At 39.9% G+C, this 61,433-nt stretch overlaps 1 long non-coding RNA gene and 3 pseudogenes across 1 annotated transcript; 1 reads left to right on the top strand and 3 right to left on the bottom strand.

Moving 5' to 3' along the window:
- Positions 1 to 29,273: 29,273 nt before the first annotated feature.
- On the bottom strand, positions 29,274 to 31,002 carry LOC144368675 (autophagy-related protein 16-1-like; annotated as a pseudogene).
- A 486-nt stretch (positions 31,003 to 31,488) lies between these two features.
- Positions 31,489 to 33,064, bottom strand: LOC144367772 (myb/SANT-like DNA-binding domain-containing protein 3 pseudogene; annotated as a pseudogene).
- On the bottom strand, positions 32,944 to 45,515 carry LOC144368674 (poly [ADP-ribose] polymerase 1 pseudogene; annotated as a pseudogene).
- A 1,805-nt stretch (positions 45,516 to 47,320) lies between these two features.
- LOC144368322 (uncharacterized) lies at positions 47,321 to 59,343 on the top strand. The gene is made up of 3 exons (XR_013428120.1): positions 47,321 to 47,946; positions 56,939 to 57,118; positions 58,201 to 59,343. It is a non-coding gene; the product is annotated as an uncharacterized LOC144368322 (long non-coding RNA).
- The last annotated feature ends 2,090 nt before the right edge of the window (positions 59,344 to 61,433 follow it).

Below are 61,433 nucleotides of genomic sequence, written 5' to 3'. Positions count from 1 at the left end.
CTGGATGGAAGTGAGAACTTCGAAACTGGGAATGATCTGCTGGATGAGGATGGAGGTGACAGTGTCAGCAATTTCCCTGGATGTAGGGAAGGCTTCTATAAGTATCAGCCAATGTAAGTAGGTAGCAAAGCTTTTTGTGCCTAGGCACATGAGTGAAGTTGATCTACTAGTCTTTGCCTGGCTAGTGGCTCCTCATCTGAGGTGTGGGGAGTTTAGGTTTGATGCTTCCTTGTGGGGATACTGTAGAACAGACAGAATAAGCAGAGTGGACCTGCTGGAGAGTAGTTCTCATTCCTAGGAAGTTAAAGAGGGGTTGTGAAAACTGGAAAAATGGGTTAGACAGGGTTTTAGATGGGCACAGAGTCTCTGGAGCCAGAGGAGTTGGTCATGAATCACAGGTCTCCATCTTGGGCATCAGGGCTGGTAGTCTTAAAGAAGTAGTTGATTGACCAGCTTGTTGGTGAATTTGTGTATCTGATCTTGCATGAACTTCTATAGGCAATTTAATAGATATGGTCCGATTAGGAGAAACCGAGAGAGGACTAATAGGAGTCATGTGAGGGGGAGGAGCCAAGGCCATACTTGACGGAACATTCCCCATGGAGCCTGTTGGCTTATTTGCTGTCTCCTTTTTTCTAGCTGTTTTTGTCTTTTATTACTCCCAGGAAAGACTGTGTTTTGGCTGAACTGGTTTTGGTAGGTGTTTAAGATCAATTTGGTCAAAATTGACTTTGTTTCTATCTATTGTTAAGAGTCAGCTGAGTTCCCATAGGGGTCCCTCATGGGGGAACTTGAGAGCAGCTTCTTAGTTCTGCTAGTGCCTTTTGCGCTAGGATGGGTCCAGGTCTTGCTTGATCTTGTGGCTTCCCTTGGAAGCATCAGAGATGTCTCCTGTCTCCAATGACCCTCCAATTCACAGCAAGTGCACTGATTGGGTTTTCATTCTCCAGTGGCCTCAATAATCTCTCTGACCAGGAGGTTATGTTGCCCAGAGTTGCAAAGCTCTTTATAGAAGTTCCCTGTTCCCTGGATTCAGACTGACTCAGAGGGCCAGAACCAAATATTGGTTTTCTTGGCCATTTTAATTTAACTTTAAGTCTTGCTCATAAACACCCAGCAAAGTCATTTTCACCCTAAATTAAGAGTATTGGGCTTTAGCTAAAGTCTGGCCTACTTTGGAGTCCTTCTGACATGTAGTAAGATGGGAAGCATAGCCTTATCTCAGGTAAGGCTAAGATTTATAAATCTTAGGTAAAGTGTTCTACTATCGAACTGATCTTTGTTTTTAAATATTATTTTATAAAGTTTATGTATGTTGTTGCTTGATGTCACATGAATACTAGGTAATACAGTATATTACATATAAATTGTACCCAGTGTATAGAACTTTATATTAATCTTATTGATAACAGGTTCAGTTTTAGAACATTAAATGATATAAATAAATCTCCAATGTTATTTTTATAAGCCTAAAATAACCATGCAACCTTTTAGAGAACACTAGCTTGATATAATTTTTTAAAAACTTTTATCTTAATGACATATATCTGGAAAATATGAACACACTTAATATACAAAGAAGAGTAATAGTACCACAATTATTATTGATGTTTTTATATTAATCAAGTTTAGCTTTTAAAGAAATAACATATTACAATATTGCAAAATAACAGTTGTTGTTTAACCATAGTTGTATACACAGACCTTCTTTAGCACTTACTTAAACCTATATAGCCAGCATACACAGACTTTCTTCATCACTTGCTTCAACCCTCTTATTTACTTAATAGACTCTCTTATCTAGAAACACATTATTCTTCTATTAAATCCATATTTAGAACCTTCTAATTTCTCTCTCCTGTTAACTCTTTTTTTATTCACACTTTGAAACAATCCTTGTAAATTGTTTAGGCAAATTATTATAAAAATAATTTAGGCAAATTATTCCATTTTAATAAGAGATAGTTTGTTCTTTGCAGCACACAATTAATCACATCTGTTGACCATTTCATGAAAACATGAACAATGTTTAAGTATATAGAATTATACTGTAGTAGGGACAGACAAGGCAAGGCACCTAAGATAGCACTGAAGATAGGGAAATAGTTTTATTTTGTTGCAGCCAGATTCAGAAGGCACAGCTTCTGTTGTAATCAATTAATCCCCTGAACCCCAAGTTTAGGTTGTTTCAGAATTTTGTACCCAACATGTAAGGTAAGGGGCTCAGAAGTTCACAGTCTGCAGAAGTTCACAAAAAGCAGTTTTTGTGTATTTGTGTATGTGTGTGTGTTCTGGGCAAGTTAACCCTTCCAAGGACACACCTGGGAAGGGGAGAGCTTTTTCTTCCTTTTCTCTCCTCCTCACCCCCCACCCCCCCACCAGCTGTTATCATGGAGTTACAGTTGGTAACTTCCTTATCTTAGAAATGTAGCCTTCTCTGTGAAGCCCCAGCTCAAGGCCAGAGGCCTTGTTTACATATTTTGGGAAAACTAGTAAGGAGGTGTCCAGGTTCTGGAGTGCTGATTTTTTCCAGACAGTGGCCAAGTAAAACAGGGCAACAGGAAAATAGGAAGTTTATCTACATTAATATTTTTGGAGAGATTCTTTTGCTGAAAGTCCTAACATCAGCCATGGTGAAGATTTGTGGAGAAGGTCAGTTAAGCCTTTTCTATGGGCCTGGGTAGGGAAGGGAAAAACGGGAAGGTGGGGCTGAGAGCAGCTTGGTGGATCTGAGAATGAGGAAGGAGTGATGTAAAGGAATAGGACTTTCCCTAGCAAGGAAAACTTGAGCAGTAGAACAGGTAGAGCAGAGGGGAGGATGGGAGTGGATATCCCAAAAAGCCTGTAAGGGACAATTCTTAGTAACCTGTTTCCAGTGATGACAATCAACTTTAAAGGCCATTTTCACCAGATCTCTGATAGGGTCCAAGGGCTCTCCTCAGCTAGTTTGAGCTTTGGGTTAGCTGGTAAGAGGACCTGGTGGGACCTGGTGTGGGCGCTGACAGAAGAAGAGAGGAGTGAGTGGGTGAAGGGATTCCTTCAGTACCTGCTACCTCAGAAAAGAGGCAGTGGTTTGAGGAAAGGCGGTTGTTTAAGTTTTTGATCTAGAGAGTGGAGAAGAGAAGTCAGGTTGTTCGGGTGGGGGAGTCAGTGGAGGGGCTGGGGCAGAAGGTTGAGGGTGAGGACCTATTTGAGCCAGGTGATAGGGTGGAAATTCATCAGTAGGGTCAAAAGTAGTGGATGAGTCCGGAGGAGGAGGAGATTGGGGATTAGTGGTTGTGGGTGTTGATTTGCAAGCTAGAAAAATTTTCAGAGATCTGCAAGAGATGCAGAGAGCACAAGAAAGAAGAAAGCTTTGATATAGCAGCCTTTTACCCATTTTTTTCAAATGCTCACAGTAATTGTAGAGATCCCTTAGAATGGGGGTATCCAGGGACCCAAAATTGGAACCATCTGCTTTGGTTGTCTAAGGGATAAGTGGGCCAGACATGGGTGCTATATTTTATCAATTTTGGGGGTTTGATGTCTGGTGTCAAGGAGAGGGTTTTGAGGTTATCCAAGAGGCATTGTAGGGGAGAGTTGACCAGCAGAGAGGACACATTACCCATGTCGCAAACGTAGTATAAGCAGGAGGGAAGAGGATGCAAACATAGTATAGGGGAGAAGGAAGGAGATTCAAATGTAGTATGAGGAAGAGGGAAGGAGATGCAAAGATAGTATAAGAGAGAAGGAGGAAACTGATTTATTGGCAAAAGAAGCATCCCCGCTAGAGCCAAAAATCAGGAGTGACTTAGTGGCAGGTTCGAGCTGCAGAGATTGGTTGTCACCGAATCCTGACAGTCGAAGCTCTCATCCTAGACAGAGCTGGAGCCGTGGGAGACCTTGGCCAAGGCTTTTCAGGACCCCTCTTGGAGAGGCCAGAGACTTCCAGGGCCAGAAAGAGGGGAAAAAGAGAGACAGGGGAAGAGGGAGGGAGGGGAGGGGAGGGTTCTCTCTGGCGGCCGAGTCTTGAAGGTGTGAGGACTAGGATTTTAGGAGAGCCACCAAGACGGTGAAGGTCTGGGTGGGGTGTGATGTTCAGTTCTCTGTTATGTGTCCCTGGAAGTTACAGAGTCCTTCAAGGAAGACCTACAAAGCCTATGCTGGTAAACTACCAGCTGGGAAGGGAAGGGAATTATTTTGAACCCAGGAGTCTATTCTGACCTAGGAAGGAGTCCCTGAGGGCCACCGTGGCCTTAAAGGCTGTGGTGGGGTGCTTTCCTCCCTGCAGGTGGGTGAAGAGGTTTGCCGGACAATCAACGGTCAAATCCTCCTGACACCACTGTTGAGTTTAGGACTCCAGGAAGGGGAAACTCACCAATCGAAGGCCAGGGGTGGATGGAGTTCTGGGGTCGAGAAAATGGGTTCAGGCCATCTGGTGAGTGGCACTTCCGAAGGAAGAGGGACCCAAAAGTGGGTTTTAACCCTCTCCTGGGTTTCGGCAGCAATGAAAGAAAAGTGAACACAACACGCAGAGCAACCAAAAGATCTTAATTGCAGCAGTGCAACAAAGAGAAAAGAAAGAAGAAAATAATGAGAGAGAGAGAGAGAGAGAGAGAGAGAGAGAGAGAGAGAGAAAGAGAAGAGGAGAGATGAAGAGGGAGAGAGCAAGAGCAAGAGAGACAGAGAGCGTGCACAAGAAAGACAAAGAGAGCAAGAGAGAGAGCAATAGAGAGGGGGGCCTGGCAGGAGGGAGTTTTTATAGCCCAAATCTAATGGAGCCTCTGAGTCTGAAAGCTGCCTTGTTGGCCCAAGGGGGCTTTAAGTGTTCAGCCTTGAGTGGGGTTGAATGTTCAGACTTGACGCAAACAGGTGACAAAGGACCAGATAGAGGGGGGTTTGAGTGTGTGGGCTATCTTCTAGCCAACATCTGTTCAGCCTGCCCTGAAGACAACACAGTTCAGCCTGCTCTGCACCCAACAGTACAGGCCTTATTAAAAGATGACCCAGGCAGCTTAAATAGAACTGCATTGGCTGGGTCTGCAATCTCTTCTTTAATCAAGGCACCTTAACACCAGTTTGAAGTTCTGAAAGCTGGTTTAGAGCATACACCTATGGCTATGCTTGGTGGAAACCAAGTGTGTGATACCATACTCACAGAAATGGTAGCAGCAAATTCATGAGCCCTTAGTATATTTAGACTCTTAGTTTGACTCAGATGCTTCATTCAAATGAAGGGTTAAAGCTAATCTTTATGGAACTTTCTTAGTTCAGATGATAGATGGCATTTACTGGATTTCCCAGGATCTGTGTTTTTATCAGTGGTGGTCAGCTATGTACTGCTATGCCCTACTTGGTGGTATAAGCCATTATCATCTAGAAAAGTCATCTGAGACACAATTTGGAGAAGCAATCCCCCATAATACATGAGAAAACTTACATATACACAGTGAATAGATTAAAGGAGAATTCAAAATAATACAGTAAGAACAGTCAAGCTGAGAGCCCTTGTTGTCGTTGTTTTCAATTTGCCTAAACAAATAAGTACAGTGTTGTCAATACAATATTTTTTGTAAGAAAATTAACTTAAGATTGCCAAAACATAAGATCAAGAGTTAGCGAGAATTCCTGCCACACTCTAGCCCTAAATTGTTGGAAAAAGCATTGAGTGTAAAGGTGAGTACCTCAATTCTTATTTCTGCCATTTGCTAGCTAATATGACATTGACATAACCTTTCTGCATCTGTGACATAAATCTTTCCATCTCTAAAAGGCAATAAAATATAACAAGACTACATTAGTTCATGACACGCCTTAGTTCATCCTAAAGGGAAAATATTAAAATTCTTGAGAATCTGGTCTTTTTCTAGACCCCCTCTTTCCTGTGGTCATGAAGATGTACATGCTGGATACGAGGCTGGTGAACATTAACCAACTATGATTTTCTGATACCCAACTCTCATTTCTGGGAAAGAATATCACAAGTTCCCTTTGAGTTTAAATCGAATCCTACACGTTAACAAGAACCAATGTTTGCTGAGTCTTTACTATGTGTCAATTCAACACAAGGTACCAGCAGGCAATTATAAAAAAAATGCTCAATGTTGACTCATCCTGTGGATCCAAACAATATAGCTGGACTGCTGAGGTGAATGCACACTAATCAACCCAGTAGCAGATTAAGGGGGGCTTGCCAAGTCCTGGAGTAAGATACTAAATGCTGTAGGAATTCAGGAAAGAAAGGATACTGGTGGAGGAGTGGGGTCGAATGAGATGGAATGGGGTGGGGTGTAGAGTTGCAGAGAAAGTAGACCCTGAATTAGAGACTTGTATAAGGAAAACTTGAATCAGTCTCAAGAAATCTCTAAGTTTCTCATTATTCATGTTTTAACCAGTTACTAGCTCAGAGCACTACATGTGAACAATTACCTACCTGGAATGCAGGAATGCCAGCAGCTTATCCAGCTGGTGAAATTTTCCACTTAGCCTCAATCAGGTGGTCTCCAACTACAAAAGGCTTTGGCTCTACACCTGGAAAAAAAGAGCCATTCCTAATCATGTACCCTGAGTCAGGGAAAACTTCTTGAATAGAAAAGCCAATCACTAGGCAATGAGAGAGAGAGAGAGAGAGAGAGAGAGAGAGAGAGAGAGAGAGAGAGAGAGAGAGAGAGAGAGAGAGAGTCTGCAAGAGTATTGCAAGTTTTGGGGAACCTTGGGTAACTTAGTGAGAATTTGTGAACGAAACAGGTAGGAGATGTATCTCATTGGTAGACCACTTTAAGGTTCACTTCTGTACACCAAAACTACTACAACAACACCTGAACAACAGAAATCCAACAAAAAACATGAAAGAGTACTTCATGAACAAGAGAATACCTTCATTTTTTTAAAAATAGAAGTGTTGGACACCATGTGAAAAATGGGAGGCCTCATGCACTTCTGTTAAATATATAAAATGGTATAGTAGGTATGGAAATAAATTTGATGATTGCTAAAATTTTAAACATAGAATTACCACATGACCTACCAATTTTATTCCTAGCTATATTTCCAAATTCACTGAAAACAGATATTCAAACACTTGAACATGAATAGCAATGGCATCGCCATTTCCACCAGGAAATATATGAAAATTCAAATTTCCTTCCAAAATGATAAAAAATGTGTCTATGTATTTATATGTATCCATGTCTAAGTAAGCACATGTACATATAGATATATTCATATAAACAAATATATATCTCTATATAGCATCTATATATATGTATGAATATTATTACTCTTCCATAAAAATGAAGTACTGAAACAGGCAACCATGTAAACAAAATCTCAAAAATATTAAGAAAAGTAAACAAAATCAGACATGAAATTTTACCTGTGCTATAACTACATGTATATTATATATCCCAAACTGGAAATCATAGAGTTAAAAAGGTCTCTCCTTTTTGGAGAGTTGGCCAGGGGCTTTGAAGGCATGTAAGTGAGCGGTTGCTTAACAGATTACATAATTTATTTTTTTTCTTTAATTTTTATTGTTGGTTGTTCAAAACATTACATAGTTCTTGACATATCATATTTCACATTTTGATTCAAGTGGGTTATGAACTCCCATTTTTACCCCGTGTACAGATTGCAGCATCACATCCACTGTTTTACATATTGCTATACTAATGTCTGTTGTATTCTGCTGCCTTTCCTATCCTCTACTATCCCCCATCCCCTCCCCTCCCATCTTCTCTGTCTACCCCATCTACTGTAATTCATTTCTCCCACTTGTTTTTTTCCCCCTTTCCCCTCACTTCCTCTTGTATGTAATTATGTATAACCATGAGGGTCTCCTTCCATTTCCATGCAATTTCCCTTCTCTTTCCTTTTCCCTCCCACCTCTCACCCCTGTTTAATGTTAATCTTCTTCTCATGCTCTTCCCCCCAACTCTGTTCTTAGTTACTCTCCTTATATCAAAGAAAACATTTGGCATTTGTTTTTAGGGATTGGCTAGCTTCACTTAGCATAATCTGTTCTAATGCCATCCATCTCCCTGCAAATTCTATGATTTTGTCATTTTTTTAATGCAGTGTAGTACTCCATTGTGTATAAATGCCACAATTTTTTTATCCATTCGTCTATTGAAGGGCATCTAGGTTGGTTCCACAGTCTTGCTATTGTGAATTGTGCTGCTATGAACATTGATGTAGCAGTGTCCCTGTAGCATGCTCTCTTTAGGTCTTTAGGGAATAGACCAAGAAGGGAAATAGCTGGGACAAATGGTGGTTCCATTTCCAGCTTTCCAAGAAATCTCCATACTGCTTTCCAAATTGGCTGCACCAATTTGCAGTCCCACCAGCAATGTACAAGTGTACACTTTTCCCCACATCCTCGCCAGCACTTGTTGTTGTTTGACTTCATAATGGCTGCCAATCTTACTGAAGTGAGATGGTATCTTAGGGTGGTTTTGATTTGCATTTCTCTGCTAGAGATGGTGAGCATTTTTTCATGTACTTATTGATGTTGGTCGCGTAGAATGAATTTGGAAGTTCTCCCTCTTTTTCTATTTCCTGGAATAGCTTGAAAAGTATTGGTATTAGTTCCTCTTTAAAGATTTTGTAAAACTCTGCTGTATACCCATCCGGTCCTGGGCTTTTCTTAGTTGGTAGTCTTTTGATGGTTTCTTCTATTTCCTCAATTGGTATTGGTCTGTTTAGGTTGTCTATATCCTCCTGATTCAATCTGGGCAGATCATATGACTTAAGAAATTTATCGATGCCTTCACTATCTTCTATTTTTTTGGAGTATAAGGATTCAAAATAATTTCTGGTTATCTTCTGTATTTCTGAAATGTCTGTTGTGATATTGCCTTTTTCATCCCATATGCTAGTAATTTGAGTTCTCTCTCTTCTCTTTGTTAGCATGGCTAAGGGTCTGTCGATTTTATTTATTTTTTCAAAGAACCAACTTTCAGTTTTCTCAATTTTTTTAATTGTTTCTTTTGTTTTGATTTCATTAATTTCAGCTCTGATTTTAATTATTTCTTGCCTTCGACTTCTTCTGCTGTTGTTTTGCTCTTCTTTTTCTAGGATTTTGAGATGAAGTATGAGATCATTTATTTGTTGGTTTTTTCTTTTTTTAAGGAATGAACTCCAAGCAATGAATTTTCCTCTTAGAACTGCTTTCAATGTGTCCCATATTCCAATATGTTGTGTCTTGTATTTTCATTTATCTCTAAGAATTTTTTAATTTCCTCCTTGATGTCTTCTATAACCCATTGATCATTCAGTAACCTATTGTTTATTCTCCAAGTGATGCATGATTTTTCCTTTTTTTTTTGTTGATTTTCAGTTTCATTCCATTATGATCAGATAAGATGCATGGTATTATCTCTACTCCTTTATATTGTCTAAGAGTTGCCCTGTGACATAATATATGATTTATTTTTGAGAAGAATCCATGTGCTGCTGAGAAAAAAGTGTAACTGCTTGAGGTTGGGTGGTATATTCTACATATGTCAATTAACTCTAGGTTATTAATTGTGTTATTGAGTTCTATAGTTTCCTTAATCAACTTTTGTTTGGAAGATCTGTCCAGTGGTGAGAGAGGTGTGTTGAAGTCTCCCATGATTATTGTATGGTGGTCTATTAGACTCTTGAACTTGAGAAGAGTTTGTTTGATGAACATAGCTGCACCATTGTTTGGGGCATATATATTTATGATTGTTATGTCTTGTTGGTGTATGGTTTTCTTGAGCAGTATGTAGTGTCCCTCTTTATCCCTTTTGATTAACTTTGGCTTGAAATCTATTTTATTTGATATGAGTATAAACACTCCTGCTTGTTTCCGAAGTCCATATGAGTGATATGATTTTTCCCAACCTTTCATCTTCAGTCTATGTATGTCTTTTCCTATCAAATGCGTCTCCTGTAGGCAGCATATTGTTGGATCTTGTTTTTGTGATCCATTCTACTAGCCTGTGTCTCTTAATAGGTGAGTTGAAGCCATTAACATTTAGGGTTATTATTGAGATTGATGTTACTAAACCTGATTTGTTTTCCTCTTTGATTATTTTCCCCCCTTTACTGTACTACCTCCCACTGTTGGTTTTCATTGTTATTTTCCATTTCCTCTTCCTGTAATGTTTTGCCAAGGATGTTTTGGAGAGATGGTTTTCTAGCTGCAAATTCTTTTAAGTTTTGTTTATCGTGGAAGGTTTTAATTTCATCTTCCTTCCTGAAGCTTAATTTTACTGGATACACAATTCTTGGTTGGAACCCATTTTCTTTCAGTGTTTGAAATATGTTATTCCAGGATCTTCTAGCTTTCAGAGTCTGTGTTGAAAGATCAGCTGTTATCCTGATTGGTTTACCCCTAAATGTAATCTGCTTCCTTTCTCTTGTAGCTATTAAAATTCTCTCCTTATTCTGTATGTTGGGCATCTTCATTATAATGTGTCTAGGTGTGGATCTCTTATGATTTTGCACATTCGGCATCCTGTAGGCTTCTAGGATTTGGGATTCTGTCTCGTTCTTCAAGTCTGGGAAGTTTTCTCGTATTATTTCATTGAATAGATTGCTCATTCCTTTGGGTTGGACCTCTATACCTTCCTGTATCCCAATGACTCTTAAGTTTGGTCTCTTTAGGTTAGCCCATATTATTTGGATGTTCTGCTCATGGTTTCTTAACAGTCTTGCTGAGCTGTCTATGTTCTTTTCAAGTTGAAATACTTTGTCTTCATTGATGTTCTATCTTCTAAGTGTTCTACTCTGCTGGTAGTATTCTCAATTCAGTGTTTAAGTTGGTTTATTGCTTCCTGCATTTCTAGGATTTCTGTTTGTTTGTTTTTTATAACCTCTATCTCCCTGTATAGTTGATCTTTTGCTTCTTGGATTTGTTTATGTATTTCATTGTCAAAGTGATCTTTCATTGTCTGATTTTGCTGTCTAATGTCTTCCTCGAGACTCCAGATCATCTGAAGCATGTATATCCTGAATTCTTTATCTGACATTCCATCTGCTGCAGATATTACCTCTTCTAATATTGAGTTGACCTGAATTGCTTGTGGTCCTTTCTTTCCTTGTCTTTTCATACTGTTCACGTTTCTTTCTGCTTGGTGAAACTGTTGGTTTATTGAATTTTCCCCCTATATATTTATATTGCTCTTGTGTAGTTGCAAAGTCTCCCTCCCAGGTGCGGGCGGCGGCTCTGCCCCTCCTCCAATTGGGGCAATGTTCTGCTGGTTGGTAACAGGTCCGCCTACCTTGCAGGCATGGGTGGTGGCTCTGCCCCTTCGCAGGCCGCTGGGCCTGTTCTGTGGGTGGTCACATTTCCGCCTACCTTTGCAGGTGGGGGAGGGGTGGCTCTGTCCGTACGCAGGCCGCTGGGCCTGTTCTGCCAGTGGGTCGCCTGTCTGCCTAACTTGCAGGCTCGGGAGGGGCGGCTCTGACCCTCTCCGGGTTTCTGGACCTGTTCTGCTGGTGGGTGGCAGGTCCGCCTACCTTGCAGGCGCACAGTGGCTCTGCCCCTCCCCCAATGGGGGCGGTATGTCTACCACACTGGCGGGCCACTGGTCCTGTTCTGCCGGTGGGTCACAGGTCCACCTACCTTGCAGGTGCGTGGGGCGGCTCTTCATAATTTATTTTCAGTAATTAAGATGTTTAAAAGAAGGTAATTTTGGTAATTAAACCACAACATTGTAAATGTCACTACTTAATTTATTTTTTGATGGACACTCTTATGAGAATTCCACCTCAATAACACCAATAAGAATAAAGTCTTGAAAACACTGAAGTCTATACAATTATAGCTAGAGGTGACAGAAATCAACTATGGAATTGGACATAATTTCCTTATCCTTGTATTTGAACACATGACCAGAGTAACTGCATTATGTAGAACCACAAAAATAGAATCCTAAATACAATGTCATACTCCATGTATGTGTAATATGCTAAGATATATTCTGTCATCATGCATATCTAAAAAGGACAAATAAAATAAAATAAAGAAACTATGAAGTTATAGTCTCCCACATGTACTCTGCATCACCAAACTAAAGCATGAATGGTTGCACTGGATACCAGAATTCAAGAGCTTTCTCTGTATCAGGCAGTATTGTTGATTCATTGTTTACTTTGTCCTTATCTTTACAGTATCTTGAGCCCTGATTGGAAGACTTCTGGTCTTACAGATGAGTACACTTAGTTTGAGGAATGACTGATTGTTCCAAGGTCACCATCTATGCAGACTAAGGCTCTGACAGTCAATTTGTGTGATTTACAATCTACTGTATCAAATGAGAAAGAGAACAATCCCATTTTTAACAACAAAATCTATGAAACAGAACTTGGTTTCAATTCATTTTTGAAAACAAATTATACAATATTAAATAAAATATAATACTTGTGTGTTTTTGGGTGTATATATGCTGATTGACTGATTGACAGAGGAAAGACACCATATATTTACTTTTAATATAATAGGAAATTTCCAACAATCTACTATATTTTCCCTGATTCTCTAAATTTTACCAAGTCTTTTTTATGGCTATATCCCATGTTATTCTCTTCAACTTTATGGTAACACAAATACTAAATTCACTTATTTATTTGACAAGGGTTTCTTTTTGGGAACTGTCCTTTGCTGGGCCTCATGAGGGTAGAAATAATAAACTTTGTTAAAGTTTTTAAACTCAGAATCCATACACTCTTGTATGGAGAAACTCAGGATGAGATGTATATCTGGTTGATGCATGGTTGGCTGTAGCATAATAGCAGGGATTTCATTCCAAGGAACCAGAAAAAAATAAAACAACAATATGTATTCACAATATGTAGAGAAATAATCCTAGAATGCCAAACATCTCTTGAATTCTGCAATGTCTCAAGAGCATTGACTTCCAATGTATGTAAAAATTGATGCAATTTATAGAAAAGTTGGAGGCACTGATGTGTTCTCTGTGTGTGCTGTGGGCCATGCTTATATCAAACAGGGAATGTTGAGAATTCATCATCCTCAGTGTTAGAGTCTGTAAACAAGTCTGAATGGCACCTGGCAAAATGACAGAGGGAGTGGTTTGTGAAGTAACACCAGCAAGCCATTAAGTGTGGAGATTCCTTATTGGTTGACTGATGTATTTAGTTTATGTTAATTAGATAAGCTGTGTGGAATGTGTAAATACTGTTCCTGTCCTACAATAAATGGCTTCCACTCCTGCTGTATTAATCTACACAAGTTGTTCATCACCCCCCCCCTCCCTGGGTTATTTTGCTGCAGCCGGACTGCGGCACCTCAGCACATTTTCAGTCAGTACATCTTCTTTTATGTCCTGCCATGAAAGCAGCAGCACTCTGCCATTATCCTAGGTGAACAAATTTCTTTCTCTTAGAAGGTAGTCCCCCTGACCTACTGTGACCACTCCCTTAGACTTCTTTCAGGACCACCTGGAACTCTTGCATCCAATATTTCTTGGTTTAATCATACACTTCATCACACAAGGCTGAACAAAGGGGGACAGGAGGAAAAGGAAGAAGTAGAAAAAGCCCTGAAGATGAGGGCCATAAGACATCCTCCACTTACTATGCCTGAAATCCACCAACTACCCTGCTCCAGTGTTGACCTGTTGGGTGAGTATGAAGTCTCTTCTCTGAGTGCAGCTTAGGAGTAGTCCATTAAAAGAGAATTAAAATCATATCAGTCATTTTTCTGGGGGGAGGAGGTCAATGAAAATTTAGGATGGTGAACCCAGGAATAAACAGAGTGGGGTGGTTGTGGAAGAAGAGTCTTCTTTCTCATCAGCAATGTTACCTAACCAGTGAACTGAGCACCTGAAGCCCTCTCTCACACTCCACCCTCCTTCTGAAACTCCCAGGAAAGTCAAACTCTATAAGAAGGGGATTTATTTGTTCCTCTGCTTTGAAGGGATAAACACTCTGCTTTCTGGAGCTTTTTCTTGAATGTTTTAACCAAGACCAGGTGAGTCGTTGTACAGTCCAATATTTCAATTAGAGCATTCTGCTCTCCTTATATACCAGGTCTCAGCATGGAGCTGCAAGTAGAGGAGGACATGAATGAAGTGCTGATGAACTCATTGAATGAGGTGCTTTTGCTCATTTCAGTTGCCATGACTTGTCTCACTCAGCTGGCCTCCCAAGCAAGAGTTCAGCTTCCCTCTATGAGGAACATGTGGTGTACCCTACTCTGCTTGTGGCTAGCGAGTACACCATGCTTACAAGAAAAAGGTGGTAGAGTGGGGCTGTCACTTAGTGGCAGAATGCTTGCATTGCATGTGTAAGGCACTGGGTTCAATCCTTTGCACTGCATAAAAAAACTAAACAAATAAAGGTATAAGAAATGAACAAATAAAGCTATCCATCTACAACTGTTAAAAAATTATAAAGAAAAGAAAATTGCAGCTCCTGAGGAAATCTCAGGTAGCTTCCCTATTCTTAATTTAAGTCATCTACATGGGTAGAGAGATCTCCCTGCAGGAAGGTTCCATAGTTACTCATTGGTTTACGTCAAAGTCTAGAACATGGTCTGAAGAACAGACATTGGGTGGGTAAGGTAGTTTGCACTCTTCCTACTTTTAGCCCCACCTGTCCCAACTGGCATTCACTGGCAATTACAAGTTATGGAACATTGCAGGCATGGGTGAGGAGAGTGAATGTATCCAAAGAAACTTAGACAGTTCTTCAACATTCAGATGCCTCATTTATACAGAATTCTTTTCCCATGTTTCCTCTAATAAAGATTCTCAACAGTGCTTTTGAGCATTTGTGGCTATACAAGGATGGCAAAATAGTTTATATTTTTAGATATGGTATGTTTCCTTAGCTCTAAGCTCCAGTTCCAAATTCTCATTGCACATATATTACATTTTCTCTGAAGGGAATGCTTCACCCTGTCACCTGCAAAACCCATGAATGGCCAAGCGTCTTGTGTCCATGGAGCACCAATAATTCTTTCCCATATTCCATCTAAATCTACTTTTATTGTCTTTTCTAATCTGTACCAACATCAAGCAAAGTGTCTGCTGAATCAAGTTACCCATGTGTTTTAGAAGGCAGCTAGGCACTTTTAACAGGATCTCTGGGAGAGAAAAAGTGCATGCTCCACTTTTGCCCTGAGTTCAGACAGTGGATCTGGGTGAATAATTTATCAGAACAAGACTGCATACTCACTTGGTCTCCAAAACAAGGCCATATTTTATCATAAGTTCAGGGTACCTACATTTAACTTCTCCTTCAGTGTTTTCCCCACGATGTCCCATTGTATCTAGAGAAACATTTATATGCTTGTGTTTGCAGTGTGTAAAGCAGGAGTGGTATAATGTTGCTGGTCCAGTCTGATTTTATTGGCAAAAAACAAACAAGATAGTAAGGATGAAGAACAAGAGTCTAATTCCACCAGGTAATTCTGATCATTGAGGTCTGCTAAGCTAACTAATGTGATATGTTGATTGTATATCATCTTTCCTCCAATTCCAGGGAAAAATTGGTCTGCTGTGTTTATGTACCTATTGTCCACAGTTTAAAAGTGTGTTTGGAAAGGATGTCACTTGATTTCTTCAATATTCCTGTATTAAATGCCCAAACTTATTAGTTTCTGAACTTACTGAAATAGAGTTCAAGTAAACTATAAATGCTCATTGATGTCTGGCATTAAATGAGTCTGAATTGCACTGAAGGACTCCCCATGATACCTTCAGAAATACCTCTCTTAAATTCTTATCTCTTCTCAATACTGCATGCATTCTGATGCATTCCCTTCTGCCTGCATCAGGAAATTCTTTGTTCTAAGTCATGCTTGAGCTTGAGAGCTGTCACCTAATTACTTCAGCAGTCACAAGAAGAGAAAGATGCCTAATTTTCTCTCAGTCAGTGTCTCAAGGACTTCCTTACCAAGAAAGACACTGACAGTCCCCTGGCACAGGTCCTCAGAGAGCAAATTGCTGATGAAAGCAGGCTGGCACAACACTTTTTTCTACAAGCTTAACCCAGGTGGAAGAACAGAGAGAAACATGACCACACACACACAAGCTACTGATTTTTACCAATTCCATTCACTCTAACAACAATGCCATTGCCCACATAAGTTTGTATGTCTTTTGTTGTTTTTGTTTTGTTTTGTTTTCTTGTTTTTCTTTGTTTGTTTGTTTGTTTGTTTTTTGGTACTTGTAGAGTTACTCTGAATGAACCACTCTCAGGATTTCCTGTACACCCAGGTCCCATCCAACTTCTCATATATGGTCTAAAAAAAGAGTTAAATTCAGACCTTTTTCCACATATTTCATCTTTTGTAGTAGGGATCTCACAGTAAAGAATATAGTTAGATATATGTCTGTACTTACATATGTTTTTACCTATACATATGTATACACATACTTACATATGATTAAATGCATAAATGTATTTTTTCATAGTATCCAAAGAATAGGACCACGAAAGTATACAAATTACCAACATTGGGTGTTTACTAGTCCACAGAAGGTAAACTGGCAAGTGCAAAAATGTTGAACAATTGATCAAAGGGTACCAGGATATTGGTTTGAAAGCTTCAAAGGGATATTGTCACAGAAATCCCTGTCCAAATCCTACTATCTCATCATTCATGGAGTTCTTGTTATAAATTTCCCCTTGTATCTTACCTTAGGTTTTTTAATTTTCTGACTGAGGTTCAGGCACCAGAATTGGCTCACTGAGGCAGAAGCTTCAGGAAGGGGAAGATGCTTCTTTCTTCTCAATAGGCATATCAAAAACTCCTCATCCAGCATGACCCTGAGGGCCATTGAGAATAACTGGCTGAGGAGCACAAGCTGGCAGAGCACTTTGTAAGTTGCTCAGAGGCCCTGCTCACAGGAAGCTGCTCCAAGGTGCGCAGCTCATGAGAGATTCCATTAGGCAAGTGATATTTGTATCTGCATTTTGTTTGTAGTCTTGAATGATGGAGACTGTCTCAGTGGGAGGATAGTAGATTCATCCACTAGGTAGCGGTCATACTATCCCAACGTGTTCCTACCTGAACCAGGCATGTGTCCTTTAGATGGCAGGCAGCAACTACCTAACTTACTTTCAGGAAGGAGAGTGTTACTGGTGCAAGTGTGTGAGATTGAAAAGAGCGTGGCCTAAGAAAGAAAACTTTATGAAATTTGCAGGCTGATTTAATTGTGGGACAAGGGAGATTTATCCTTTCTAGTTTATGTTTTCAAATATTTTCAAAAATATTGCTTAAAATGCACATTGCATGATAGCTGTAGCATTCAAACAGGGAGTGTTTATGAGTGTACTTTCTAAAGTCACTCCTAAGGTTTGTTTTAGGGAGTTGAAGTAGTAAAATCTGAGGGTGGGATATAGGGTACACTGGAATACTTAAAAAGTGGCATGGAGAGAATTTTCTCTTATTAAGTGATAGAAGCCTGGAAGGTCCTGTGTAGTTCCTAGATGTATGGAGTGTCATGGGACAGGGTTGTCTTTCTTCCCTGAAGAGGAATGAGTACATTTTCTATGAAAGTCATATTGGGAGCCTAGGAAGCAGCCATGTGACAGGAGGTAGGTACAACTGGAGCTTTCCAATGTTCACTGGTTATCTCCAGTCTCTGTTCATGTGGGAATAAAACAACATTTATCCCTCTACCCAGTTAAGCAACTAGCATGCTGCTAAGGATATCCTTTTGGCAGGGGACACTTGGTTTCATGGATAAGAATACCTAGGTAGGGTATTTGTTTAAAGAAATGCATGAGACCTTTCTAAGTTCATATTAATAATCTCTCTGTGCCATGATAGGTCACTGTGTTTTTAATGGAGGAGGTAAAACTGTCTAAAACCTAAAGGAACTTATATAAATTTGGTTGTAGGAAATAGTAAAGAACATGATGATGAAGAAAAAGCATAAGTCAGATCACTTGTCCCCAGTGAAACTTCACAGTAGGGTAATTATCAGACAAAAAGGAGCACACAAACAGGTCAAGATAGCTGCAAGGGTAAAAACCATCTGCTGGTGTCTCTGGTTTACTTTGTTTAACCAGTCTGTATTGCCTATTTTCTGTTGGGTATTTTTTTTTCATCCAAGGAGTCTGGGAGACTTTTTCCCTTAAAAAAAAAAGTCACTTGTTCCCTTGAAGGAACTAAAATGAGAATGACATGAACATCTCTTTTCTTCAGTGTTATCCCAATATCATGGATAGTTCTGCCATAGAAAAAAAACAGTAGCTACACAAACAACAACATGTCAAAATGTTGTAGAGAAAGAGGCATAGAAGGCACAAGCTCTCTAGAACTTTCCACATGCAGGAAGCTATATTCACTGGATAGAAGAGTATAAAACTCAACTTTGGTTATGCATAAGGTTGACCCTCTCTTATGTTTTTCACTCTGAAATTTTCTTTTCCCAAAGCTGCTGTCCTGCTCTTCTATGTAACTGCCACATTGAAGCAGAGCCAACTCAGTGTCCAAATATTATGAAAATTGTCTTTTAAACACAAGATACTGTCCCTGAAATCCCACACTTTGTAGACTGTTTTGCCTTTTCTCCCCAGCTCCCTCAGATCTACTGCCTGTTTTTACTAGGAGGCATGATGTTTATAAATCATTGGCAAATGGATGCTTTTCAAATACCTAGCTTTTAAAACAATAGTAAGTAAACATGTAGGCCTTTTTTTCAGTCAATATTTAACTTTTATACAAATTCAAAATTTTAAATTGACAAGAGCCCCAATTACAAACCCTAAAGTACAGGTGGATTATAGGTGGGAAACAAATTGTTCTTAAGACAGTTGTCTCTTTATCACATCTGCAGAGTTATGTGCAGGACTCTGTATGTGGTACTCATGGACTCATTGAAGGGGACACTAACTAGAAGACATTAGATAATATGGTAAAGGGACTTCATTCTTCATTCTTATAACAGTGGTATGGAACAACTTTTATGCATTCATTTAGTCTACCTTGCTGGGTGCCTAAGTTCTTGGACCTCACTGGAAACTATGAAGACAGAGATGGGTAGAACATTATTTTAGATTTCACAGGACTGTCAATCTGGTGAACAGCAAGTCAAAGAATTGGTAGTGGGATAATTGATGGGAGTAGCTAGTGTTCTATCAACTAATGTTGGTAGTCAGGTTGATCCCCCTACTGGTTGTTTCCAACAGATCCCAGAATCATGATGAATGAATTCTCAGATTACTGTCAACACATGCTCTCCAGGTTGACTCATAGAAATTCATATTCTCAAGGTCTAAAGGGGATTCTGATGACAGCAGTAGCTACTAAGTATTTTCTCGCCAACTGGAGAAAGAGGAAAATTAAGTGAGACACATAAGTTCATCCTTGCAAAAATTATTGAGATGTTTTCTCTAGATGTCAGCATTCTCTATCCACTTAAAAACAAACTAATATTGGTCACTCCTCAAAGTGTAACTCTTGTTTTTACTCAAACTTCTTTTAAAATGCAGAGAAAGAATTGAAGTAATTTTCAGGTTTGCAGTCCAAAGGGAGGAAGGTGGAAACAAAAGCCTGGCTTTCTGAAGTTCAAGTGGATGAGAGTCAACGACTCATGTCCAAAGAAGCAGAATAAAATAAAATTCTCAGTTTTGTTACTCAATTTACCCTATTATATTTATAAAATGTAAAATCAACCTGTATCTAGAGAACTTGCATTATAAATGAGTTAAGCTCAATGAATGCATTTGCTGAGTTCCTACAGGTAAAGCATTGTGCTTGTTTCACTGGGGGTATGCTAGGAAGGGTATCCAAACCTTACTGAAAGGAGCTTAAAATATCTGCTCCAAATGCAGCCATGGTTCCCAGTAGGTGAGAACATCCATAGCAGACACCAGTAGACCGACCTGCTGAAGGAAGGATTGCCATGAAGAGCAGAGTCAGCTCTGGACTTTATCTGCTGGGGACATAGTAAGAGGGATCTGGAAACCTCCTCCAGTGAGTGTCCCACAGTTGAAGGTTCACAAATACTTAGCATGGTTTCCCTCCATGTTTCTATTAACTGATCATATTTAGATAGTAGCAAAATCAAGAGAATCCTCACAGAGAGGAAGTGGATAAGCCTGATATATATGACTTTGTGATTCTCCAACAAGGTCAAGATTGTGCCCAGAAAGTGAAGCCAGAGGAATTCAATGCATTAGGGGGGTTACTGTCCTGTTGTGAGAGAATAATCACTGCACTTAGAACTCTTAATGACTTCAGGAGAAAATACATTTCCATGTAATATAATTGGTGGCCCTACACCAAATGGCAAAGACTTCCCTTGACCTCACAGTAACCTGAGGCCCCTCTTGCACTTAAACAAGCTGGAAAAATAATTGTGACTCTAGGGCCAAGAAAGAAAAGGCATCCCAAGGGCTTTGAAAAGAGCACATTAGCTGGCTCAGATTAGCACAATTTTTTAGAAAAGTACAGCAAAACGTTGGACCCAGTGGATGCTAAATATGTAGTCTATGATCTGCAGCCATTCTCTACCAATTTCATCATGTATTTGTCTGAGCCAATAGGAACTTTTGTAATGGAAGTGAGCAATTCCTTCAGAGTCCTATACACCAACAGATGTCCCAGTGAGAGAAAAGAGGCCACAATAAAAATGGAGTATGAGAAAAAAAAAAACATTGAGAAAGGGCAGAAAACAATTTTAAACATGGTTTACTTTTCAGTGTTATAGAATTCTAGTTGTTCAGTATTTTTAATGGATTTGGAAATAATGGCTGGATAGTCAGAGAAGAACATTATGACTGTTTTAGATTGTCAGTTTTGCATTTTAAGAAAAAGTCTTATGACCACTTTAATATTAAGGAAATAATGAAGTGATTACTGGGAATTCCTGCAGATAATTTTACCTTGGTGGGAAACCATTTTTACTTTGAGGATTCTCAACATCCACCCATAGGAGAAAAGTGAAATATGGTAAATTTGGAGAAGGGAACAAAGAGAAGTTGGTAACATTGGCATGAGGATATACAACTACTGACACTGCCCAAAGAGTGGTGGTCTACGTCTGTGGTGACCTTCTGAAAAAAACAGTGGATCAGGCAGCATGAGGCCATTGGATGGCAGGGGCTCTCCACATTCCATGACATTCTCCTACTTTCTCATTCTGTTAGACTGTTACCTAGCACACTCATCCCTACCTCCTCACTCCTGTTTTGTGTCTGAGCTATAGACTCACGTATCTGAATCTTTGTTTGGAAGGTGAAGGAATTTGAAGTGCTGAGTACTCATTTCTCAACAGTAAGTTAATCATGACAGCAGTTGTCATCCATTAGTCCTGATGAATTCTACTTGGGTTAATTTTGTGTGTGTGGGGGCGTCAGAGGCACTCAACCACTGAGCCACATTCCCAGCCTTTTTTGTATTTTATTAAGAGACAGGGTTTCACTGAGTGGCTAAGCATCTTGCAGTTGCTCAAGCTGACTTTGAACTCCAGATCCTCTTGTCTCAGTCTCCTGAGCCTCTGGCATTACAGGTGTGCACCACTGAAGCCCGCTCTCAGGTTCACTTGTTTTTAACCCATAACATGTTTGGGTTCCTTCTTTGCAGGCCCTAGATGTTGTGTACTGCTACAAACACCATAATGGCAGTATCTTTCAGGGCTGAAATGAACCATGAAGGAGGGCCTGGAATGAATCTTAAAGAAATCATATGGGAATTACAATATGAATTAGAAGAACACAAACAGAGTTTCTGAGATTTGGGAAAAAAAAATTCTTATGTAAATGTACCACCTATACCCTGGCTAAGAAGAACTGTGCAGTCAGTCTTGAATATTTCTTGCTTTTAAAGAAATCACTTATTAACTTTTAAGTTATAAAATCAGGATTTTATAACTGTCTTTCTATACTAATGGTCTGAGAGTATGGACAGGTATGCAATGGCAAGAAAAGCAGAAAGACACCCCCTATGCCCCCCCAAAAAGTATTATGTCAAAAATGGATAGATAAATTAACAGAAGGCCCAAGTTCTCTGGCACTCTGTTATATACCAGGCTGTATTTGCTGGCCATCTATATGTAAGTGTCAATATAGTCATGCAGGAGGTTCAACCAGAGCTTTGTTTCTCATTGTGTGCTCCTTCTGAGGCCATACCTTAGAGATGGAGTCGAGCCTTCTTCCTCATTAGCTTGTTCTCTGGCTAGTATACTGGGCACTGGTGGCTCTCCCACTCTCATAGAGTGATAACTATATCCATGAAATTTTAAAAAAATGGTTTCCTAGATCATATTTGAAGGGAGGGACTTTCTGGGGACTCCAACCTTCAGCTTTGAAGCAGGACCAGCTGGGAGGCTCTAGCTTCTAAACAACCTTGATTTCATCTGTTATTCTTTACTGTCTCAAAAGTCTCAATGGTGAACTGCAGGAAGAGAAAGAAAATGACCTCCTGCTGATCAAAAAGTATTTTGTACCCTCTGGTCAACTTGATTCACCTGACTCACAAGAACTTCTCAGAAGTTCTATCTTCCCATCGATGAGCCTAAAGTCAGCTCTGCTGTGGATGAAGCCAGTGAGTACTCCCATCATAATTCAGATGAGTCCAACTTGTCTCCTTGGTAAAGCACAAATTCTCTGCACTCAACTCCACTGTGTAGGCTAAGATATATGCATACAAAGGCAGGAGACCCATTTTGTTTCCGAGTAGGTTCAGAGGTCAGGTGGATCTTAAGCTTTGCTATTTTCCTATATCCTGGTCAGTTTTCTTTCATTGTGCCTTTGCTATGCCAGCCATATATTTGCATATTGTTTGCACTTAGGAGGTAGGGGCATCTTATTGTTGCTGAGTCTGGATTTGAATTCATGATTCTCCGGTCTTAGCCTCCTGAGCCACTGGGATTATAGTCCTGAGCACTGTCCCCAGTACAGTGGACATTTTTAAGAGTAGAATCAGTCAGAGTCTGTGTAGTGCTCTACACATAAAAGTAAGCATAAGAGTAAAAGAAAGGAAAAATAAAATAGCAGAGTCATTATAAGCTGCATATCAACTCATGGGCTTCCTTGTCCAAAGCTGCTTTCTTCATTTGGTGACCCTCTTAGTGGAAGAGTGTGTCACAGTGAGATCATAGATAATAAAGGATTCTGTTGTCTCTGGTTTTATTTTCAGAGCTGAATTTAGATGCTTCCATTCCAATAAAAACTCATGCCAAGATAGAGGATGATGCTCTTAAAGGATCATCTGACAACACACGTGGTTTTCAAGAGCATGTCCTTAATGTTGCCAGAGGTGTCTGCAAACAGAAGATAATCAGAAGACAAATTCTGTTGAGAAAGTGCATGTAGATTCCCTGACCTTCAAGCTTCAGGTATGTTGGCTCTGGAATGCACTTGACTCCTTTTAACTCTATATTATATTGTAGCTCCAGACAATAAATAATGCCGCCAAGCTGTAATAACAAAAACAGCATGATATTGGCACCAACATAGACCCAAAGACCAATAGGACAGAGTAAAAGACAGAGACAAATCCACATACTTAGAGCCATCTGATACTTAACAAAGGTGCAAAAAAATATACATTGGAGGAAAAACATTTTAAATAAATGGTGCTAAGACAACTGGATAGTGATATGTAGAAAAATAACACTAAAACCCTATTTTGCACCCTGCACAAAACTCAAATCAAAATGGATCAAACACTTAAGAATTAGACCAGAAACATTACAACTGCTAGAAGAGAATATAGGGCTAACATTCCATCATAAAATTACTGGCACCAACCTCCTTAACAGGATACTCAAAAATGCATGAAATGCCCTCATTTTTATACAAAATTACACATAAGAGGAAGTGAGGAAAAAGGGAAAAAAACAAGAGAGAGAAATGAATTACAGTAGATGGGGTAGAGAGAGAAGATGGGAGGGGAGGGGAGGGGGGATAGTAGAGGATAGGAAAGGCAGCAGAATACAACAGACACTAGTATGGCAGTATGTAAAAACGTGGATGTGTAACCGATGAGATTCTGCAATCTGTATATAGGGTAAAAATGGGAGTTCATAACCCACTTGAATCAAATGTATGAAATATGATATGTCAAGAGCTTTGTAATGTTTTTAACAACTAATAAAAAAGAAAAAAGTGCATGAATTGAAATTAAGAATAAATAAGTGGGATGCCATCAAACTAGAAAGCTTCTTTCCAGCAAAGGAAAGAAATAAGTGTGTGAACAGAGAGCCTACAGAATGGGAAAAAATCTTGACCAGCTACTCATCTGATAAGAACTCAAAACACTTCACACAAAAATATTCCAAATAACCCAATCAATAAATGGACAATATAACTAAATGGAAACTTCTTAACAAAAGAAATACAAATAGTCAAATATATGAGAAAATGTTCAACCTCACAAGCAGAAAAACACAAAATGAAAACAAAACTGAAATTTCACCTCACCCGGAAATGGCAATTGTCAAGGATACACAAACAAAAAATGTGGGCAAGGTTGTGGGGGAAAGGTGCACTTGTACATTGTAACTGCAGACTAGTACCATTCCATAAGCAGAATTGAGGTTCATCAAAAAACTAGAAATGTAACCATCCTATGAGCATCTTCCCATTCCTGGGTATTTTTCCAAAACTTCTAAAATCAGCATACTACAGTGACAGCTTCCTCAATATTTACAGTAGCACATTTTGCAATAGCTAAATTATGAAATCAACCTCAATATTCCCCACAATAGAAAAATGAATTTAAAAATTCTGATCATATATATATTTATATATATACATTATATATATATAAAATGTTTGTGTGTATGTGTGTGTGTGAGACAGAGAGAGGGGGGGAGAGATGCACTGGAGTTCTACAAAACCATAAAAGAGGATGAAATTATGGTGTTTGCGAATAAATGGATAGAAATGAGAATATCATGCTACGTGAACTAAGGCAAACACAAAAACTTGAAGCTTGAATGTTTATTCTCATGCTGAAACTAGAGTAAAACAAAGGAAATGGGGAGGGCAGAATAGGGTATTTTACACATAAAGGAAAGAACAGTAATGGAGAAGATTGTGAGGCAGAGTGCAGGGATGGGTAAGGGGAGGCAGTGAAGAATGATTTTTTTTAGTTGTAGATGGACACAATATCTTTATTTATTTTTACTGGGTGCTGAGGATAAAACCCAGGGACTTGGGCATGAGAGGCAAGTGCTCTTCACTGAGCCACAACCCCAGCCCCAAAATGAATTCTGAAAAAGTTGTTATATGCACATATAAATATACCACAGGGAACTCCACCTTTATACATAGGTAGAAAGAACCAATCAAATATAAATTAATATATTAGGAAAAAGAAGTCTAGGAGAGTAGATGAAGGATATTTGGGAGAAGTTAAGGAGGATGGGAGGAAAAAGAGAGAGGGAAAGGGGCAAATCATGAACTGAAATGGCATAGATGTATGAATCCACTGCTACATATGACTATAAACTTCTAAAGTTAAAAAATGTAAGAAAATTATTGTAAAATATAAAAAGGCAAAAACAAAAATTCTATGGAAGTTTGGCTATAGGTGTGAGACATATATTGGCCTGGAGCCTGTTTTTTCCAATGTCATTTATAGTAGGACAGGTTTTACTATATTTTTATACTTTACACGACCCAACTGGCAAAGTGTGGCACTGAGACTTTAATAGACAAGCTGGGGTTTACAGGGCTTAGAGACCTAATAAAGTGCTTTGCTTTTTAGTTGGTCTTCCTTCCACCTCACTAGGCTCTGTCTCATTTTTATAGACCTTCCACACTCTCTAGAGTGGCTTCCTTTTCTTCACCTAGGGGGACCTCAGTATGTGGCAAAATGCTCCTGATTCTAAGGAAACGAGGACGTGAAGAAAGCACTGGGTGGAAGGCACATTTATTTCACATGGTTGACTTTCAGTCCTTCCCCAATCTCTTGCCTGCCTCTTCAGATAAGCATGTTCACCAAATTTCTCTGGCTCTCTTCAATATCCAGACTCTATGTTGCTTCCCTAGGTTAATTTGAGTGTTAACAGAGGCCCCACTCCTCAACCTCTTGACACATCATTCCACTCTATGTTTTCTGTTTTGCCTTTTGGGAGCTCCAATTGATTCGCCGTCTCCAATCACCTGCTTGGCCATATCCTCAATCACTTCTGCTCAGGTTTCTCTAAATCTGAACCTTGAAATTCTCATGCCAAATTCTCATGCCAGATATTCTTGGGTCATGTTAGTCCTTCTTTTCTCTGGTTGCCCTGAATACTTATTTCTCAGATGATGACCTCAATTGTCAAATAAAAATGGACAATTTCATGGATTTTTAATTGTGGCCTTTAAGTAAGAAACATCTGTGAAGTGCTAAGCACAGTACCCAGCTGGCAGGAAGTGCTAAGCATACATCAGGTTGTTGCCTTCCCCTTTTGGAGCTGCCATGGTGGGTGTGGTGTTGAGCCACATCTTCATTTCCTTCTAACACAGTCTTCCCCGTCACTGTTTTCCCATGTACCAGCTAAGGTGTAACACCATGGCTCAGTCCCAGCTCTTCTTGTTCATAGACCCCAGATTCCTGAACTAGAGCCTGGCTCTGACCCGCTCTCCTCTTACCAGACTACTTTTTTTGTGATACATAACATTTTGATCAACTTTCATAATACAGGAAACTTGAGCTGAAGTCCTTCTGTGTGCTAAGTAAGCATTCTGCCATTGAACTGCACCCCAGCCTTTGATCAATATTTTAACATATACATCACATATATTCATATGTGTATTATATGTGTGTGATTCTGTACATATTTAAGTTTCATTGCAAAGCATTGTACTAGACAGCACATAAAAAATTATACTCACAATTGGTTTATAAATTTATACCCAACAAGTTTTAAACTGGAAGTTAAATTCATTTGGAATACTTGTCCATCAGATGTTTTTTTTGTTGTTGTTGTTCTAAATAATAGAAACATATCTGACGACTTTTGGTTTTTTATGTGGCATATGCATGCTAATGAGAGGGAAGTCCTGGAACCTTGTGTGGTGAAGGCTAAACTGTGTATGATTTGGGGTGCAGGCTGTTTGTGGTGTCCTAAACACTGGTTGTTTTTACTCCCTAGATTCAGTTATTTTCTCTGTAGTTTGGGGTGTTGGCTGGGTTCTCTAACTCTGGTCTTCCACATCTCTTCTTTTTCTTCACCTGGCTCAGGTACTGTCATTGTCACCAGGACAAACTAAAGGACTTGGACACAATGAAGGAAAATTATTAATGCAAGTAACTGTTGGTTCTCTGTGTGTCATGTGAATTTATAAAGTTTTCTGTGTGCAACAAAGCCTTCAGTCCTGTTCATTGAATCTTCTGTGGCTTCTTCTCATTCTTCTTCTTGCCACAATTGTCATATTGCTCTGTCTGGGTCATTGTCCTGTACACATTCTTTTACTTGTCTGTGCCTTTTCTATCCAGAAAACTTTTCATGTTTATACTATTTGTCCTGAATAGCTCACTTACCAGTGAAGACAAAGTTTGTCTTCTGGCAAGTTTATCATTATGCAGTGATGTAAGAAAGATTATAAAAATAAAGAAATCAAAATGTCTCTATGGGCTTGACCCACCCTGCAATTTGAAGACTGCCTTTCTTGATTCTTGATTCTTTTTTTATTTATGATCAAGTTCTGTTGGGCAACATACATAGTTAAATAAATTAAAGATGTGCCCTGGCTGTGAATTTCCACTCCCCTCAATACAAGTTCTTTGAATGGCAAAACAAAAAAGAAGATGCAAGCAGGGAAATGATGGAAAATAAAAATGATGTCCCTGTCAGAGCAAAGATGCCTCATTTCTTTCTCCTTTTCTGGTACCCATGTACCTCATGTCCAGAGAACAAGTGTGGAAGAAAAAAGTGCAAATGAAAATGTGATAAAAGCATGATGTTATGGACACTGACACAGAATTAAAATCTTACACAGGTCAACGGATTAGGATAAATGTTTCTGAAGCCTTCATCACAGCCCAACAGGAAACACACCACCACCATGCTCCTTGGACTGGGCTTCCTGCACTGAACTCCAAGGTCAGTGCATGCAGGACTGGAGAGGGTCAGTGGCTGGAATCACCACCATCAGCTCTGGAGAAAATACATCAGATACCTCTAATCCTTTATCATCAGTAAGAATGTGGCAAACACACACCTTCCATGCATTTGTAAAATGATTCAGGAGCCCAATTTTCAACTCTGTCACAAACCCACCTCACTTGAAAAGGCTGGCACATGTTCTTGCCTGTCTCAAAAATTTTTCTAACCAAATCAATATACATTTCTTGACCAAGAAGTAGATATGTAGAAGAACTGAGCTGGATGGAGTCAAAGTTTTTAAGACCACTCAAAAGACCTCAGGTTTCAGCAATAATGAGTTCATGAGAGCCCAATGATCAGCCCTGGCCCTGTGTTTGGGATTTCCTCTAATCCAATGCTTAGAGCAAGTCCACTAGGCAAAGGACCTCCAGTTGAAGGGCTGTGTCTGCCACGCGACCAGCGCTGACTTCATGAAAGAAGGTTTGGTTCATAAGTAATTGCTAGGGAGTTTAAAATTAAAGAGACAAGACTCTCATTACCTTTAATACCAGCTCTGAGATGGCTTCTCCTAGCTCCTGCCACCAGCCACCTAAAGTGGTGGCGAGGTTTACAGAAGAGGTGAGAGAGAGAGAGAGAGAGAGAGAGAGAGAGAGAGAGAGAGAGAGAGAGAGAACATGTCAGGGAGTGGGCTTTTATTGGGGAACAAAAACTTCCAGGGAAAATCTCATCCAATGAAGATGAAGGGGGGCAGCATCCCAAGGTCAGGGGTGATGCTTGGGTCTTCAGGGCAGTGGCCAGACATGCCTCTGCAAGGACAAGCCCTCAGACCTGGAAAAGGGTGGGGAAGGCTCTAACACAGTTGTTTCTAAGCGTCTCTCACCCAGCCAGGGAGGTAACTCAAATCACGTGCAAGGATGGCCTCCCATAGCTGTGCATCTGGTAGAACTGGATGGGAACAGCACAGCTGCGGACAAACCTGGACATGTGGGTGTCACTGGCACTGTCATCCAGTGAGAAGAGCTAGAGGGGACCCTGTGGCTCCCCAATGAGGTATGGAAGATCAGAATTACTAGTGTTTCCCACACCAACTGAGACAAGAGCCTCATCCTTGGCCAGGTGACTTGCAGGGTCAGGCTGTTTCAGTATTTTTTCCTCCGAGCCATTAGAGAGCTTAGTCAAAATTCTCAGAAATCCTGTACAAAGGAAGGCCACCATGTTGCATGACATGGGCTCTTCTCTGGAAGGACCTGTGCCCACAGGACAGGACTGTGTGCATCCCTGCCACTCTCCTGAAGGTCATCAATTCTGTGCCCTTAGCATAGATTTGCTGCTTTTGTTCACACTGACAACATGCATACTGGAGAGACACCACACCACAGTGTTGACAGAAGAGCTTCTGGGAGAGACCAGAAGAGCAGTGGAGTCAAGACTGTAAACCATACCCAGTGCATTCCAAATCCAGCTGTACCTGCCCAGGCAGAGACTCGTTGACAGCAAAAGAATTCTAGAGAAATTCCCCATGCACTGTAAGTCTGGCTCACTTAGCAGTCGGGCCTCACTGAATCCAGCCTAAGGGAGCAGCTGTGCTGTTTTGAAAGAACCTTCTCCTCTTTCCCTGTGAGCACTATCCAGACATAGAGAGAGAACAGAGAGAGCCCTTGGCCAAGACTGCTACCACATAACTGCAATCAGGCCTGAAGACTCTGGTACAACAGTCAGAGCTGCACTTGAATCCAGGTGCTCTGAACCTCTGCTTGAGAGCATTTGTCTGAAAACCAATGATTTTCAGCAAGTCATCATGGGAAGAGCTCAGAAGTTCAGTCCTTTCTGGGTTTAGATCCAAAGCAAAAATCTTCCCCAACAGCTCCATTTCTCACACCACACTCTGACCAGATGTCCCTGAAATGACTTTTCTTGTCAAAAAGTCCACTCATCACACATTGCTCTGTGCAAACAACATCATTGTAACTGAATCCTGCAAATGCTCTCTTTATGCTTTCTTGCATAGATCCCAGAGTTCAAGAGTCAGGTCATGACTTCCTGAGACATCCATGCATTGTCCAGCAGGAAATCAGCAGGGAACACTTTCCCACTATGTCCTGTGAGCATGTGCTATAATCAATAATCATCCACAGTCCAGATTCAGTTTCCAAAATTATTTGAAGTTGTAAGCCCTAGTACTATCAAATGAATCCTAATGTTATATATAACCAAAAAGAACCAATAAAAAATAGAAAAAGAAAAAAAAGAAAATTCAATGCTTGGGGCTGGGGATGTGGCTCAAGTGGTAACATGCTTGCCTGGCATGCATGGGGCACTGGGTTCGATCCTCAGCACCACATAAAAATAAAATAAAGATGTTGTGTCCACCAAAAACTAAAAAATATTTAAAATCTCTCTCTCAAAAAAAAAAATTCAATGCTTGTAATTCCAGCATTACTACCAGATAGGGAGCCTTTGAACTCATATTTGTCTCCAAATGCTTCCCATAACTTAACATTTCCATTCACCTGTGGCCAGTAATAGGGAACCTGCCCTGAGCTGCACAGGATTAACTTCCCCATCATGTGCATCAAAGACACATAAGGCAGTAGTAGTTGGTACCCTCATATGTTTACCAGAGCCAGGATGAGTGCTCACATTGTCTTGGGGGAGTGGAAACGGAGAGACAGAGCATCTCCTAAAGGTATTAGTGATAGAATCCTGAAGACCTCCAGCGGGCTGTGAGAGTCACTTAGCAGCTGCTCTGCTGATAGCTTGCACAGGGGAGATCTCCTCTGTGTGCTCTGTCCCACCCACAATGACTTCAGTGTCATCATCCTGTTCAATGGGCAGCGGTTCCTTTGTGGCTTCGGCAAGCTCTTTCTGCAGCCAGGCCTGCTGTCTCCTGGAGTCCCTTTCCTTCTCTGCATTGAGGCAGCTGGCTTCCTGGGCCTTGTTGGCCATCTGCCTAGTGACTGGCTCCTAGTTCTCTGCAGTAGTTTTCCTCAGGTTCTCCTCAAAGACAGTAAAATGACCTTCATGGCATCATATTTGTCTTTCAAGGTCTGGTTGGATATGTCAACATTCCATGTGCCACTGTGTCCAGGAACTGCAGGATTATCTCCCCAAAGACTCTCTCTGCATCCAGTTACAGCACCTCAGCTCCTCTGCAAGGTGGCATGTCAGCTGGAGATGCCAGCAACACTGAAGCCTGAAGAAGTGGCATGTTGCCACAGCACCTAAGGGACTCCTATCCTAGTGGAGGCCTGCGACCACAGCATAAGGGGACCAAAGGAGACAGGAAGGAGAGCAGCCCCAGAGATCAACTCCAGACACAGGTGCTCCCAATGCCATGTCCATTTTGTAATTTTTTGAGATTTACTTTTTTTTTCTTTTTTTTAATTCCAAGTCTTTTAAAATAAAACAAACATAACAGTGTAGAAACCTAAATAAACATTTCTCCCTCAAAGTTGTTACATCCTTAGTTCCCAACAAAACTCTCTACTATTGGAGACAGTATTTGGAATTCCTCTTTTGGGAAGAGCCTTAAAAGGCAGTTTATGAGCCACATTAGAAACTATCCTTTCAAATGCTGGGCTTTTTGGAAACAGAAAATCCACAGTCAGAGGATGACACTGGAAAAAATGAAAGAGGTGCTGCAGCTTTTGCAGAAATTCCTTAAAGACCTCTAGCAAGTTCTGAGTAATAACACAGCCACTGAAGAAATGGGTGGGCACCCTGCCTGGACAGCCACTTTCAATGGGGAGAGCATTCATTTGATAGAAAAATTCTGTTGTCTGCTTAAAAAAGAAAAAAATCAGCCACACTCCTTTATAGTCACACTTGCATTTGATTAAAAAAAGATACAACACTCACACATCGTTCTTATATGAATTCTAATTAAGAGACAATACATTCAGAATTATAGCACTCAGATAATTTTCAGAAACTATAACAGCTTCGTTGCCACTTAAGGGGTACATAGGGTGCAGCTGTTTACCTGAATGTATTCTTAAATAAGTGACTACTACCACTCTAATTTTCCTAGTTGTAGCTCTGTTACAGGTTACTGACCGCAAGTTCATGTTCCAGATTCCCTTTGCCAACACAGATTAATTACAAGGGAGCCAACCCCAAAGTCTTAGGGTGAATTGGGAAAGGGCCGGTTAAATGAAGAAACAGGCCATTCCTTGGTAAAAGTTTGTAGTTTTCTTTCCCAATACATCTTCTTGTTATTGAGAACTTCCATTTTTATCCTGTGTTCCTCCTCTGCCATCTCACACTCTCGCTCTATCTGCTGGATTTTGGCCACATGCACCTCATTCATTTGTATCAGCTGCAGTTGTAAGATGGACATTTGTTGATGGTGTTCTTCCTCATGCATCTTTCTTAAAGCACCTTCCTGAGAGGTTTTGCTCCTGTAGTTTTTATTGGCTGTTATTCTGACAGCTGAACACGAGGGTTCAGGTTGAGAGGTCCCCTCACATCCCGGAAAATGTATGAACTCTTTCTCATCATGGCACAGTTCTCTATTTGAAACAGCAAATGATTCTGGGGCTGCGGCATCAGGATGGTACTCGGGCTCCTCCTCGGGCGGGCTCTGCAGAAAGTACAGCTGCCCGGGCAGCATGCTGGCCATCTTCTCCTTCCCCAGGACGTGGGTGCTCAGCAGTGGGCTGACGCTTCGCTTCACTTTCTCCTTTCGTGGGCCATAATTTTTTTGGTCCGAGCCTTGATGTTCTCCCAGCACTTCTTGAGCTGTTTGAAATCCCGCAGCGACACGCTGGGCTGAGAGTTGTCTTCGTGGGCAAGCGCTTGCCAGGTCCGCTGCTTGAGGGCGATAGTTCGGGCATCGCTTTTCTTGCACTCCAGCACACATTTGTGCTTTTCTACCAAAGCAAGCAAGATGCTCTTTTCCCACTCTGAGAAGTATTTGGCAGGTTTTATAATTTCGTTGTTTTGCATTTTCCACTCTTTCTCTGGGCAGTTAGCTATCCTGAGGGGGTGGCGCGGCGGCCGCGGAGACCCGGGGAGGGGCCGGCGAGGCGCGAGCGCGGCGGCCTCGACTCCTCTCGCGGGCTGAGCGGCCGGGAGGGCCGCGGGCTCCGGAGCGCCTGGCGGCGGCGGCGCGCCCCCTGCCGGCCAGGCCCCGCCGCGCGCGCGTCGAGGCCACAAAGCCCGAAGCCGCCGCCCCCTCGCGGGCCACCGACGCCTGCCGGTCGGTGGGCGCCCTTGGGATGACTGAGGTGCTTGCTCAGCAGTAGAATCCTTGACTAGGGTTCACAAGGCCCTGGGTTTGATCACCAGCACTGAAAAAAGTGATACTAGTTATAAGTTTTAATAAAACATTTAAGTGTTGTTTGGGCATTTTGTGACCAGGATCCTTCTGACCTCATATTATGGGTTTGGCTGTATCGTATATCCAGGGCATGTTATCAGAAAACTTTGGATAAGGTTAGTATTATTTCTTTCTTAAATATTTGACATAATCACCAATGAAGTCATAGTTTTAGAGTACATTTGATATGTTTTTATAAATTTGGTTAGTATCACATGTATATATACTTATTCAGATTTTTCACTTTTTTCTGGTTTTTTAAAAAAATATGTTGTCATTGAATTAAATGTTTTTTTTTTTACAATAGAACCTTACAGGAAGATACACAATACTACATTATTGTAGTACATTAGGATCTATTGAGATGGTTTTTGTATTTGGTATTGCTTATTGCGCTTCTCTCTCTTGCTTGGTCTTGCTCTTTAGCTTTTTGAAGAATCATTTTCCATTTTATTGTTTTTCTTTATGGTGTCATCATTTTCTATTTTATTTTTCCTCCTATCTTTATTATTTCCCTTCATCCATTTACTTTGGCTTATTTCTTTTCTTTATTTGTAGCTTCCAAGGTGGGAGCTCAAGACATCCTTGATTTTATGTGTCTTTTTCTAATGTAAGCAGGTGGACGTAGAAATGCTCTTTTAAGATCTTCTTCATCTACCTACTATTGCTGTTGCTTGGTTGAATCTCAGTTATCCTTCAGCTCAAAATAATTTCCAATTTCCCTTGTAATTTTTTTAACACACATGTATTTTAAAAAGTAATATGCTACTCGATTCCAAAAGGTTTGGTTATCTTTCAGATACTTACAATGTTGACACATAATTTAATTCTGTTGTCAAATAATATACACTGAAAAAAATTCTTAAGAAAATCTTGAGACTCACTTTATATTGTATGAGTTAACTTGCCAACACTGTGACAAAATACCTAAGATAAACAACTTAAAAGAAGGAAAAATATATTTAAGCAAATGTTTCAAAAGGTTAAATCCATGGATTCTTTGCCCCTTTTCTTTGACCTGTGGTGAAGCCAAACACTTTGGTTGGGGTCATGTGGTGGAGCAAAGGTGTTCACATCACAGTGTGTGGGAAGTGAGAGAGCAGAAGAGGTCCAAGTACTTATGGCCTCCTTCCAGGACATGCCTCCAATGACTTTACTTCCTCAAAATAGGTCCCAGTTCCCAAAGTTTCCACCACTCCTAATAGTGCCATCGGTGAGGGACCCAACATTCAGCACATAAGTATGTGTGGAAAATACAAGATTAAATCTATAACCAAGATGTACCTTACAGTTTACTTTGGTGAATGTTCCATGTAATCCTGAAATGAATGTTTCTTCTCTATCTGCTAGATATAATAATCTAAATACCCTTGTAGTATTTAAATATTTTATAGCCATACACACTTTTTTCTTTTCTTGTACTTGTTCTACCTTTTACAGACAAATGTTTATAACTCTATGTGATGGTAGATTTCCTTTAATTCTTGTCATTTTTCTCTACACGTATTTTGAAACCTATATTAGGTGCACACACATTTATGAATTGCATGTTCTCTTAAAATATCAATTATAATTTTAGTCTAGATTATAAATTTAGGACTCTTCTGGTTTAATGTGGTGATGAACAGATGGAGAGGAACTGGTGGGTTCCAGCTTTCCCTTGCTCTCCTCCACTTGCACAGAGCTCTCCTTCGTGACTGCTGCCAGCATAGACCCACAGTGGCATGAAGCCCATACCCAGATATCTGGGTGCAGAACCACAAAGGAATAACTCCCTAGGTGAGTCCAGCACTTCTTTCCTTGAGGTCACACTTGAGTTAATGGACATATCAGCTCTATGCATTACCTTCATTACCTTCTCACTGGTTCTTCTGACTCTCCAACTCCACTGTTCAGATCCTCTCTCCCACAATTCTTCCTTTAATTTTTGAAAATGTTATTTTCTGAGAAAGTAAAAAATGTAATATTCTAACTGGTATTTATGAAAAAAGAAGGAAAACACATATTAGTATTATCAAGAATGACTCTGAGGGCTCCATGCTTGCTGGTACTGGAGGTCTCCACCCCGTGGCCAATGGGCCCCATGACCCTGCAAGACCCCCTCTGTCCTCAGGTGACCCTAAGCCGCTGACCACCAAATCCTTCGCCAGGACACCTGCTTCTATTTAGACCTATTGTCCTATTTCCATTCAAGTAGAAAATACTTGAAATAGGAAAAGGTGTTCCTAGGCTCAGAGGTGGGATGATCAGACTCAGTTTCCAGTCCTGGGTCAAGCGGTTGGGAGCAGTTCAGTCAGTTACTTAGATTCTTAACTGTCACCCACGTTTGACCTGAAGAACCGCGCGCTGCCCAGTGTCTATTGAGGCCAGTAGGGGGCGCAGGTGCCCAGGGTCTTGCGCCTCAGTGTAGGGCATCCCAGCGGAGTTCGTCCTGGGAGAAGGCGAGAGGAGCCTGAGCAGCTCAGGGGCGCCCCCAGCATCGCAGGGTTGCTCCTCGCTTCTGCCAGGCTCTGCTCTGTGGAGGCGCCTTGGAGACCATGAAAAGTTATGGCGATTTCCTCCTCTTCACGGAGAAATTTAGGAGAGGACTTGAAAGGAGCTTCCTGTCTAGTTAAAATGTTCCCCACCTGGCGCTAGACAGGCTTTTCTTTCTTTCTTTTCTTTTTTTTTTTTTTTTAATTTCCGTGGAAAATGATTGCTTTTTGGAGGGACGCACTTGGGAGCATCTGAAAAGAAAGAGTTGGGGGGGCTGGGGATGTGGCTCAAGCGGTAGCGCGCTCGCCTGGCATGCTTGCAGCCCGGGTTCAATCCTCAGCACCACATACCAACAAAGATGTTGTGTCTGCAGAGAACTAAAAAATAAATATTAAAAATTCTCTCTCTCTCTCTCTCTCTCCCCTCTCTCACTCTCTCTTTAAAAAGAAAAAAAAAAGAAAAAAAAAAGAAAGAGTTGGGAGCCTTGGATGGTCCTGTAGGGAGGGGATGGCAACAGAAAGGAGAAAGAAGAGGGTCTACCAGCAAGGAGCCAAAATGGTAGTTTTCAGTTGCTGGGTTTGGTTTTTCTTTTTTGGGGGGGTGGGTGGGTGTAGGGGGGTGAGTATCAGGGATTGAATTCAGGGGCACTCGACCACCAAGCCATGTCCTCAGCCCCATTTTGTATTTTATTTAGAGACAGGGTCTCTCTCAGTTGCTGAGGCTGGCTTTGAACTCCTGATCCTTCTGCCTCAGCCTCCCCAGTTGCTGCGATTGTAGGCAGGAGCCACCACTCCTGGCAGTTGCTGGGTTCGAAACACCAGATTTGCCCAATATATATGTTTGTCTTGTTTATGGAACATCAAAAAGCTTAAACTGAGCCATAAATGGAAAATGTACCCCCTCACACAGCTGTGAAGGTAGGAAGCCTGCAGTGTCCTATTCTGCCAACCCAGAGGGTCTCTCCTCTCCATATTGCATCTATTAGTATCCTGTGAAGACAGTGCCCTTTGGTTTCATTGTCCAGCTGCCTCCACTATCCACTACCAGCTGCAGTTCCAGGGCTGGAGATTGATCCACAGTTGTCCACCCAGTTGTCTTGCTTGGCTAGGCTAAGTGGACACCCTTCCTGGAATCACATATGAAGTGTACTCCTTTGGGGGTAGTGAGCCAACCTCAGGAATACTGATTGATCATGACTTTTATAAAAGAACAGGCAGTAATTAGCAGGCTCTTAAGCTTTTTACAAGAGTGGGACGATGCTGGCAAAGTCGCAAGGAATCACATCCTCAACAATTTCATTCAAACTGACCAAGGCATGACTTCCCCTGAATTGAAGCAGGAGTTTTCCCAAGGATCCAGCTTGTTCCTTGTTAGCTTGATCCTGCCTTAGAAGCAGGTAGCCTTTACTGAGTGGTGGAAACAATAGAAAATTTCAAAAGAAAAAGAACAGTTTTAAGGGAGCTTTTCTCTTGATATTCTCTAATATTTTAGAACAGAACATTTGATGATTAAAAAAAAAAGCCATGTCCTCAGCCCCATTTTGCATTTTATTTAGAGACAGGGTCTCACTCAGTTGCTGAGGCTGGCTTTGAACTCTGATCCTTCTGCCTCAGTCTCCCCAGTTGCTGGGATTACAGGCATATCCCCAAAATCAAGGATTCCATCGACTTCCATATTCCCAACTTGTAAATGTGTCCCCAGTCTGACCTCTGTCTCTTTTTTCTCCTATTAGAGTGGAAGTTGGTATTCTTTCTTAGGAATAATTCTCATTTGTTCAACATATAAATCCCTTCCCATCTCCTCAAGGACTTTATTTTTTCTCTCCTGTAGTTTTCCCTTTTGCCTCATTACCAGCTTTTTTCATCTATATTTTGTATGCTAGAATCTCTTTTGCCTTAAAAATAAAATTAAATCCATGCCTCAAACGTAAGTTGCACCCAGATCCTGCCCTTCATAGTGAAGCTTGTTGAAAAGGCTAGTTACTCTCCCTGTCTCCACACGCTCTCCTGGTTCCTCCTCTGCCTACTGCAGTCTAATCCCTGTTGCCCCAACTCCACTGATGCTGGTATGGTCAAGATTACCAATGGTTTTCTAATTGTGGAGCCCAGTGACTACATCCTCATTCCTTATACATGACTCGAGTGGCATTTTTCAATCAAACTTTCCCACTTCTCAAAACACTCTTCCCTGGGTTTCTGTGATGCCAAGACTCTTTGTTTCTCCCTTTTTTTCTTCTTTAAGGGATACTTTCCCTTAAATGTAGTTGTTCCTTGAGACTCCATCTATTTTACCTCTTCTCTGCTCACACTATCAAATTCTCCCTAAGTGGTCTCATCCATTTTCATGATAATTTCCTTCTGGAATCTGGGCTCCATATTTATATACCCAGCTACTCTCTCCACTCATGCCTCAGGATGACTCTCATATTTCTGGCTTGGGAAACGAGGTGAATGGGAAGATAACATAAAAAAGAAGCAAGTTTAGGTGTAGTTAAGTTTGATTTGGGACATGCTGAGTTTGAGGTTCCTGTGTTCAGGAGCCCTGTAGGCACAGCAGGACTGAAAGCAGATTTGGACATCTTTGAGGTGGTTTGTATTATAGAAAGATCTGGGGATATTCTTGGTCTGTCTGCCTGTGGATTCATCTCAGACCATTTCATTTATTTTGTTTTGTTTGGCAGGACAAAGAATTGAACCGAGGGTCACCGTACTACTGAGATATAACCCGAGTCCTTTGTATTTTTTGCTTTGAAAAAGGATCTCATTAAATTGCCAGAGCTTTCCCTTGGACTGTATTCCTCCTGCCTCAGTCTTTCTGGTAACTGGCTTATAGGTGTACACCACTACACCCAACTCAGACCCTTTTATTATAGGGTTTTCCCCTAGCCTGAACCTCCTTTTCTTCTGAAACCCCCCTCCTTATTTAACTAATTCATACTCCTATATTCAGACCTCAATTTAAATATCAGTTTTTAGAAAGCCCTTCACTGAGGCCCAGACTACTTGAGAACCTGAGGTTCCCATTACCTGTACTCACAGCCCTCCCTGTGTCCTGATAGTCATAACATTTGATTGTTACTACCTGGTCAATATCTCTTTCACCCCCACTGAGAGACCAGGAGCTGCATCTGTCTCCTTCATTGTTCAGCTCTGCATTTCTCTTATCTAGGAGGGCTGGCACTTGTTTGCTGAATAAAGGAAAGAATGAACCAAAGAGTGTGCAGCTGGGCAGGACTAAAGACTTAATTAAACAGAGCTGTTTTTTCCTTCCATTTAAGTTACTGATAAAATTATTAAACAGCCTGGTGTGGTGGCACATGACTGTAAACCCAGCTATGGGTGTGCTGGGGTGGAAAGATCCCAAATTCTGGGCCACCTGGGTGGCTTGGTGTGACCTTTTCTCAAAACGGAAAGTAGGGGTGTCTGGAGATGTGGGGATGGAACTCCGTGGTAGAATGCTTGCCTGGCATGCATGAGGCCCTGGATTTGATACCACCAAAATAAACTTTTTAAAAAGTAAAAAGGGCTGAGGATATAACTCAGTGAGAAAGGGCACCTACTTTTGTTTTTTTAATTATTGATTAGATTCAGACCTAGAACGCAGACCAAAGGGAATATCAGAATATGTCTCTAGGTTCACCCTAATGTCGTCCTTTGGTGTGCATAAAAGAGTTGCCAAAGTCTGGCTGGGCACAAAATCACAAGCCACTCAAGCAGGAACAAACTTTATTTCCAAAACTCATTTGAATGCCACACATGGGGCCTTCTCCAAGGGACACACCACACCAACAGGAAAATCCCTTCTCCTGAAATCCCTCCTACCACACTTCCCCAAACAATGGGAACTCTCCAGGAGTCCTGCAAGAGCTCCAAAATAACAGGCCTAGGAGGACAGCAGAGGTCCAATGTTCAATTGAATGCACATCTTAACATAATCATTATCTCAATGGCTTGCTGGCATCACCTTTCAACCAAAAATGCCATGCATCACTCCTACTTGGCTATGGCTCTTAGCAAAGAGGTTTAAAATAAAGGTTAAGGTTGGGGACATAGCTCCATGGTAGAGTGCTTACCTAACATCACAAAAACCTGGGTTTTAATCCAGCTCAGCAAAAAATTAAAAATAACACGTACAAATTACTAGTCTACCTCCCTACGCCCACCCCATCCCTAGGGTTCTGATTTAACAGATTAAGTATAGGGCCCTGACCTTTTTTTCTAACAAGTGCTCCCAATAACTCTGATGCTATGGTTCACAGATCATGCTTTGAGAAATGTCAGTACCTGTAATCTGGCTTCTCAACCCTCAAGTCATGAAACTAAGCTCACCGTGGTTACCAGCAACCTCTGTGCAGCCAAATTTAGATTTCCAGTTTTCTTTCCTTGTCTTACTTAACATTTTCCACTTGAACACAGGGTGAGGAAAGTGAGGCAGGATCTCAGGTGTAAAGTCAGATCCTGTTTTTATGTAAAATGTTGATATTTGATTCATCATGAATTTTATATTAATTTGATTATTTTAAATATTGCACTGAAATATGATTTTATTGCTGAGGTGATTTTCTTTTTTAATTTTGGTGTCGTTTACAGAGATGATTTACCACTGAGCTATATCCCCACCCCTTTTTTGGGGGGTCTTGCTGTGTTGCAAGGACAAGCCTCAGGTTTACAGTTCTCCTGTCTCAACTGCCCAAGTCACTGGGATCATAGGTGTCTGCCATTGCACACAACTTTGGTGCCCCTTTAAATTCGAGATCCAAGGCAAGTGCTGTGCCTCCTTCACCTCATCTAGTCCAGCCTGATGGCCTCTGCCCCTTCTCAGCTCTCTTCTTCTTCTCCTTCTTCTATTGCTATTTCTCTTGTCTCAGCTGCAGAATTTCCTCCCACTCCTAAATGTTAGTGTTTCCAAGGATTCTGTGTCCAGCCCACTTCCTTTCTTACTCAGTCATTGCACTTGTGCTAGGCATCCTCATTCTTCCCCATATCTCAGGTGCTAGTAATAGTGCCTTACATTTAGTGGACATTCAGCTAATGCTTATGCAATGACTGGATGAACCAGGCCTTAAAGGTACAGCTGTAGATTCACTTTCTATAGCCAGAATTATGTATTATTTCCTAACTTTGGGAGGTGGGGGGAGTACTAAGGACTGACATTTATTATAGATAAGAAAAAATGAACTTGGAAAGATTGAGTAATTTACTAGTAAATAGGAATGGATGTGTCTGACCCAAAGCCCATAGGCCATCTATTGTACTCCAGGATCTCCCACTAGGTAGGCAGTGCAAACCCACAACTCCACCTGCAACACCATACAGGGAGACCACCCACATCAGCAGCCTCACCCACTCCCTATGTCTACAGGTAGAAAGGCCTGGCAGGAAGAACCTGGGCTAGCCTGCTCAGGTTCAAATCCCAGATCCACCAGTTACCTTTGGTAACTTCATGTTATACTGATGGAGTAAATGGAAATACTGACAGTGAGCACCAGAGAGCTGCAGTGAGGATTATATGAGACAATTCAAGCAAAGCAGTTAGCACACTGCCTAGTACTTGTTATCTACTGCTGATACTATGGCAACCTTCTAGAACTAAATAATGAAAATAATAGACCCAAAATATGTATAGCAAGTGACTATGAAAAGAAGACCAGTCTAGTACAGAGAGAAAAGATGGTGACAAAAGTTGGTTGGCCTAGCTGGTCACTGAAGAAAAGGAGAATGCACTGAGTCAGGAACAGGGCAGAGGATGGGGGAACAGGGAAGGGATAAGGTAGGGATAAAGAGACTTCCATGTGGCTGATAACCTGGCCCCCAGCTATGGTGGCAACATGCAGGGGAGCCTAGCTCTAGAGCAAATGATATTTTGGCAGTAAAGAGCCTTTCCTAATGAACCAATCTGTATTTACTTCTATTGGCATCCTGGGAACCAGGGTGCAGCAGAGATAATTTGACTCATTTCCCCACCCTTCCCCCAACAAAGAATTATTACATCCAACCCATTACATTAGCTCTTATCAGTCTTGGAAGCTCTCAGTCCTCCTCCATGAGCTGTAATCATTTCAGCTAATATCTTAAAGTGTTCAAAGAGCCTGTGATATGTTATGAGCCTAGTAATTGTTGACTGGTTCCCTTTCTATTGTGGCTTGATTTTATACCTTGTATCCAAGCTGACACGTGCTCTGGGTGCTATATTATGATGAGACTTTTTGCAAAGGCTGATTTTTAAAAATAAACATTAAATATTGAGGCTGTTTTAAATCAAAGTTTAATTTTTCTACCATCTCTTGTTATTCTTATTAGGAAGCCATGCAGTTCTTCATAAGGATAGTAACCTCTAGTGTAAAACTTCGAGCAAGTACACAATTGAGAATTAATTAGGAAGTTAAAATCTAGGATTGGGCCCAAAATAATGAACTATATTGAGACGCAAGAGTACAATGATCATGGCTTAGAGAGACTTGAGAAATTGACCCTCAGCTTTTTCCATGCACCTTTGATTGATGCAAGCATCCTTGCTCCCTAGGGAACCTGTCAGAGCCAAGTGGCTAAACTATCATGGAGGAACTTCCTGGACAACAAGGAATGACCCAGCACCTATCCTCTGTGTGTTGCCCCTTCCCCTTTAGCTCCTCTCAGAGTAAAGGGTGCACTCCAGCTGCTTTGTTATCCTGGACCTGAAGGGTTACCCAGAATCAGGCACAGGATCTATTTCTCTAGGGAAAACTATCCTGAAAAGCATTCTTTGACTTGTGGTTCAGCTGTATCACTTTACCTATGTTTAGAAAAGATTTTCAGGTCAATTGGCATCTTCTTATCAGCTGTGGGCACGTAAGATCCACTCTAGAGAAATTCCAGTCTCTCGTGGTATCCTGGGCATTCATACCACATGGGATTCTAGGTATCTGTAGGTGCACCCTAACCTTCAAGATGGGCCCAGATGTAGTGTCCTCCAGAAGTCTGCTCCAATGACTCCTCCATCCCATGTTCCTCATTGGCCCTTTACTAGTTAGTATCCTTTTGATTGAGAATTACAGAAAAGTAATTCCTGCTACACTCAGGAAGAAGAGATTTATTGGATTGCTTAACTGAACCACCCAGAGGTGGAAATACATATTTCAGACCTGACTAGACCCAGGGGTTCAAACACTATCATCAGTATTTGGTCCCACCCTCCCTCTTTCCCCTTCAGGTCTCCATCTGTCCTCTATATTCAGAAGACTCTGTGAGCTGGGGTTCCCAGGAGCTCCAGACATGCACCTTATAACCCAGCTATGCTGAAAAGAAACCAATCTTTTACATGGGTCCCAAGAACATTCTGGCTTTTGAGCCTCATTGGATCAGCTTAGGTCGCATGCCTGGTTCCAGACCAATTTCTATAGCCAGAAGGATGATGTACCTGTCACCTGTTTACCCCACTAAAATCACATGACCAAGAATGGAGTAAGCATGAGTCCCCAAGGGACAATCAAGGTGCTATTACCAGCAGAAGGGGAACAGAGGCTGGAAAGCCCCAAATAAAGAGATGTCCACTTCCTGCTAGAAGGAAGAACATCCAAAGTATCATACCACTTTACCTATAAACGTTTCTGGGATAGGAGGCAAAATATGTGAGGAAAGGCACTTAGACTCCCTTAGGAGGTCAGTGTCAAGGAATTTGTCAAATGTTTTGTTTCAACTCTTCTACTCCCTGGACAGTAATTGGATAGAATTTCTTGAGGTCAGAGGTGTCCTAAAATTCTTAGAAATACTTGGACTGGAGAAAATCAAGGAAGAGGGCAAGAAGGAATCCACCAGCTTCTTCAGCTTATTTCAAACTCAGGAAGTTTGGAAAGCTATGGTGGGTACTGTGTGTGATGAGGTGTCCAGGGCTCCCTAGGAGCCTGGGTTAAATGCTGGCAGTACCTGCCACTCTATTTTGTGATTTCCAGCCTCTGTTTCCCCTTCTGCTGGTAATAGCACATTGATTGTCCCTTGGGGATTCATGCATCCTCCACTCTTGGTCATGTGAATTTAGTGGGGTAAACAGGTGACAGGTTCATCATAGGACTGATGCACAAGCAAGCATTTCATACATGGCTCAATTAGCTTCTGTCCATATCACCACCAGAAGACCAGACAAGATTTGTTTTCTAGCTGGGCATAGTGGTGCACATCTGCAATCCCAGCAGCTCAGGAGGCTAAGACAGGAGGATCACAAGTTCAAAGTCAGCCTCAGCAACTAAGCAAAACCCTGTCTCTAAATAAAAATACAAAAAAGGAAAAGAGAAAGAAAATGTATGTAACCACCAAAAACTATTTGTGTTTTTAGAGTTTTGGTTTTGAGAAACATAATAGGCAAATGATCACTGATAATGTTGACAAATATTATTAATGGTAGCATTTTTAGTATGAAATTAGTTTTTATATTTAGCTCAAAATGAATGCATCACACATTGCCAGAATTAAAACTAAAGATGAACACTTAGAGAAAAGGGTGGAAACACATTGTTTCCATCTCTTGGGAAACCAATAAGGCAAGTGCTGTAATTTGGCTTGTTTTTTTTTTTTTTTTTTTTTTTTTTTGAAACAGGACTAGTCTAAGCAAACAAAACAAACCAAAAACCTCTCCCCCACTTTCCCTCTACTGTCAGATGTATCTGTCAGGACTGTGTCTGGCTAGATAGAACCCTCAAACCCTCCAATGCAACATTAAACATAAAAGAGATTTGAAAAATTGAGAAAAACCTTTTAACCTGTTCATGTAAAAACCCTTTCTAAGGAGATTTGGTAAAGGTAACATCCATTGGCAGCTTAGTTGAGGTTTCTGCTGGGTGTGTTTGTGATTGAGCACACAGTTAATTCAAATTAGAGTCACCAGGGTGCAACTCACATCTCTGTTTCCCACAGAGATGTGTTTAAGTTGAATTTCAGTTTCAGTACATACTTCTTATTTACCTAAGCAATATCAAAGACAATGTATTCATTGTACAGTAGGCAGGTGTGGATAACACCTTATGAGATCCCAGTCCTTTATACTCTCCCGAGTATTACTAGCCGAAAGATCAGGGATAGTTTTGCCCAAATCTTTTGACATTCTGCTTGCCCTTAGGTAATTGGTTGATATGTGAAGCATGCTTCAGTTCATTCATGTTCCCCAGGACAACTTCTCCCAACAGGATTTAGCCTATCTGGTCTCCCTGAGATGTGTGGAAGTAGTAGGTACTCTTTGAGACAATATCAGCAAAAAATATCCCTTTGCCAAACATGTAGCCTGTCACAGGTGCTTCAGGCAGGGCTATGCCTAGAAGGGGACCAGGATCCCAGCAAAGTTAGTGGTCCTGCACCTGTGCCACAGCAACCTTTGATTGTGAAGCTACTTAAAGGGTTTGTACTGTTGGCTCTCCCCTTTGCACTCTACCTTAGAGATATCCAAACTTCCAGGTCATAGGCATTGTGCCTGTGTGTTCCTAACATACTTCCTGATGATCTCTGCTTCTTCAGAGTCTTTGTCAACTACCTTAATGTCACTTTTGAGCTTCTTGTAGTTGACATCAATGGGGTCCTTGCTACTGTCATCAGATCCACCCCTAAGCCAACTGCAGGCCATCCCAATGTCCAGGAAATTGTCTGGCATTTGTACTTTGGCCTGCACACTGTCTGCATTGTTCAGGAGCAGGACTTTCTCATCCCAAAGTCAAGGGACATCAGGGTGTAGAAGCAATTTGGTGGGGGGTGGGGAGGTGTATCTAGGATTGAATTCAGGGGCATTTGACCACTAAGCCACATCTTCAGCCCTATTTTGTATTTTATTTAGAGACAGGGTCTTACTGAGTTGCATAGCACCTTGCCCTTGCTGAGGCTGGCTGGAACTCCCCATCCTCCTGCTTCAGCCTCTTGCACTGCTGGGATTACAGACATGTACCACCACACCCAGCCTGCACATATAAGCCAAAGAGTTTTAAATTTTCTTTTAAGTAGAGTTCTGTTTGGTGACAAGTTAACACTCCCACTAAATGAAATGAATAGATTTTAAATGGATATTAAAGAAAAGGCTATCCTGTCTTCAAGAAAGTATATAAACTTCTCCAAAAAACATACAATTTAAGACATGTCAAGTACAACCCACTGACAGTAAAATCTGATACTCTGTACACCTGCAGAGTTACACATCTGAATGACAATAAGCCTCCAAAATTAAAAGGCTGATGCTTGCTGAGTATCCAAGAAGCCTTCCAACAACACAAAACAATTCCCACTAATACTGCACAACAGTGCTTGTGAGCTGGGGCAGGATGTGGAGCAAGGTGCTGCAGACTGGATGCCAAGATTGGCATGCCCATGATCTCATCATGCTTTTGCTGGAGAGACATCACTGATCATCTGGAGTGCAAGAGAGTGTGCAACAGAACTGAGCCCAGGAGAGGAAAGCACATACTTTTTTGCATGAATCCCTCTGCTTGGTCATAGCTCTGAGTATCTAGTCCCCCAAGTTCACACTATCAGATTCCCTGATTTTTTTTTCATGTTTTACATGAACAATAGCAATCTTTTAATAAAAATTAGTAACATTTCCATAGGAAAGGTCTCTAATTGAATACAAACTATACAGATGATAAAACTGTCATAGATTGCATCATACACAAGTATTTCTACATACCCACATTTTGGCAAAGAAGATCAAAGACATAGATAGAAAACCAAAGAAGGCAAGTTCTCTTTGTGCCTAATTCATGCAAAATAGGGGTACCATCTTGTGGGCTTTGCAAAAGACCAGGAAAGTGATGCCTCTGACACCCATCCCAACTCAATCTTTAAGAGGTTAGGGAGAGGCCTGTGTAATCATGTAATGTTCCTTATTTTTCTAAAAAGTGAAAAAGATAATCCATGAAACATAAAAATATCTGATTTTGTGTTCTTTGTTTTTCTAAGATAAGTATATATCGTTGAGTACCTTCAGGGAAGTCTCATCATGTTTGACATGACATATAAAAACACTGTTTTTCTCCCGCATAAAAGAAGTGAATTTTGTAATCTTGACAGTACACTGAGATACAATACTTTGGACATAACTTACATGTCCATTTAATATCTATTTAATAAAATTGCAAACTGTTCAGTAGAAAGTTTTCTGACTATATGATTGGCACTTCAATTTTGTCTTTTTTGTATAAATACTCAGTTTACCCTGATTTGGTTAATTTCTCTTCCACTGCTAAGCTGCTAGCCAAAAATTCTTGTCACTTGAAAAGAAGAACTCTCTTAATACTTCATTTACCTTTCATTCTTTTATTATTTATTTAGAACTTACTATATCCCTGGCTACGTATATGTAAATATGTATAAGGTATGTTTTCTCTTGCAAGAGATAAACCAGCAGTGGTGGTGGTGTGTGCAAAAGTTGAGAGAGAGAGAGAGAGAGAGAGAGAGAGAGAGAGAGAGAGAGAGAGAGAAAGGGAGGACAGATGCAAACCCCAGCTCTCTGCCCCATGACAGCTCCTTTCTGTGACAAGAGGCGGTCCTTAGGCCTCAGAAGAAACATTATAAGTGAGAAATAGGAAAAGAAATTACTTTGCACCGAGCGGCCAGTGGAACCAAAGCAGAAGAGCGGAGCGCCCTTTTCATCTGCCTGACGTGCAGGACCTGGGAACCTGCAGAGCTCTAGAGCCTTGGTCAGTAAGGACGTCTGGGCATGTGTCTTCCAAGGCACAGAGTTGGCACAGCGTACCCCCTTCTCCTCGCTGACTCTCACTGGCCTCCACCGCCCAGAGCTCCAGAGAGCTGAGTGCAGACAGTGAACTGCGTCCAACCAGCGCAAAGCGAGGCTGGACTCCCCAGCTGCCCCCACCTGCGCTGCGTCCCTAAGGCGGGGGAAGGCGTAGGCGGGGCGCCAGCTGCGCTCTTGAACTAGGGCGGAGCACACAGCGTGGTCCCCTCCGGGATTCTGCTTTCCCCACTTTCACTTCTGGACCCGCAGGGGGCGGGACTCCTTGTTAGACTCCCTTGCCACCTCCTCCCCTTCGCGCTGTCCGTCCCCCTTCCCCAGTGAACCGCTCCTCCGCCTGCAGCAGGCGGGCAGGCGGGCAGCAGGGCGGCGGTGGACACACGGGTGTGCGAGATGGAGGGCTGCAGCAGCGAGACCAAGCTCCAGCGTCCCACGTGCATCAAGCTGGGCGTCCAGGGCACGGACTTCTGCTCGCAGGTAGATCCCGCTCCCCAGGAGCGCTGCCGCCTCTGCGGACCCTTCCTCCTCTTCATTGCGATATTTATACCTGCACATAACACAATTTGGTCAATTTCATCCCCCAGTACTTGCGCTTTCTCTCCCATCCTCCCGCCCCTTGACCCCATCCTTTACACTACTGTTCTCTCTTCTGTCTTTATGAGATGTTGCATCCCCCCCCCCTCCCTTTTCTCTCTACCTTCCACATATAATGGATTCAGATGACCCTCACTCTCTGAGTCTGGCTTATTTCACGTTACACCATATTCTCTAGATTCATTTTCCTACTAATGACATGATTTTGTTTTGTTTTCCAGGGCTCAGTAAAACTCTGTTGTGTCTATATGTATCACATTTTCTTTTGTCTTTTCATCTGGTGACAGACACCTAGGCTGCTTGTAGGACTTGGCTATAAGTTAATAGTTATAGTTAATTGTTTTACTATAAACATGAATTGTGCATGTTCTGCATGTTTATAAACATGATTATGTTTGCTCTATATGTGCTAACTAAGAGTTCTTCTGGATAAATACTGTGGAGTGGTATAGCTGGGGCATATGGTGGTAATATGACTACACCATTGAAGAACCTTCATATTGATTTCCATATTGGTTGATCAATTTAGGATTCCACTGAGGGTCCCTGTTCCCTTTTCCCTGCATCCTTGTCAGCATTTCTTACTATTTGTACTCTTGATGGTTGGCATTCAAACTGGAGCGAGATACAACTCAGTGTAGTTTTGATAAATTATTTTTTAAAAGGAGAAAAAATCCTGAAAATTAAGAAAGGAACTTTCGGCCAGGCATGGGGGCGCCCTCCTGTAATCCCAGTGGCTCTGGAGGTGGAGGCAGGAGGATCTGGTATTCAAAGCCAGCCTCAGCAATTTAGAGAGGCGCTAAGCAACTCAGTGAGACCCTGTGTCTAGTAAAATACAAAATAGTGCTGTGGATGTGGTTCACTGGTTGAGTGCCCCTGAGTTAAGTCCATTGGACACCCTTCTCCCTGCCAAAAAAAAAAAAAAAAAAAAGAAAAGAAAGGCATTTTGCATGACCATGTGATCCTAATATCATTCTGCATTGTTATATGCAAATTTATGTCAAGAAATTGTTATTCCATAGTGAATTTTCTTCAATTAATAAGCTTATGCTTTACATTAATACTTAAGCAAACCAGAAAAAGTTTAAAATAATAATCTTTGTGATAGAACCACATTATTGAGAACAAAGCAATAACAGTTTTTTTTCCCTTGTTTTAATTTTTCAAATAATGTTAAGTTTGGAATCTCATGATAGGTATTTCTATTGAAAAAGTGTCCTGTGTAACAAGGTTATTTTCATATTAATCATATGAGTCTGTAGTAAACGGTCTTTGCTTGTATAGTTATATTGAATATTGAACATCATCAATTTCATTTTTGATATTTTTTTGTGCTGATTTATGCTTAAATAATCTTTGTGTTCTTTTAGCTGTTAAATAATCACACCCTTTATCTATGCTCTTCTGCAGTCAAGCAGCCACTGAAATTCCATTCAACATTTAGCAACCTTAAAAATCTCTAACTGGACACACACAAGCTGCACAAAATGGTCATGAAGCAAGACCCACAGAAAATAGACCCACACAGTAAGAAACTGTGTATCTTGGAGCACATTTTCTTAAAAATAGTGATTCACTGTTTTGGGTTTTGTTTTTAAATTGCTACAGGGACCTATGTATCTAATCTTGTTCTTATAGGTATAAAATGATCTCCACTAATATACTCATTTTTGAAAGAATTACAAACTAACAAAATAATTTATTGTACTATAGCATAAATATAATAGTTTGTGTACTGTTATAAAACTGGTGACACTCTTATAGGTAACTGATTCACTGTTGACTAATTGTTGCCCTTATTAGCCACACAGTGAAAATAGCATATTGATTTTGTGCCTAGAATTGGAGGATAATTAATATGAGCTATATTATTCTATATTGTGTCTAAATGAACATCTTAATGTTAAAGATAATGATTTTGTGATTCCTTATAGTATACTTTGAACATATTTTCAAGATCTAAAAATTGGAGAATTAGAATTTCATCAAAATGAAATTAAGTATGTGTGAACATTTAGCATTTAAAATAAATATAAAATTATTTCAATTTCTAGTTTGTTATCATTAAATGTAATTTTACTTTTTTCCTAATTTACATGGCTATGATATGAAGCTAATACCTAAAAACAATAGATCTTAAATTACTTTTTTCCTGTGCAGATTAGACATAAATTTTCAAACACCAGACTAGGTACATACTTTCCTCCTTCACCCTCTAGAGACATAGAGTGTTAGTTGTTGCAGCAGTGTAGACCTTGTGACATAATTGAAGGCTTCTGAGTTCTTATGGTCCATCAGGCCATTGTGATGTAGCTGATTAATAACTTCCACAGGATGGTAGTAATCCTGAAATTCCAACTTCAACTTAACAGTCTTTGGCTCTCCATTGAATAATAACACAAATGATTGCAATTAACTTAAATAATGTGCTTTTATCCTTAATCTTAATTCTACCTATAGGCAACCAAGCAAAGGCATCATTAACCAAAAGGTGGGAAATATAATAATTGATGAAAAGATGAGATAATTACTTGAGAGTGAAGTAATTATCAAGAAAGAAGGGAGAAATGGAAGCAGTTGTATTTTTGCAAAATACTGCTTAGAGAGAAAACACACTGGGTTAGAACTAAAAGCTTTTTCTGAACAAAAGCAACATTTTCCATGCAGTACTATGTTCTAAAACAGAAGATGCAGTTTTATTTTGGAATATTTTGTTTTCCATTAATTTGTTTTGTGCACATTCTTTATTTTAATATATTTAGTCTCTTTTCTAGACATTATTGGATTACATCAATTCAGATATGTAAATAATTTTCCATTTTCATATTCCCTAAATTAAGGTGCATTTTTAAATTGGTAAATGTTTAATGTAGTTTTTCTTTTTTGAAAAACTTTTGTCGACTTGAAAGACAGTATTACTATTACAATAGATAGCGCCTTAGAAATGAAGATAGATAGATCTTTCAATAAACTCATTCATTTAACAAGTATTTACTGATGTTTCTCTTCTGTGAGAGATAAGAGTAGGCTGTAGGAAATCCAGTGCAAGGAGACAAGGTCTTAATCTTATTTTAAGAGTTCTTGAAAGTAAAATAAATATGTAAAATCAAAACCTTAGTCTATAATCTAATAAATTATCACTGCAGAATAATGTGGATACTTTTAAAATGCTGTAGGGTGGGCTGGGGTTGTGGCTTAGCTGGGTTTGATACTCAGTACCATATACAAATAAAATAAAGGTATTATGTCCAACTACAACTAAAACAAAATATTTGAAAGAGAAAGTACTATGGGGTATCCAAAGAGAGTGAGAATAATTCTGAATGTGGTTTTCAGAGGAGAAAGAGCTCATCAAGTGGAAGGACACCTGGCAGGGGAAGAACCTATGCAAAGGCAGGGAAGTGTGACATGTCAGGGTGAACTGAAATGAGGAGTACTCTAGCAGAACACTAGTAAAGGGCAGGTTCTCTGAAACATGAATAATAAACAGAACATTTTAAAAAGAAAAATCAATTTGAAAGATACATAAAAAGTTTATTTCACAATAAATTCCAGAAAATATTAAAAAAACTCAAGTTGTTACATTGAATGACAGAAATGAGGTAACTCAAATTTGTTTCTTCCTGTTTATAATAATATAATGTCTGTGCTTATATTTAATCTATTGTGACTTTTAAATTTTACTTTATTGTGGTAAGAACACTTAACATAAGATGTATCCCCTAACAAACATTTAGGTATAGAAGACAGTGTGGTTAAGAAGAACAAATTTGTACAGCAGATGTCAAGAATTTATTCAGCTTGCATTATTGACACTGTATGCCCAGTGAGGAATAGCTCATGTAATCTGTAGTTTTATTGCAGGGATAGGTAGTATCACAGGGTCTGTGGATATGAACTCTGCCTGAAGTGAGTGCAGAGGATATCAAAACTTCATGACCACAGTCTTGACTGTGTAATGAAGGTGGCTCAATTAACACCCATATTCCATACAGTTTTATTTTCCTCCTCAATTTAAGGATCACTAGTGAAAACATGATAATCTGAAAATTGCAAGTATACTATTAAAATTCAACAATAGCCAAAGCAATTGTTTAGAGCTTTGACAAGAGAGAAAGAGAGAGAGAGAGAGAGAGAGAGAGAGAGAGAGAGAGAGAGAGAGAGAGAATTTTTTAATATTTATTTTTTAGTTTTAGGTGGACACAACATATTTATTTTATTTTTATGTGGTGCTGAGGATCGAACCCAGTGCCCTGTGCATGCCAGGTGAGTGCGCTACCACTTGAGCCACATCCCCAGCCCCAACAAAGAATTTTTGAGAGGCAATATGATTTTCACTGACCTAGGTTAGAATTACCTGCATGCTGGTAGAGTATTTCCATTATTCAACCATTTGTAGGCCACTTAATTATGAGATAATAATAACAAATCTGAGGTAAATATACTTTATGTCCTAGAAATTTTTTGTAGTTACTTGTATTAGTCATGGTTTGCTTTACTGCACGTTCTTTTATGTATTATTTCCCAGTTTTTTAATACATGACAGGGATAAAAAAAAGTGGGCCCACAGTTCAAATCTGACCTGTTATGAGTGTTTTTGTAAATAAACTTTTGTTAGAATAACCATGATCATTCATGTACATATTGCCTGCTTTTAAGCTTCAAAGTAAGAATGTAGTAATTAATACAGATTAAGTGGACTGAAAAAACTAAAATTTAAGCTACTTTTTCCCTCAAAAACAAGTTTACAAAATCTGTATCTGTTACATGTACAAAATCTTGGATATGTTAAAGTTTACTTCATATTGAATTAATTTATTGTACTGTGTTAAAGAGAAACAGGAAAGCAGATAAAATTAATCTAGCTTGGCTAGGATGTACGTGCTGTCTGAGAAAAGCATTGCTAAGGCAGCAGTTGTTTTAACATGCCTGAGAGGTCAACAGAGGAAATAGGTTTATATTTATTAATATTGGAACCAAAATAGCATTTGTAGAAGAAAAATGATTGATGCTTTAGCATCCATACAAGGTAGAGTTACAGGAAATAATTTTTCCCAGGATGATTTATAACTTTGTTATGCAGAGACAGATGTCTTTGTAGTAAAAATATTTCATATCTGGAAATGAGTGTTACAAATGCTATTTTTCCCCTTCAGCACAAGCTGCACGAACTGCTTCACAAGTTTGGTGGTACAAATACCGTTGAATATTGTACTTGCCCAATTAATGGCATGAGTTCTCTCCTTTTTGCCAAGAAGTCTAATATCAACTGTTTTGGACCTCACAAATTCCAGAATTCTATTAGTTTGGAGGTTTTTCCATGCTAAAGAATACACAAATGTAAGTTGATGAGCTCAAAGTATGCTGCACACAAGTTTCCATGTTCAAATGCTTCTGGGCCCTATTGCTGGAAGTAGCTCTGAAATTTAGAGTCTCTGTGGGCTCTGGATGTTGACTCCTGAACTCTGTTCCTTTTCTTCCCAGTAGGCACCTTGTCCTTTTTCTACAATCATTTCTACACAGAAAGGGACTAGTGGTCAGGGAAGCTTCAGTCAGAACACTGAAGGTCAAGTATATCTCTGTCCCCATTCACAGAAGCGTGATTTTTCATCACACTGTTGCATAATTGGGAGGACCACTCAGTTGACTTCCTAAAATAATACAATTTCTAAGGTAAAACTGGGCCCAGCTAGAGAAAGATGTGGGCGACAACTTTTTGTTTCTAATATAATAAGTACTAACAACTTTACAAGTCATACATTTAAGTGTGGACTTAGTAAGAATTATAAGTAGTGTATGCTTTTAACTGTTTAATATCTTCCAAAGTGTTTTAAAGTTATTTTCAGTAATTTGAAGGGAAATACTGACATTGAGCTAAATTAACAAAATAAAGGAAACCATGTAAAGCTGAATAAGATGTATTTAATAATTAATCACAAATACCTTGTGTAGTCATGATTTTAAATTGCTTCTTCTGTCTGTTATGCTTGATATTCTATTTAATCTCTCATCCTTACGCTATATAAACTGTAGTATTTTCATATCATAAATGAGCATAAAGACTATTTTGTCTCCATCTTATCATCATAATATTAGATGTCACTCACTACTATTGGCTATTCGTCCTTTTCTCTTCCCCTTGACTTCTGTGTTTTGTTGAAGTGATATTCTTTTGGACATTCCTTTTTTAAAGTTTCTCAACATCCAGAATTGCTATGTATTTGGGAGCTTTCTTTGATCTATAGAACACAGAGATGTATTCTGGAAGTCCAGTAGGTAGAGAAAAGTTCCTGTATTAAGTGTCCCTGGCTTTTGTTGTTGCCTCATGTTCCAAGAGCTCTGATATCCAGTTTAGAATCCAGTTAGTCAAATAGAAAGACTCTAAAAGGGAAACTTTGTCCTAACAACAATATTCATATTTTCAAATTTAAGTTTGAAACTCCATATATGAAATTTTTAATATTTTAGTATCTGGAGTTTATGGCACGCAATTGGCAAACATTTTTTGTGCACTTACTGTGACAAAGTGCTTGGAATTCAAACATACAAGATATAAGACCCTCAGGTGGTGTGTGGTATAGTTGCATAAAGTGGCAAGCAGAAAAAGAATTTGTGCACGTTCTGTATCTGTTGGATGGGAATTAACAGAGTGCCATAGAATCACCTAGAAAGAGCAACTGAGCGAACTGTAAGCACCAGTTATCAGAACATCCCACTGATAGACTCACTTTAGAAAGCTAGGTAGGAATCAGCCAGGCAATGACATGGTATGAGGCAGGAATTATAAGTCATTGGAAATGCCATATTAAGGAGTAAGGGACTGAAGGTGCCCAGAAATACTCAAGCTTGACTATCTAGAGAACCCAAAGTTGCAAGTGGTTTGCAACACTAGAATTAGCATTTTTGTTTTAAAGTGCAAAGAAGCAGGTCAAATTAGTGAAAAGGATCCAAGTCATGAAACACCAATCCCCCCAAATAGAATTTTTCTAAAAACAAAGAGTGATATTGAATGATTTTAATGACAATAATGCAATCGGGTATACTTTCTGTGAAAATTGCATTGATAGAGTTATTAGAGTCCTTTATTGTATGTGTGTAAATGTATTTAAGTGAATTGAGGAGGAAATGAATAATAAGTATACTATTATAATAATTGTTGAAGATCTGAGCTCTGGAAAGACAAATATGAATATAAAGGAAGAATACTATTTCAGAATTGTGATTAGAAGAATTTATTAATTTATGAGGGTTCTAAGCCTTTCATCTCTTCCTCACCATGAAAAAGGTTTTGAATTTGCCTTTACACAGTCCTCTGTGATTACTGGGGTAGTTTTATAGCTCCCAGCTGGGTAGAAGCTGATTCAAAGCCAGTGAAGTCTCTAAGATGTCAAAAGAAAGGAGGAAGACTGCTCATGGTCAATGGGAGATGAACTGAAAAAGAATGGACAGAAGATAAAGGTTGTTGCCTAGAGTAATTTCTGGAGCCAAGCATTTTGTTATTTTAGTGCTTTCTTTTGGCACTGAAGGCTGGGGGGGTGTCAAATGAGTATAGAAAGTCAATAAGAATGGACAAATCTGTGAATATATTTCATGGGAAAGTCTGTTAATATATTTAATCTGTTAATGTATTTAAAAGAAGGTAGAAAGCAGAAGGGAATGCAGAAAGTGAATCAATTTTATTAAATGAAGGAAAAGATCAATTTCAGTATCTTCTAAGAAATTCCTATTATCAGAGTTAGTCTTCAATTTTTTTTTAACAATGAGCTGTCATTGATGTCATAAAATCAGTTTCTGAACTGAGAAATAAGTAGTCTTGCAGCACTTGTAGATTTATTTACATTTTTTTGGTCTTTATTAGAACATTTGAACATTTTATCCAACATTATGCTCTTAGCCCCCATCCTCACTATTTGTGAAAGTTTCAAATACAGTAAGCAAATAGCAATTTGTGTCTTCCCACTTTTAAAGAAAAAAAAAAACCTTTTTACAAACAAAACACTTGTAGAAGTCACTCAACAATTAGGCAATAGTATTTAACTTAGAGATATACACAATCAACTCCTTTTCAGTCTAACATTGACACTTGCCAAACACTACATTATTGGATAATATCAAGTCTGTCTTTTCATATTCAATATCATTTTCTAGGGTTAAATTGCATAACAACCATTATTCATAATTCTATTAATTACTCCCTTTGACTAAAACAACCTCATTGTAGTTACTAATGGATCTCTTCAGTGCTTATTAACACACTACCTTAAATACAACTCTCCTGTCTGTTAGCACAATGCACTTTGACCTTCCTAGTACCTGATGTGCTCATCAATAGTACCTTTAGCTAACAAAGTAAGAGGTGCTTGAACTGCTGTCTGTTTAATCATCATAGTTTCCATAGAGCTCAATAATTTTTGTTCTTGTCCTTATCTCAATGAAACTGTCCTTTCCCAATATGTTTTTTAAGAGAAATATATCAAGTATTAAAGAATCAAAATGATGGGCTATATTGAAAATCAGTAGTAAGATATGAGAATTATTTTTAATCTTAAATTATATTGACAAATATGATTACATTTTAACCAATTAATGAGTCATATTTTGCAGGTGTTCAACTATTGAATCTCAGTACTGTGTTACAATGTACTTCATTGTGATTTGGGAGCTCTGAAGGAAGGCAAAGACAGCCACAAGATAAGTTCAGGGTCTAACTTTGTACTCCTGTGAATTGAGAGATTGCAAAACACATGCTCACTTATCAAAAGGAAAAAACAAAACAAAACTACTTTTCTCGATCTGAGATTTGATGTGATTTTTTTTAAAAAAAAAAAAAAGAGAAGAGAATATTTTTAATATTTATTTATTTATTTTTTTTTAGTTTTTCGGCGAACACAACATCTTGCTTGTATGTGGTGCTGAGGATCGAAACTGGGCCGCACACATGCCAGGCGAGCACGCTACCACTTGAGCCACATCCCCAGCCCTTGATGTGATTTTAAAGTAGTTTCTTTTGTACCAAATTCAGGACTACATGAGACAAGTATAAATTTATCATCATGTATGTAGTACTTAAAACTACTTCTTATAAAACTGAAATATGAAAGCAGATTTTCAAAATGTTGCAAACGGCTGCTTTTTAATGTCTTTTCCAGTGGCAGTGTTTATTCTAGAATCTTTTTTCGGATCTTTTACTTCGTGACATCTAGCAAACTTTACTGATAATTAGGGGTGAATAACTTATAAATATCTACAATAAGTATGTAATCAAATCTGATGAAAAAACATTTATGCATGCTTATTACATTTCTCTATATATTTTCAAATGAACTATTTTAAGGATTGGTATTTAAAACTTTATTCTGAAGATGTTAAACTAGAAATGTTCTTTTTGTAATGAATACTCCAGTACAAATAGGAATATTCAAAATTAATCTGGTATTAGTAGTGGCATTTAAAATCCAGTCTTTATATTTGATTTTGTTTTGTCCTTGTCTTCAGTCTGGTGCTAATTTGTATGTTAGTATGAACATTTTCAGGAAATAACTTTGTTCTTCAGAGTCACTTCTAAATACTTGGCATCTAAAATGTTATTAGGTGAAAATGGATTGCATTTCATAAAAAAGGACATTTTACAAGACTGTATAATCATAATAAAATAATGACTGGACTACTAATGGGAATTAAATGTGATGCTGGGTGTTCTGACCTGTGGCCTGGAAGCTAGACCTGCATATAAAAATATTTCTATCCCTGCCTGTGAATGTTGAAACTCAAAATAATTAATTCCGTCAAATAATTAATTTTGTTGATAGGACTAAGTTCAGAATATACAACCTCACACACATGTATTACAATTATTCAGAATAACAAGATGATATAAGACAATAATCTTCGATTCTGGCTGTCAAACTTGCTCAGATCATTTCTTTTAGTACTTTTGCATTTCATGTTACTAACTTTGAATGTAGCATATAAATCATTATCACTACTGCCATTCACGTAGAGTATATTTATTGTCATTGAAGGTTGCTTTTTGTGTGTAAGTATAGGAAAAACTAGTGTTTGTACAAAACACTGCAGTGATATACTCTTCTGAAACTAAGAAAATGCAGCCATGTAATTGTTTTGTATATCATACAGGTCTCTGCATGGAGCTGCAAGTTGAGGAGGATATGAATGAAGTGCTGATGGACTCATTGAAAGAGGTGCTTTGGGCTCATTCCAGCTGTCATGACTTGTCTCACTTTTCTGGCCTCCCAAGCAAGAGTCCAGCCTCCCTCTCTGAGGAACATGTGGTTTACTCTACTCTGGATGGGGCCAGTGAATACACTGCTTCCATGAAAAAGGTGGTGGAATGGGGCTGTAGCTTGGTGGCAGAGTGCTTGGCTATGTGTGTGAGGCACTGAGTTTGATCCTTAGCACTGCATAAAAAACTAAAGAGATTAGAGCATAAAAACAAAACAAATAAAACTGTCCATCTACAATTATTAAAAAAAATTAAAAAGAAAAAGGTGGCTCCTGGTGGGTTCCCAGGTAGCCTCCCTATTCTTCAATTTCAACCCTCTATGTGGGTAGAGAGATCTCCCTGCAGGCAGGTCCCATAGTTACTCATTGGTATGAGTCAAACACTAGGACCAGGTCTGAAGTACAGGCATTGGGTGGGTCAGGTAGCTTGCACTCTTCCAACTTTTAGCCCCACCTGTCCCTCCTGGCACTCACTGGCAAATGCAAGTTATGGAACATTGCAGGCAGGGATGAGGAGAGTGAATGTATTCAAAGAATCTCATTTAGTTCTTTAGCATGCAGATGCCTAATCATCTATCCAAAAGACTCTTTTGCAGTGGGTCCTCTTATCTCTCCTCTACTTGTCCTGTTAAAATATCAATTCTCCACAGTGTTTTTTGAACATTTGTGGCTATCCAAGAAGGACAGCAAAATCGCTTATATGTTTCAAGATGGTACCATGTTTGCTTGGCTCTAAGCTCCAGTCCCAAATTCTCATTGCCTATGTATGGCATTTTCCCTGAAGATAAGATAAGATAAGGATTTACCCTGTCACCTGCAAAATCCATTAATAGCCAAGGATACTGTGTCAATGGCACACCAATAAATGTTTCCTTTGTGAGAGTTTGCATATTCCATCTAAATCTATTTTCAGTGTCTTTTCTAATCTGAACCAACATGAAACAAAGTGTCTGCTGAGGGAACTTACCCATGTGTTTTAGAAGGCAGCTAGGCACTTTTACCAGAATCTCTTGGGGGGAAAAAAGTGCATGCTTGATTTTTTCCAGAGTTCAGAGACAGGATCTGGGTCAATAATTTATCAGAACAGGACTGCCTACTCACCTGGTCTCCAAAACAAGGCCATTTTTTATGGTAAGTGCAGGGTACCTTCTTTTAAGTTCTCCTTCAGTATTCTTCTCAGGACATCCCAGTGTACCCAGAGAACATTTCTATGCTCGTGTTTGCAATGTGTAAAGCAGGAGTAGTTTAATGTGGCTGGCCTAGTCTGGTTTTATTGGCAGGAAATAAATAACATGGTAAGGATGAAGGACAGGAGCCAATGCCCCCAGGTAATTCTGATCATCCAGGGGTGCTGAGCTAACCAATGTGATATGTTGATTGTATAGATTCTTCCCTCCAGATCCAGGGAAAAATTGGTCTTCTGTGTGTTTGTATGTATTGCACAGAGTTTCAAAGTGTGTTTTTAAAGGATATTGCTTGCTTTCTTCAATATTCCTGTATTAAATGTCAAAACTTATTATTTCTGAACTTACTGAAATAGAGTTCAAGTAAACTATGAATGCTCATGGACTTCTGGCCGTAAATGAGTCAGAATTGCACTGAAGGACTCCTCATGATATCTTCAGAAACACCTCTCTCAAATCCTTATCGCTTCTCAATACTGCATCCATTCTGATGCATTCCTTTCTACCTGCATCAGGAAATTCTTTGTTCTAAGTCATGCTCAGGCTTGAGAGCTGTCACCCAGTTACCCCAGCAGTCCCCGGAAGGGAGAGATGCCTAATTGTTCCTCAGTCAGCATCTCAAGGACTTCCTCACATGGAAGACTCTGACAGTCCCCTGGGGAAGGTCCTCTGAGAGCAAATTGCTGATAGGAACAGGCTGGCACAGCACTTTGTCTCCAAGCTCAACCCAGGTGGAAGGACAGAGAGAAACACGACCATGAACACACGCTGCTGATTACTACCAATTCAATTCACCCAAACAGCAATGTCATTCCCCACATAAGTTTGTTTTCCCTTTGGTACTTGTAGAGTTACTCTGAATGAATCAGTCTCGGGATTTCCTGTACCCAGGTCCCATCCACCTTCTCATGTAGAGTCTAAATGCAGGGTTAAATTCAGACTTCCTTCCACATACTTCATCTTTTGTAGTAGGGCTCTCAAAGCAAGGAATGCAGTTAGATATATATCTGTACTTATGAATGTTTTTATCTATACATATGTACGTGTACATGTGTATACATATACATTTATATGCCGAAATGTATAAATATATACACATGTACAAATGTATTTTTAATAGTATCAAAAGAAAAGTACCAAGAAAGTACATGAAGTACCAACATTGGGTGTGTAGTAGTCTGCAGGAGGTAAACTGGCAAGTGCAAGAATGTGTGAACAATTGCTCCAAAAGTACCAGAATATTGGTTTGAAGGCTTCAAAGGGATATTGTCATAGAAATCCCTGTCCAAATCCTACTATCCCATCATTCATTGAGTTCTAGTTATAGATTTCCCCTTGTATCCTACCTTAGGGATTTTAATTTGCTGATTGAATTTCAGGCACCAGAATTGGCCCCCTGAAGCTTCAGGAAGATGAAGATGCTTCTTTCTTCCTCAGTAGGCATATCAAGGACCTCCTCATCCAGCATGACCCTGAGAGCCATCGAGAGGAACTGGCTGAAGAGCACAAGTTGGCAGCGCATTTTGTAAGGTGCCCAGAGGCCCTGCTCACAGAAAGATGTTCCAAGGTGCCCAGCTCATGAGAGATTCCATTAGGCAAGTGATATTTGTACCTGCTCTCCTGGTATCTGCATCTTGTGTGTGGTCTTGAATGATGGAGACTGCCTAAGTGGGAGGACAGTAGATTCACCCACTAGGCAGAGGTCATACTATCCCAAATGTTCCTTCCTGAACCAGGCATGTGCCTTTAAGATGGCAGGCAGCAAATACCTAACATACTTTCAGGAAGGAGAGTGTGACAGGTGCAAGTTTGTGAAATTGAAAAGAGCATGGCCTAAGAAAGAAAACTTTTAAGGAATTTGCAGGCTGATTTAATTGTGGGCCAAGGGAGATTTATCTTTTCTGGTTATGTTTTCTCTTCTCCAAAATATTGCTTAAAATGCAC

The sequence above is a fragment of the Ictidomys tridecemlineatus genome, chromosome 11, assembly GCF_052094955.1.
Source record: "Ictidomys tridecemlineatus isolate mIctTri1 chromosome 11, mIctTri1.hap1, whole genome shotgun sequence".
Lineage (NCBI taxonomy): Eukaryota > Metazoa > Chordata > Mammalia > Rodentia > Sciuridae > Ictidomys > Ictidomys tridecemlineatus.
This window is presented reverse-complemented; position numbering and strand designations above follow the sequence as displayed.